At 35.5% G+C, this 72,089-nt stretch overlaps 4 protein-coding genes across 9 annotated transcripts; 1 reads left to right on the top strand and 3 right to left on the bottom strand.

Moving 5' to 3' along the window:
• Nucleotides 1-23,227: 23,227 nt before the first annotated feature.
• LOC145562303 (uncharacterized) lies at nucleotides 23,228-25,523 on the bottom strand. Of its 3 annotated transcripts, XR_014094317.1 has the most exons (5): nucleotides 25,191-25,513; nucleotides 24,678-24,832; nucleotides 24,066-24,161; nucleotides 23,916-23,969; nucleotides 23,228-23,697 (listed from the first exon to the last, which is right to left on the bottom strand). XR_014094317.1 is itself a non-coding variant. In XM_081622528.1 (4 exons), exons 1-4 carry the CDS (start codon nucleotides 25,379-25,381, stop codon nucleotides 23,637-23,639), a joined length of 402 nt encoding a protein of 133 aa, XP_081478654.1. In that variant the 5' UTR covers nucleotides 25,382-25,523; the 3' UTR covers nucleotides 23,228-23,636. The 3 variants fall into 3 exon arrangements, 1 of the variants encoding a protein (XP_081478654.1); XR_014094316.1 differs by having other exon boundaries at nucleotides 24,066-24,832; XM_081622528.1 differs by lacking the exon at nucleotides 24,678-24,832 and having other exon boundaries at nucleotides 25,191-25,523.
• A 14,229-nt stretch (nucleotides 25,524-39,752) lies between these two features.
• Nucleotides 39,753-41,743, top strand: LOC145563708 (zinc finger protein CONSTANS-LIKE 6-like). 2 transcript variants are annotated; one of them, XM_081624144.1, is made up of 2 exons: nucleotides 39,753-41,017; nucleotides 41,189-41,743. In XM_081624144.1, the coding sequence occupies exons 1-2, from the start codon at nucleotides 39,950-39,952 to the stop codon at nucleotides 41,447-41,449; spliced, it is 1,329 nt and encodes a 442-aa protein (XP_081480270.1). In that variant the 5' UTR covers nucleotides 39,753-39,949; the 3' UTR covers nucleotides 41,450-41,743. The 2 variants fall into 2 exon arrangements, with proteins under 2 accessions (XP_081480270.1, XP_081480269.1); XM_081624143.1 differs by having other exon boundaries at nucleotides 41,186-41,743.
• Nucleotides 41,744-48,670: 6,927 nt separating this feature from the next.
• On the bottom strand, nucleotides 48,671-50,506 carry LOC145564939 (protein FAR1-RELATED SEQUENCE 5-like). The gene is made up of 2 exons (XM_081625087.1): nucleotides 49,226-50,506; nucleotides 48,671-49,066 (listed from the first exon to the last, which is right to left on the bottom strand). Exons 1-2 carry the CDS (start codon nucleotides 50,504-50,506, stop codon nucleotides 48,719-48,721), a joined length of 1,629 nt encoding a protein of 542 aa, XP_081481213.1. The 3' UTR covers nucleotides 48,671-48,718.
• A 472-nt stretch (nucleotides 50,507-50,978) lies between these two features.
• Nucleotides 50,979-54,511, bottom strand: LOC145563707 (protein FAR1-RELATED SEQUENCE 5-like). 3 transcript variants are annotated; one of them, XM_081624140.1, is made up of 3 exons: nucleotides 54,293-54,511; nucleotides 52,641-52,870; nucleotides 50,979-52,083 (listed from the first exon to the last, which is right to left on the bottom strand). In XM_081624140.1, exons 2-3 carry the CDS (start codon nucleotides 52,724-52,726, stop codon nucleotides 51,081-51,083), a joined length of 1,089 nt encoding a protein of 362 aa, XP_081480266.1. In that variant the 5' UTR covers nucleotides 52,727-52,870; nucleotides 54,293-54,511; the 3' UTR covers nucleotides 50,979-51,080. The 3 variants fall into 3 exon arrangements, with proteins under 3 accessions (XP_081480266.1, XP_081480268.1, XP_081480267.1); XM_081624142.1 differs by having other exon boundaries at nucleotides 52,496-52,870; nucleotides 54,293-54,509; XM_081624141.1 differs by lacking the exon at nucleotides 52,641-52,870 and having other exon boundaries at nucleotides 54,293-54,508.
• Between the last annotated feature and the right edge of the window lie 17,578 nt (nucleotides 54,512-72,089).

Raw genomic sequence — 72,089 nt, 5'->3', positions numbered from 1 at the left:
ATGGGGCTTGGAATCTCATCAACATCAAGAGGAATTTTGAACCGAGAATTTGCAGTTCTACCTCCAGACAGACCCTACACAGCAATGCCAGAACTCGCAATGCTAAAGCAATCATTCGCTTTGCTCTTACATCAGCAATTAATGTAGAATATAAGAAAGTCTTTCCAGTGCCACCAGGCCCATCCACGAAGAAAACAGCTGGCTTATTATTCAGCACTTTATTGTAGATAGTGTTGTACGCAAGTTTCTGCTCATCATTAAGCAATTCAACTACATTTATTTCTTCTGGACGTATAGGGATTTGAAGTTCTTCTTCAATTTCGTTCATTCCTATTTCAAAGTCGTCTTCTTCGAGTTCGAGTAAGCCAAAATTGTAAGTGTCGAAAGACTTTCCCATTGATTCAACAAGGTAACAAATACTTTTTATAGTTAGTTTGCGAGCCTTATTTTTGTCTGTAGGGTAATTATGATTGTAATTTTCAGAAAGATATTGGTAATATTTTTCCCACAAATAGTTAGGGTCTTCAGGATTGAAGTGTACTAACAATGTAGCAAATAGTCGCCGCAAGGCAAATGGCATTTGACTTTGACAAGCTTCTTGTAGGCACTTGTCTATAGAGTCATCTGCTTCAAGTAAACCTCGTTGGAATGTTGCCTCTCAAAATGAAGAATATTTTATGTTGTTGAAGGTCAGAAAATATTCAAAAGAGGTTGGACCACGAATGCTTGCAAGCAGTAGCCGCAAATAAAAGCGTTCACCTTCTGAGGGATGCACATGTACAATACGACCAATAGCAGCGGCTGTCGATCGACGTCGTTGCCAAAAAAATTTCACTCTTTTTTGGATGCCATGTATAATGCTGAGGAAATTCATGGTATAGTAACGTATGCGCAAAAGCATCAACTTGGTTGATCTCGAAGAATGGGGTTAGCATAGTTCGTTGGCTAGACGAAGCGGATGCAATATTTTGTAAGTTATCTTTTGCACGGAATGTCACTGTTTGCATATTCGGCTGATGCACTTGTAAAGAAACAACGGGTGGGTGTATGCTATTCAAAGGGAATTTGAAAATCCTCCAAGCAGCCTCTGGTGGTGATATCCACCTTGCTTTCTGAAATGATGAAATCTCGTCACCTACCATGCTAGCGTCGTTGGGGTTAGATAGTGCGAAAATAACCCGATCATGACCTTTGTATATGTACTTATGCAAATATTTCATAGCTTTTACTGTAGAACATACTTCTACGTTTATATGGCAATCATATTTTGCAAGTAAGTATGGATTATACGGTATTACTCACCTACTATAAAGCTGTACTTTTCTTACCAAATGTTTTTTTCCATCATCACAGCGCCGATATTTAGGATATGAGTTGTGACTTGTTGACGTTGTTTCCGAAAAGCTTCGGGGGTAATGACTTTTACACTTTCCATTTCGCATGCATACATTTCCTGGATTATCATTTCCAGAGGGGTCGGGCATTATATGCTTTAACACAGCTTCATAAAGATGAGGATTATGTTTTTGTTCCGGTTTTTCTGCACAAACATGTTCATCGAATTGATCTAAAGTTCTAATCTTAGCGGATGACTCTAAAATAATAAGCAAGTGTGCATGTGGTAATCCTCTTTTATGAAATTCAGTCACATAAACATATGTTGCAACCTCGCCAAACAGTTTCTTTTGAACAATGTCTTTTTTCAATTCTGCTAGTTTTGCATGAAAAACTCGAGCAATTAGATCAGTTCTATTTTGCGCCTCTTCGGTTGATAGCAGTTTGTCGGTAATTTCAGGCCATGATGGGTTACAGGTCATGATTAAGAAAATATCAGGTTTGCCGAAATACTGAACTAAAGCCATTGTGTCAAGATATCTTCGCCTCATATCTCATGGACCACCAATAAACGACGTAGGAAGAATAAAGCCACGTCCAATATTTGAGCCGTGCAAGATACCGGTGTTCAAACTGGAATGCCTTGGTAAAGTTCAGCTCTGATTGTATCCTGGTTACGGCGAATAAAATCTAAACGTGAAGTTTCAATTTTGATGTACATATCAATAATGAACTATTGTAGTAAGTGGCCACATCTTAAAAGGAAGGAAGAATCTTTTACGCGAATTTGTAATCGGTAGCAGTAATACTCTCTACAAGAAACTTTTTTCTCAGATACAAAAGAGTGAATTCCTACATTAAAAAAAAAAAACAACAGATTGAATTAAAGTGATGTCTTTTTGTTAATTAAAAGAAACCTTGTTTACACGTAAACTAGTAAGTAGTTGCACCTTGTTCTTCAGCTTCAAGTAGATCGTCAACACTCTGGACCAGAACCTCATTAATCGGAAACGTAGGACATTCTTGTCGTTTCTGGTACTTTGTTTTGTATCTGTATATCCGTCGATGCCAACCAGTTTGTCCGTAAGGGAATAAAATCGGATACTGTAATGGATCGTAGCATCCATAATAATGCAGTATGTGATGGTTTGCACCTTAGTGTGCATGAACCACAATATCACGCTCAAGTGGAGCAGATGAACCTGCATCTTCCAACCAGATTGCTGCAACTTGGAAAGTAGTAGGTGAATTGTGAGTGCGTTGATCTTGATTTGGATCAGATCGGATTATAATGTGACTTGTGTCAATCATGTTAACATCCTTAAGCGAGCGAAAAAATTGGGCATACGGATTTAGCTCCATTAGTCGCACTAATTGGCCAATAACCTGTGGATCGAGATTCTTAAGCATCGATACCCGACGTTGAAACTCAGCGTCTGTGTCGTAGAAATATAGTTGTAGATATCTTGGTTGCTCATCATTTTGATGTATATCATTTATGTAACGATAAACTTGTCCTTGAACTCTAAAAGTGTGAATACTATGATGTCTTTGTGTTAATTCTTTGTCTTTTTTCACACCCAAAGATGTGAATGCAAACATGTTATTGTATATAATAATGTATTTGCGAAAACTTTCGAAGCTGCTATTTAATGACAAAAAAAGGCTGCACAGACTATCTGGTATATGGTTAGGAGCAAATTGAATCTCCCCTTAGTTGCAACATAGGCTAATTGTTTCATCTCTGAACAATTTTGTTCCACAATGCTCACAAAGTGTTGGCGCAGGAAGAACGTACGCACATTTCGGAGGTCTTTTCATGTCGTTAATTCTGATTTTATTTGACATATTTAGTATTACTAAATTATAGAAAAAATAGATAAAACAAAAGTAGGACATAACAATTTAACATAAAGAATCATTGTATGCAATAATCGACAAGCACTTTTATTTGTGTAACCAATTCAGTATAAGTAGTTTGCTATTTTTAAGACTTTGAACACGACAAAAGATTTTCTTTAAAGTATTTGAGTTTGTTTAAATTTCTTTGGTATTACATAAATATTTTGTTTATTTTTTAAATTTTAAATTCAAAAGGTGAACATTAATTTAGCATAAACATAATCTTTTGTAATCTTTTACAAAATTACTCTCCCATTATAAATAACCCTTAGACCAGTAGCCTCCACTTCACCCTTCAATCAGTTGTCAAGTTTTTTATCCCTTCTCTTTTTAATCTCCCCCAAATGAAAGCACCATTTCACAAAAAGTTATGATTTTTTTTTTCTTGATATTTATTCTCGGAAGTAGTTGGGTGTTGGAGATAAGCATTCATTAGTTTTCCTTTGCTGCTTCCGCCATATGTCGCTGCCATTGCTGTCATAGATATAATTGACGGTAGAGGGTGAGTGGTGGACTGGTTGTGTTTGTTTCGGAAGGTTAGTGATACAACAACCAACAAGGTGATTTATCTTCGGCCGCTAATTGCAGCAACCCAACGAAAGTGGTATGGTAGCAAAGATACACCATTTCAGAAAAACTGATGAAAGTTTAAGGTAAACATTATCGGTTTTTGTTTTTTTTTCTTCTTAAATTACATTTAATTTAATTCATTCTTATAAATTTGGTCAAAAAAAAAAAATCATTCTCATATAATTCACTTGCAAATGAAGAGTTAGATTATAGTTCTTCTCCTCTTCTCCAATTATTAAACGCCCATTTTAAAATTTAATCCACTTTCAAAGTTCTCCCAATTTTAAAATTAGCTCAAAAAAATTAAAAAAAAAAAATTGAAATTTTAATCTGGGTTTTGTGGGTGGTTCTTGGAAAATTTTTGGGTTGCAAAATCTAAGAGTTTTGATGGTATTGGGTATGATTTGGGTTGGAAATGTAATGAGTTTTTAATGGTGTCAAGAAGGCACTTTTTAATGTTTTAATGCTTGACATTGGTGGTAATGGAAAACTTTGTGATGGTCTGGGTTTGCTCGAGTATATTGAATTAAGCTCTATGTTCCTTGGGTTCAATTCATTTGTATTCTATATTGTTCCACACTCTGGAGTACTTGCATTTTTTTCTACCTTTTCAGATTACGTATTTAAGTATATTTCTCATAATTCTAGATTATATACTATGTATTTTTCCTTCTTGTTATTGATTTATATACTACAGAGTATGGTATAATATATTCAAGTCTATCCGGTCTAAAATTAAATCGGCCGATTATGAAACGGTTGTACAATATTGGAAATGGCATTGATAATGGTTGTGGTTGGGTTTCTCATTAATTATTAAAAAAAAAAATATACTCTAAGATACCGTATTTCGTACACATGTGGTCTTTAACAAAGAGACCATTTTTTATTAGGATTAAAATGAGTTAAATAAAAGTATGGATTAAAATGAGGAGGACGAACAAAGTTGGGATTATTGATGTTAATTTTTCCCTTTTTTTTATTGAAAAGAAGTGTCTTTGCCTTTTGAAATCATAAATTTAAAAGGTACCTAAGAAATCATATATCCTATAAGGAAGGTCTTTTTGTTTTGTCTAACAAAGCATACCAAAATTATGGTTTCTTATGCTAAGAGACCATTGAGATAGAAACCATACAGTTGTTTGTTTCTTAGGCCTATTTTGAATGGTTTCTTAACCATTTTTTGTATTAGTGCCTAGGGCTGAGCAAAACTACCCAAAAAACCGAAAACCCGAAAAACCGATCCGTAACCGTTCCGAAAATTAGGGTACCCGATCCAATAACCATAACGGTTTGGGTACCCGTTCCGATAATTTGTTATCGGGTATGGTTATGGGTATCATTTAAAATTAACGGTTACCCGATCCGATCCGATAAGCATTTTTTTTTGCTTGTTGTCTCTACTTAAATCTATTAATATAAATCTAAATTTTCAATTTACTTCATAATCACTTTATTATATCAATGATTAGTAATATTATTAATAATTTAGTCAAGATCATATGGTATTGTTGTTAATTAGTTGTAAATTATATCATAGTAACTACGTAATTAAGTATAATTATCATTATTGGATATCTTGTTGGGTACCCGATAACCGATCCGAAAATCCGGGTACCCGAAGTCCGGGTACCCGAACTTATCGGTTCCGGTTATGGGTATCACTTTTAATGATTTTGGTTATCGGGTACCCGAACCGTTAGTACTAATGGTACGGGTACCCGTCCCATGCTCACCCCTATTAGTGCCTACTCATTTCACTTTGTTTATTTACTTAGCAAATAATTAGGTATCATCGTGTCGAATACATTGTAGGTGTTTCAGGTAAAAACAATGGGACCTTGCCGAAGGTCCAGTAAGGTGGTGAAGACTGGATTCAATCCAAGCGACGATGGACCGAAGATTTCCTGCACAGTAAATACACGTAAACTAGCCTCGGGGGTGTTGCCGAGGAAGGCCCCTCCGATGCTAAAGTTAGTACAATGTGTAGAGAGAGAAAGCTATGCAAGAGAATTAGTTGCTTGAGGCTTTTTGTATATATCTGTACAAATGTAATATTGATGGCTTTTATACCTTGACATATATGGGAGAAATGGGCTTGGGCCCAATTGACTTGCCTTGTGGACTGATCTTGACTTTAGCATTATTTGGAGAGTTCAACCTTGACCTTGGGCTTTTAATTGGATCATTTAATGACTTGGCCCAATTGGACTAAATTGGACCCAAACAACTTGCCCCCCAGACCCGATTTGGAAGAATGACGGGTCGGGTTTTGATTAACCAGAAAAAGGAGGGAAGTAAATGATTTAATTAATCCAAAAAGATTTAAATTTAAACCGCCATTAACGAGATAACGGCTGATGGATGGATAATTTGTGAAAGTTGGACGGATAATGGGTAGTTAATCATTAATTAAGGGGAAACGTGTTTAACGGTTACTTAATGAGGAATTTAAGAGCAAATTTAAGCGTGAACCCCTAAAATTCCCATTTCTGGAAATAAAACCAAAAGGGACGCACTCTTTCCTCATTTCTTCACCAACACGAGATTGAACCCCGCAAAAGAATCCCTGAATCCGCATCAAAACTTCGCTGAATCCCCGAGAAATAAGCTTAGAAACCGAAATTCGTCATTCCGAACTTGTAGATCGGCGAATTCCGCTTCAGATAAAGGTAATTTCCTCCGATTTTTGTTTGATTCTTTTTTTTTCGAATTTGAACTCCTTCCCCCTTTTTTTCGACTTTTCTTCAAAAACCGACAATGGTGAGAGGAGTTAGAGGTAGAGCCCGTACTCCAAGAAGAGCAAGGCAATTCCCCGATCCCAGGAACAGGACTGGGACCTGGAACGGACAAGGAGTGGGGTCTGACCCTGCTGAAGGAATTAGGGCGACCCCAATTTCATCGGCGCCTCCTGAAGGAACGGAGGAGCCGAGCGTCTCTGGGCGGGACAAAGAAGTTCCCGCTCAACTTTGGGATGTCCTTCCTGGATTTCAGGAGTGGCAGGACGCTGAAGTAGCCTCAGCCATGATAAAGAACTGCCCCTACCATTGGTGGGTACAGCACGCCGAGGTGTATCGGTTTGCTGAACAAATAGAGCTGCATTATGGCATAATGGAAGCTGATGGGTATTGGTGCAGAATGCCCGTTGCATCTGATAGAATCCATCGTCCACCCCCGGGGTACGTGGGGGTGTACACAAGACAGCTTCAGTATGGGCTGAGGTTTCCTCTGGACACATTTGTCCGAGACTTGCTGATCCACTACAGGGTCTCCCTGTGCCAGCTAACTCCTGTCAGCATCCGAAGGGTGATGACGTATTTGTGGGTCTGCAAGTTTTTCAGATATGTGCCGAACCTCCACTGCTTCAAAAAGCTTCATCGGCTAGTGCCAAACACTCAAAGTGGGCACGGTGATCATGGTCCTGGGTGGTACCGAATTGAGTCTCGGCCCCAGTATTTAACCATGTGGCCGAATGACTCCTCAGACAAGGAATGGAGGGGTCAATGGATCTGGGTTAGAGCGCCCACAGATCCTGACCATCCTTACGTCTTCAGCTCTCCCAGGTATCTATCTGAGCCTGACCCTGAAATGGGAAGTCTGGGCCCTCCCGAAGATAGAGGCCCGGATCCGCACCTTAATCAGCAAAATATTTTCGGCCGAATGCTGAACCCTGGGGGCGCTGGAGGCCGAATGAAGTATATCCCGGAGACTTGGCTCCCGGATAACCACTATATTTTTCAAGAGCACATGCTAGCAGCTGTCGGCCTCAGCCGAAAGTTCAGGGATGGTAAGTTTCTTCGGCTGGGGCCGAGGCCTTTATTATTTATTCTTAGCAAGAATTTTGTTTTGCACTTTCCTGCTGAGCCGATCCAGCATTTTTATTTTGCTGAATTGACCTTTGCTTTTTTCTTATACTCAGAGCGGAACGAGACAAACGTTGGCATCGACTACAATCGTCTCGGCGTCAACCAAGAGAGAGTTATTATCGATCAAGCCCCCGCTATCACCGATTCAAAGCACAGGGAGGTCCATCTAGATCACTCTCATCTCCAAATCGAGGTTGTTGCCCTGTATCAGAGGCAGAAGCCTTTGTGGAAGAAGAGAGATCCTTGGCTTCAACTGCTAGCTGAGGAGCTTGAAGCCGCCCGTACAGCCGAGGAGGTTGCACGGGCTCTTGAAGCTTGTGAAGGAGGAGAAGGGTCCTCCAGGGCTGCTGAAGAAAAAGCAGCAGCAAGGGCGGCTGAAGAAGAAGACGAGGCTTTGCTGGAGACCTCGGTGAGTTGCGCTTAACTTTTTAGCTTTTAAATTTCTTTTCTTCTTTCTTTTCTTTTTTTTTTTTTTTTTTAACTCACACTCTTCCTGCCCCCCCTGTTTTTTGCAGTCTGAAGGGGGAAAAAAGCAGAGAGAAGGAAAAGCTCCTGTTCGTCCCGAAGATCAAATCCGGGAAGACTCCGAAGAATCGGATATGGATGAACAGCCCCTTCAGAAAAGGAGGAGACGGATGGCCATCATCGGCCCTCATGACTTCCAAATGGGGCCGAGGCCGGCCGGCATCAGCATCAGAGAGCCCGGAGAAGGCGGCGAATTGCCGAGGGTTCCCCCACCACCACCACAATCCCCACCGAAGACCCCTTCCCCACCTCCTGAGATGGAGGTGGACCAAAAGACTCCCAATCCCAAGGGAGGGGTCCTAACCAAGGGAATTGTAGATAGTGCCGAAGGGCACAATGCTGAAAGTGATGAGAAGCCCGCTGCTGAGGGTTTCTCAGCTGACATTGCTAGAGAGGATGAGGCTTTCGTTCTCAACCCCGAAGAGGAAGCAGAGGTCATCGTCATCGACTCTGCTGAGAAGGGAGAGAAGACTGCTGAAGAAGAAGAAGTTGAACCTCAAAGGGTTCATGAAGCTCTTGAGTCTTCCTTCCCCTCTTTCCAGACGCTGCACTCTGGAGAGATGGGGTTCTCGGCCTCCCGAATTCCAATTCCAGATCATATCTGGGACGTCATATGGGGCCAGAACCGAGAAGGTGCAGAAGCCTACTTCGGCAATTTTGCTAGAATGTCCGAAGTAGACAGGGCAAGGGCCTGGTCATTAAAGGCCACTGCTGGGATGGGTGAATCCAGCAGATCTGTCCCAGACCCTGTAAGGACGAATCAACTGCTGATGATACAGGTAAATCCTTACTCTTGTTTCTATTTTTCTGTTCAGCTCTTCAGCTCCAAGTTACTATGTTTGTTGTTGTTTTTTTTACTGAGTTGTGCCTCTGCTTTCAGTTTGTGCACAATCAGACTCTCACTGTAGAGCTGATAGACAGCCTACAAGATAGGGTGGACGATGCTGAGCATGCCAAGAAAGTGGCTGTTGAAGAGCTGAAGCTTGCTCAGATGAAGCAGGCAGCAGCTGAAGAAAAGCAGAAGAAAGGGGAGGAATACGAAAAGAAGGCTGCTGAAGCCCTCCAGACCTTTTGCACTGCTATGGAGAGGGAGGTTTTCCCCCCGCTAATAGAAGGGGAGAACTTTCTCCGAGATCACATGGGAGTGGACGTTACCAAATTCAAGGCTGCCATTGAAAGCCGAATCAAGGATGGAGCTACTGCACAGGCTGAGGTGCAGGAGAAATTGGAAGCTTCAGAAGCCAGTAGGATGGCTGCTGAAGAACAGCTCCAAGCCCAAAACGTCCAACTCTCAGAGGCTGTTGCTGCTGCCGAAGCTGAGAGAGCGAAGCTGAGAGAGGCTGAGGATCAGCTAAGGGTCAAAAATGACGAGCTGACTCAACTGAAGGCTGAAGCTTCAGAGGTTCAGCAAGAGCTGAACAAGCAGAAGGGTGCCTCTTCCGAGCTCGCTGAAGAGCTAAATCAATCCAAGAAAAACTTGGCGGAGGTACAGAAGAAGCTAGCAGATGCTGAAGCCCTGCTCAAGACCCGCATTTATACTCAAGAAGAGTACGAGATGGGATTTAAGAACGGGTTCAGAGTATGCCGAAGACTTTGTCTCCATGCTGAGCCGAATCTAGACTGGTCCAAGTGTGCTGAATGGGGCCAGGATCCAGAAGATCCCCATATGAAGTTCCCTACTCAAGCCGAAGCTGAGATTCTTGCAGCTGAGGAAGCTGAGGAAGAAGAAGAGAGGAGGGAAGCTCAGCAGGGTGCACGGCCTGCTTCATCTGCTGCTGGAGCTGAAGCCAGCATTGCTGATCAGTCTGATCCTCGGGCTGAAGCATAGGAACTCGGGCAGTCGTCTTTAGAATCTTGCGGTTCATCATGCGCTCAACTTTAGACTTGCCGCTTCTGAAAAAATATTTTTGCCTTGTTTTTTGCTTCAGCTTGCCTTGATGTACAAATTGCTTTATTTGTTTTTGTATTGTACTTCGGTAGCTGTATTTTTCCGCTTGTGGGCGGCTGCCGATATTTCGTTATGTCCTAGACAATTCTGAATTCTGTAGCTCTTTTTCTGAGCCTTTGAGTTTTATCTGATGCATTTCTCTTCGACTACTTTGCCTTATTTTGAATGCTTTACTTTTTCTTCAAAAACTTGCCAAGTACAAAGCTTTCAGCTTGAAGAATTTCTGCTGAAGATAAACTTGCGCTGACAGTGCTTCTTGCCTCCCTCAGTAATCTGAAGACTCAGGTCTTTGGATTACTGAATTGGATTTCTGTCTAACTTTAAAAACGGGTATCTGAAACACAAGGCCAACTGAAGGCAATGTTTCGGATCATGGTTTTCTGGGATACAAGGCTCAATTAAGGCAATATCCCAGACTTGTCCACAGATTCATGCCTTTGGAGAACAAGTCTTGCTGAAATTTAACCTCAGCTGAAAGACCAGAGTTCTTTGAAAGGCGAGTTTGTCAGCAATTTGAAACCCAGTTACCCGAAGGCGAAGGTTTCAGACGAGGCTGAATAAAAATTTTCTAATAGTTGCCGTTATCCTTTGGTTTTCTTTCTATCTTTAAAAATGGATATCTGAAACACAGGGCCAACTGAAGGCAATGTTTCAAATAATGGCTCTCTGGGATACGAGGCTCAGCTAAGGCAATATCCCAGACTTGTCCATGGACTCCTGTCTTTGGAGAACAAGTCTTGCTGAAGTTTAGCTTCAGCTGAAAGACCAGAATTCTTTGAAAAGACGGGTTTGTCAGCAATCTGAAACCCAGTTACCCGAAGGCGAAGGTTTCAGACGATGCTGGATGAAAACCCTTAAAGAGTAGATAGAATGAAGAAAACTTAAAAGAATAAAATGGTGGCTCTGAGGCCTTTCATTAATAATTCAAAATGTACTTACAAAGATTGTTCTGCCCCGAAGGGTTTACACATGGTATTTCTTAAGTACATCAGCGTTCCAGTGATTTTTCAGCTCAGTTCCATCTAACTGGCGAAGTCTGTATGTCCCTGGCTGAAGCTCATCATAAATTTCATAAGGTCCCTCCCATGCAGCTGAGAGTTTCCCATGGATTCGGCCTTTCTGAACTGCAGCAGCATTCCGAAGGACAAGATCTCCAATTTTGAGAGGCCTTGCATGGACCCTTCGGCTGTAAAATTTGCTGATTCTCTGCTTGTAAGCGGCCATTCTGTCTCGGGCTGAGTCTCTCACTTCGTCAAGGAAATCAAGGGATTCCTTCATAAGTTGCTCGTTTTTAGCCGAGAAGTGGTGCACTCTTAAACTTTCAGAACCGATTTCCACCGGAAAAACGGCTTCGGCACCATACACCAACTCAAAAGGTGAATAGCCCGTTGCCTCTTTTTCAGTTGTCCGAAGTGACCAGAGGGTTCCTGGAAGCTCCTCTATCCACTTGGACTTTTGATCCTCAACCCTTTTCTTCAAGGCGTTGAGGATTTGTTTATTTGTAGCTTCGGCTTGGCCATTACTTTGTGGATGACACACTGCTGAATATGCCAGCTTGATACCGAACTGATCTGTGTACCGCCTCAGCGGTAGATTATCAAATTGCCTTCCATGATCAAAGACAAAACCCTCGGAATAACAAAGCGAGTAATAATATTTTGCCAGATAAATTTCCTGACAGTTTGCTCTGTGATATTCGAGGCTGCTTCAGCCTCAATCCATTTGCTGAAATAGTCGATGCCGACTATTAACCATCTTTTTTGGTAGGGTGCATCTGGAAATGGCCCCAGAATATCCAGCCCCCATTGGGCAAATGGAAGCGGATTTAGGATCGGCTGAAGGTTTCTAGCTAGCTGATGGATAACCGGTGCGAATTTTTGACATTTCTCGCACTTCCTGACCAGCTCCTTGGCGTCAGAGACCATGGTGGGCCAGTAATATCCGGCCCTCAATGCCTTATGGGCTAGGGTCCTTCCCCCAATGTGGTTTCCACAGATGCCAAGGTGAATTTCCCGAAAGATGTAATCTGCATCTGTTGGTCCCACGCATTTCAGCAATGGGGCTGAGAAGGACTTTTTCAAAAGCTCTCCTCTGAAGAAGACGAACCTTGAGCTAGTTCTCTTCAGCTTGGAAGCCAGAATTTTGTCTTCGGAAATTTCTCCCCGAAGCTTGAAAGCTAGGATGGGGTCCATCCAGCTAGGCTCTGGGTCGGCGCAGCACACTTCGGGTGCTTCGTCGACACTTCTTTCTCGGCGCACCTCCACATATACAGATCTGTTCAGCTCGGTGAGAGTTGAACTGGCAAGTTTGGAGAGTGCATCGGCTTGAGCATTCTGACCCCTTGGGATCAGCTGCACTTCAAAGGTTCTCAGCTTTGCAATAACTGATTTGATCTTGGCAAGATAATTTACCATGGAGGGCTCTTTGGCCTCGTAACTGCCACCAATCTGATATGCAACTAGTTGAGAGTCTGTTTTCAGACGAACATGCTCGGCTTCCAGAGAGATGCACAATTCTAGACCTGCAATTGCTGCCTCGTACTCAGCCTCGTTGTTCGAAGCCTTGAAAGAAAATTTTAGTGCATACTCAAAGGATTTGCCTTCGGGAGAGGTTATCACTACCCCTGCCCCCGAACCATTTACGGTGGAGGATCCATCCGTAAACACGGTCCAGATTTTCTTTTCATCGTCTAACGTCTCCTGGTGCGAGCATTCGGCCAAGAAGTCCGCTAGAGCTTGAGCCTTGATGGCTGCTCTCGGTTGGTAGCTGATGCTGAATTCAGTGAGCTCAAAGGCCCACTTGGCCAGCCTACCTGATTTTTCCACTTTGCCGAGAACTTTTTCCAGCGGCTGATCAGTGAAAACCACTATCTGATGGCAATCAAAATAGGGCCTCAGCTTCCGAGCGGCTACCACTACTGCAAAGGCAATTTTTTCGAGTAGAGGGTAACGAGTCTCGGCATCTGTCAGGGTGTGACTGACGAAATAGATCGGTTGCTGAATTTTATTTTCTTCCCTCAGCAGCACTGCACTGATGGTAGCCGGGCTAACGTCCACGTACATATATAAAGTTTCTCCCTCCACTGGACTAGCCAGAGTTGGGAGCTGAGCCAGATGCTCCCGAAGCTGCTTGAAGGCCTCTTTTTGCTCTTCTCCCCAAATGAGCTCCTTTGTTTTTGGAAGTTTCAGGGCTTTGAAGAAGGGTAACCCCTTATCCGAGGCTCTTGAAATGAACCTCGAGAGGGCTGCCATTCTTCCGGTGAGCCGCTGAACGTCCCTTTTTGTTTTCGGCTCAGGAAGATCTAGAGCTGCTTTGACTTTGGAGGGATTGGCATCAATCCCCCTCTTGCTGACCATGAATCCAAGGAATTTCCCTGACCTCACCCCGAAGACACACTTCAGCTTCATTTGATGTTTTCTTAAGGTGGCGAAGGTTTCAGTCAGGTCCTTAACATGGTCTTCAGATTTCTTGCTTTTGACGATTGAATCGTCAACATAGACTTCCATGTTTCGGCCTTTTTGATCGGAAAAAACCTGATCCACCAGCCTTTGATATGTTGCCCCCGCATTTTTCAATCCGAAGGGCATCATTTTGTAATTGTACACCCCGGCGTTCGTGACGAATGCCGTCTTTGCTCGGTCGTCGGGGTGCATGAAGATCTGATGATACCCCGAGAATGCGTCCATGAAACTAAGCAAGGCGTGTCCGCTCGTCGAGTCGACTAGCTGATCGATTCTCGGTAAGGGATAGAAATCCTTCGAACAAGCCTTATTTAGGTCCGTGAAGTCAACGCACATTCTCCAGGTACCATTGGACTTCTGAACCATCACCACATTGGCCAGCCATTCTGGATACTGACAAGGCTCGATGAAACCTGCGTCCAGCAATTTTTTGACCTTGGTTGCGATGTCACGGTTCTTATTTGCGGAGTAATTCCGCTTCTTTTGCTTAACTGGCCGACACGTTGGGTCGACGTTAAGCCTATGGGAGATGAGGTCTGGACTTATCCCAGGCATATCAGCCGCCGAGAAAGAAAACACATCTCTGTTGTCCCGAAGGAGTTGTATAAGTTCACAACGGGTGTTTGGATCAAGGTCCGTCCCGATTGTTACACATTTCTCAGCATCTCCTTCGGTCAATTCGACCGTTTCAGTCTGATGATCCGTGTCCATTGCTGATGGACTGGATTCTTCACAATCCGGCCTGCTGTCTATATCAGCAGGCGTCCCAGACTTCTTTTTCTTCGGCTGGCTCCCTGAGTCTTTCGGCTCAGATGAAGAGCTTGCCTTCTCTTTTTTTTCTTTGGGTACAGAACCTTGCGCTGAAGCACTTAGGCCTTTCGGCTTCTTCGTGCTCGGCTCTTTTTCTTTTTCTTTCTCCTCCTCATCCTCATCATCGTCCTCTGGGCGACTAGTGGATGGCTTGAGGTAGTTGCATCTTCGGGCTTCCTTTTGGCTGCCCTGAATCCTTTCGGGGAAGCCGGCGTCTGAAACGTATATCATCAGCTGATGATAAGTTGAGGCAACCCCTTGGATCTCGTGAATTATGGGTCTCCCCAAAATCACGTTGTACACTGAAGGAGCATCAATGACCAGACATTCCTAGCTGCTTCGTCGCAGCCGATGGTGACAGGGAGTAGGACCTTCCCATCAGGATAAGTTGAAGCCCCATTGAATCCGGATACTGGGTAGGATACCGGCGTGAGGTGCTTGGGCTTCAGCTTGATTTGATTGTAGGCCTTCCGAAACAAAATATTTGCCCCCTGCCACCGTCAATTAAGAATTTGCTGACGTCGTGGTTGGCCACCGTGGCGATTACCGCCAACGGGTCCTCGTGAGGGTACGTCACCCCCCGACAGTCAGCGGCTGTGAACGTCATGTTCGGCATCGGTGACTGGGGTGGCTGTATATCGGCATGATTCACCTGATGGGTCAAAGCCCTGAGGTGACGTTTGTGCTCCCTCCGAGAGCATGCTCCTCCCGAGATAACGTGGATTGGAGGGAATTTTCCCTCCGCAGTTTTGCTGTTCTTTCGGGGAAAGTCAATTTCTTGCCGAGAGTCTTTCTCAAGCTTCTCGGCCTCTTTTTTCTCGCGGTGATCCGCGATATATTTTTTCAGGTACCCTTTCCGGACCATATCCTCGATTTGTTCCTTCAGCTGGATACATTCTTCAGTGTTGTGTCCCGGTGATTCATGGAACTCACACCACTGATTTTTATTCTTGCGCTGATACCACTCTGGGAGCGGTCTCGGCTTTCTGTAACTCTTCTCCTCCTTCGTCACACTGTAGATCTTAGCGCGCGGAAGAGAGAGCGGAGTGTAAGATTCGTATCTGCCCGGGAAAGGAGCAGATTTTTCCTTCTTCGACTCGCTGGCCGAAGATTGTTCCGAGGCTTTCGCCTTTCCCTTTGCCTTCTGGCCTTGGCCTTCAGACGAGGGTGCTTGTTTTTGTTTCCCTCCCCCAGATTGGGGTTGGGTTTTTGCTTTGTTCCACTCCTCAGCTCGGATGAACTTATCCGAGGCATTCAATGCCTCCTCCAAGGTCTGAGGTGAATTCATGACCATGAAGTCGGAGAACGGCCCAGTTCTGAGACCGTGCTGAAGGGCGAAGACTGCCAGCCCTTGGTCCAGCTGAGAAATGCTGGATGACTCGTTGCTGAAACGAGTCAGATAATCTCGGAGGCTCTCGGCCTCACCTTGCTGCAGGCCCATGAGCTCTGCGGTAGTCTTCTCTCGGCGATTTGCCGTGGAAAACTTGCTCCTGAATTTGGAGGACAGATCGTCCCACCCAGTAATTGAGCCCTCTTTAACTCCCTTGGAGATCCACGCTTGCGCGACCCCCTTGAGAGTGGTTGGAAAATATTTGCACCAAGTTGCTTCGGACCTGGGGCAAAGATGCATATGAGCCTCGTACGAAGCAATGTGATCCTTCGGATCCGAAGTTCCATCATAAGTAATGTGCGATGGGATTTTGACCGTCGGCACATGGGACTCCAATATCCATTGCTCGAATGGAGAACTGGAGGGCAGCATCACGGCTTTGCCCTTATTCCCAGCTGAAGGGACCGCGATCCGCCCTCTCAGAGAGGTAGAAGTGGTTTTCGTCCCGGGCTGGGAGGTCTGGGCCTCGGTTGCGGGGTAGGAGAGGCGACTGTGCACACTCCGCTCCCTATCGCCGAGCCGGTCGTGAACGCTTCGGCGAGCAGTTTCTGGCCGAGAGGCAGAACTGCTGCTTTTACGGGTTCGGCTCGTAGCGAGCTGAATGGAGGAATCCCTGAAGAAGTGAGAGTTCCTGTTTTTCTCCCTCTCGGTTCTCCAAGTATCCTCTTCCCATTCGCCAAGCTCCTTAAAAGAGGAGAGGTTCCCCCCTCCTGGCCGAGGCACCTCCGCTGTTTTCTGGTTTGCGGAGGGGTTCGGTCGCGTGGAGGTGGCACGTTCTGGGCCTTCATGGCTTCCATGAGGACCGCTAGGGCTCTCACTACCTCCTCCGAGTTGGGTCCCGTCAAGGGTGTCCTCGGCTGAGAGCGAGAGTTGGTGCGAATGCTCCGAGATTGGCTCCGGGCATGAGATTGAGTCCTTTGACTGGACCAGTCGTCCTCATTTGACCGATGTGGGCTCGGCGGATGACTGGACTGGATGATAGGAGATTCGGATCTCTCCCTAGGCTCCTCACGAGAGTCGGGTCCCGCGGAGGGGCTCCTATCCCGAGGAGGAGTTAGGCTAGGAGTGGGGCGTTCCGAGGGACCCCCTCCTAGTGACTTTCGGCGCTTTCTCAGAGGAGAAGCCCCGTCGTTTTTGTTCTTGCGATTCTTAGCCATTGGAACTAAGATTGAGGTAGAACGATTGAAATTGGCTTAAAAATTTTTTTTTAGAGTCTTCCCCACAGACGGCGCCAAATTGTTTCGGGTAAAAACAATGGGACCTTGCCGAAGGTCCAGTAAGGTGGTGAAGACTGGATTCGATCCAAGCGACGATGGACCGAAGATTTCCTGCACAGTAAATACACGTAAACTAGCCTCGGGGGTGTTGCCGAGGAAGGCCCCTCCGATGCTAAAGTTAGTACAATTTGTAGAGAGAGAAAGCTATGCAAGAGAATTAGTTGCTTGAGGCTTTTTGTATATATCTGTACAAATGTAATATTGATGGCTTTTATACCTTGGCATATATGGGAGAAATGGGCTTGGGCCCAATTGACTTGCCTTGTGGACTGATCTTGACTTTAGCATTATTTGGAGAGTTGAACCTTGACCTTGGGCTTTTAATTGGATCATTTAATGACTTGGCCCAATTGGACTAAATTGGACCCAAACAGTAGGTATATGAGTATACATACTTTCTTTATAATCTAGTTGTGGAATCAATTTTGAAATATATTTTAATACGTCACACACTTTTCTTATTGTTCATATTTCTGTTTCCTATTTTTCTTTCTTATGTCAACCTACATGTTCATTTTTCATAAAAATTAATTGTATAAGTATTTTAGACAAAAACAAAAATATACCACAAAATTGTCCTACTTTTTCATTACTACTCATTTTACTTGCTTTTCCATCTTTAAAGTACGAACAAAAATTATAAATATAGATTATATATTAGTACTAATAAACAATTTATAGCTTTTAAAATATATGAAGATGCTTATAGGTAACGAATATCCATAGAATATGTAAATTATTACCAGAATAAAGTTAAAAACTTGCCTACAATAAGTGAATCTCCAGATTATTTTGTGGTAATAGCCTTCGGTACACAAGAATCTCTCCTACATAAATAAAACAATAAAATGTAGGAATTAAAATACTTGGCCGAAAAAAAAAAAGAAATTTTTGAGGAAAAAAACAATAAAGTATTTCTATTGTTTTAAAAAGACGGTACTCTAAATATCTAATTATTTTAACTAATAATATTAAGTATTATAATTGTAAACTTATAACCTATCATATTGGTTCCGAATGTAGTAACTATATTACATATTTGTAGAGAAGACTTATGATTAATTATGTAGCAGTTTTTTTTTTTTTTTTGGTATAGTTATTACTATATTAATCAGTATATTACAATTGGCCTTTTTATAACTTACTATCTCTAATCACAAACTCTCCAATCAAACTATTTTTTTCTTAACATAAAAAAGTCCTACACATGCATGAACAAGCATAGTAGTGAGAGACTTCAAAAATTCAGAACTTCGTGATTCATATGATATAAATTGGTGGGGTGGCTGTAGTTAGAAATATTAGTCCCACTAAACCACTAAAATTGCTAAATAGAAGGCATAATGATGTTTAAACCATGATTGACTCAATAATTATTCTGGGATTGCTATTTAAAAGGCTAATTAATTAATATTCATACACTCTCTCAGATTTAGCCAATATATGTAGGCTAAGGTATGAAATGTCCTACTACTACATTCTTACCCTTTCACGCGTAGGGACCCAAGAGGTTTTGAGTATGTCTTTCATATTAAAGCTAAGCTAAAGACTTTGCAAATATTTAATTTTCTCTAAATATATCAATATATTTGCTTTAATTTGGTTACTCACCTAAAGCCTAAAACTCTACAATGAGTTTACCCAAACTTCATGTGATTTTAGCATTCTTGTTTTTACACAAGGGATATGTACTTGCATACCCTCTGTTTTAGTTGCTATGAAGTAAAATTGGACTAATTTTACTTGCTTTATTTTTTTGTGCCGAAGATATAGGGCTAAACATAGCTATAAAATCACCCATTTCTAAATCGTCATCTAATCTATTTGTAGTCGACATAGGACATCTCTAATTTGATTTTGATATGTTAAACCATCTTTAAAAAAAAAACTAATTTCGTACATTAACTATGTATATTAAAACCATATTAACCGTAAATTAAAACTTTAAAACATCGAAGAAAGAATAAATATTAAATTCTTATAATAATTACGGATGCTACAACCATACAATAACCTTTTAATAATACCTTATTATGTGTTGATCGGTATAACCACCGGAATAGAAATATATTCAAATATAGTACTACACATTAATCTTATGTATCAAAATTTTTAGGACGAAGATGGAGTGAAATGCTATCGTCGCATCGAAGATTTACTTATATACAGAGTCAAAAAATCCAAAACATGAACAGTAATTTGATAACTATGCACATCAATAAAGAATGCATGCCAAAAGACTCATACTCTATAACACTTGTACATATCTTAACAAAGTAGAAGTTTATCAATTGAGATTTGACTACTCCTATAACTGTATATAAATTTTATCATAAAAATATAACATTTGTATATATCTTAACAATGCAAAAGTTTATCAATTGAGATTTGACTACTCCTATAGTATACAAATTTTATCATAAAAACAGAAACAAAAAATCCATCGACACGTGACAAGTGATTGGACAACACAACACACTTAATGAAGGGACACACATGTAAGTTTTGCAAAAGAATTTACTGTACACATGCAAAAATTAAAAATATAAAAAAAAAAAAAAAAAAAAAAAAAAAAAAAAAAAAAAAAAAAAGGATAAAGGTGTCCAAGTCTATACATATAATAACGTCATCCATGTAGTATAAGGGAGAATTCTTCCAAAAATGATGTTCATCATATAGTAGCACTCCATAAGCATGTAGGATATATTGGGTATTTTGAGAAAACAATATACTGTAGTAGTGCTCTTTTTAGCCAAACCAACTATTCTCTTTTTAGAAGGTTATAGATATCTAAAGAACATCTGTAATATTAATAAAGAACATGAAAATATTATATAATGAACATTATTTATATATACCCACCATAATTTTAAGACAAAATTCAAAAAAACAATACACAATAAGCAATGAACATTATATCACAAATAAAAGTATATTACATTGGCAATCAATGAACATGAACATATGTTCTTGTCACTCTTTTTTTGGTGCAAATATGTTATTTTTACTTTAAGTATATGTTCATACATTTTAATAATATGTTCTTTTTATTACAACGGTAGGTTATTTATATTTTGTATAGTATGTTCTTTTCGTGAAACAGATGTATGATGCAAGATATTCACGCCTGTAGGAACCACACACTGTCTTAAAGGAGCACTTTGCTTGAACTTCTATATTTTCTTCTTTTGATTATTTGTACTTCATGTAGAGATCAAATGGACTTCTGTTGTTCCAATCCCGAAACTAATTCTTTTCTGAATAACGTGCCTACAAATTAAACCTATACACTTTACATACTTTTATCAAATCAAAGTGAAGTATATAAATAAAGTTCTTCAACTTAAAAAAGTAAATAATAAATATAATAATTATTTAACTTAAAATACTTGTTCCCTATTTATTAAGAACTTCTCTTTATTTTGAAGTACCCACATGGGAACTTCACTGATTGTTGCTCTAACCATCTTCATGATATACAAGATTTAATCCTGCATGACTTGTTTAATATACACATTAACACATGTTAATTAGTAGCATCATTTCTTTATAATCATCCATACCATATTATCTCAACACTATTATTCTTATCCTGTGTGTTCATCTCATCCATTTTCTACTTTATTTCTCAATTTTACATTTTATATACGATTGTCTATGTTCCCCGTAGATCAAACACATTATCTAAATCAATTGATCCTCCTCGGTTTCCTAACACGAGTCTTCTTTTTTAGTTAAGAGTTCAAGGGTAAAAATTGAAATATATCTAAGTACTTTCATACATGTACTGTTGTGATCACACCAAAAAACAAAAACATGTTATGTGTAATACTAGTTGTACTTGCATATATGAGTCGTCACAGGAAGGCAAATAGAGTAGCCAATTGGTTGGCTAATCATCAATGTATTTCTTGACTGATTTTGTTATCGGTGTTGTTCCTCAAGTGTTTTTTTTTTTTTTTTTTCCCAAACCATCCATCAAGATTTGGGTTCCGAACAACAAAAGAGTACAACTTTCACTAATATCTATTAATATTTCAACAAACCAGTTTATAAAAAAGAACAACAATTTGTAAAACAAAAGATAATCATCATATATGAACAAAAAGCCAAATATGAATACCCAAAAATATTAGATGAAATAATCAAATGTTTTTAGGTATTCATTTTTGGCAGCCAAGAATCATCATAGCTTTCAGCTGGATTGCCTATCTTCTCAACTACTTATTCTTCTAATCAATCTTGAATACAACGTAGTGGTGATCCTTCGTCTTCTTTAGTTCCACGAATGCACCTTTGATATGGGTCCGCGATAGACAATCCAGACAAAGAGTTAGGGCTTGTTTTAATTGACTGAACTCAGCTGAACTAAACTGAACTTATTGTAGTTGAAATGAACTGAACTGAATATTTTATGAGAGAAGGAAATTAAGAACTGAACTGAACTAGGCTGAACTTATTGGAGCTGAACTTATTGGAGCTGAAAATAAGCTAAAGAGAACCGACCCTTAGACTGTAACAAAACAGAACTATGTTAGAGTTAGAGTTCCTCAACCTTGGTTTTCCCTTAAGCAAGACATAACAATTGCCATTAATCCATCATTAAAAAGTCAGCTAGACCTAATTCCTCAAAAAACATGCAACAAAATTCAGCCTCATAAACCTGTACACACTGTCTAAAATTGATTAATTTAGCAAGGCCACCCTCGAAAATCACCAGATAGCAACGTCAAACATTACTCACAACTAATTAAGTCAACTTTTTCATAAGGCAGCAGATTTAAAACCCTCATGATGAACATAAACAAAGCACACCCCTAAAAACACAAACTAGGCGATACAAATAGTAAGAATTCTCAGAAAAACTTAAAATTCACAAATTCAGCTGTCGAAATAAACTCAAATGTCATTGTTCTGTAACACAACGTAAAGGAAATATAACACTTTTTTTTAGTCGCAAATGGACAACACTTTGATGTTCTGGTCACAAATTAAACTATGTAATCAAAGGAAAATTTGTCAATATTAATCACTCAAAATTCACAGTCAAAGTTCACAGAGATCGCAAAATTTAATTCTAAACAAATAAATTGAAATAGTCACCTTCAACTGAATGGTAAAAAACCCAATAGACCAAAAACATACCTGGATTTGTGAAAATGTAATTCAAATGGACCGGTCAAGTTTATTTGTCTAACACCTCCCCTCACAGAAAATGGGGAAAAAAAGGAAGAAAAAAAGCAAACAAATAGAAACTATGAATGTAACCCAATTTAATAGACAGAGGGGGGGGGGGGGGGGGGGGGGGAGGATGGGTAAGCTGGAGATAGTATTCAAAAATAAACTATGGTAATTTCATTTCATTCACTACAACCTCAAACTGAACCTGTTAATCCACATTACATTAAACAGCAACAAATCAACTATAACCCATATTTAATCACAACAATGTACATCAAAATATAGCTGAAAAATAGCCCACCAAAGTGAAATAAAACCCCACATTGATGATTATTAAAAGTATAATAGTAGCTTTTTAGCTGCCATAAATCAAGTCAATTTAGGTGACTGACTAACTATACATATATAGATTAAAATGTGACCAACAAATTTAGTCAACAAATCAAAACACTGATTCAGCTTCTAGAGTTGTGGCCATTTCTGAATAGCAAGGCACATACTTATTTCAAGACATACCAAAATAATACAGAGCTGACCACTGATTTTGTAAGTTGAATTTAATAATTATCTCACAATACCCACAGATATATATTTCAAAGATAGACATCGTGAATATAATTGGGAACATTAAAGTGTGAAGGATTACCACATTCAAATCCTTAAAACTGGCCCTAGATAAACTTGGCCTGATTAAAGACATTCCATATTTACCTCCGATTTTCAGACCTCCTTCAGAGTTCCAATTTCTAAATTTCACATTTATACTACTCATACATGCACGTATCTTTTTGTAAGATTGTCTGATATCATATATAATCTATCTGACTTTGAAGGATCGACTTACTTGAAAAAATCTTCTATTGTTCCATCTTGAACAGCTTCTATAAATAGTTTCTGCATTACCGTATAAATCATAAAAACAAGCTGAAAATTCAAAGGCCAAAAAACATATTAACATTCAATTTAACAATCATATCCGCTTGAATTAATTCTCAAATTAATTCTCCGATTCTAAAATGGATACCTTTAAAAAAAAAACCATTATAGGGGAAAAAAAAATAGAACGCAGGAATTCCCAAATTAATTCCCCTATTCTAAAATCGTTTCAGTAGCTTACATATCACAACAAGAAACCTGAAATTACAGAGTTAATTTGACAGCTACTTTCCACGTGCTAAGATACACACAAATGTATGAATTACTAGCATGATCATAATTTATACAACAAGCACACCAGAATAATTGAGCCCAAAAAGGGAAGTCTCAAATCTTCTTGTAGGTGGTCATGCTCTTTTCACAATCAGCATAAATAAGCAGGTTTCAAAGTCAAATGGAGTAAAATTAGACTAACTAATTTCTTCTTGTAGGTGGTCATGCTCTTTTCATAATCAGCCTTCCTTTTCTCTGCTTTATGGATGTAAGGAGCCTTGTTCTGTAACCAATAACAAACAATGGTTACTTCAATAATTTTGAATCACATACAAAAGTAAACCCAGTAGAGAATAATTAAGATCAAACTTATAACATCAGTCAATGATTTCCACTTCTCACCACCTGCTTTCCCAATTTAAACATAAAATCAAATTCCGTCAAATGACAGACCAATAAAATTAAATAGTTCAAAAGGCAGATTGTAAATTTGAGACTCACAGCAGCAACAAAATTGTTTTTGGGGTGCTTCTGCTTGTATGTCTAAACTCCTCCCTATCACAATTGACAAGTCAATATCAAGCAAACATGGCATATTTCCATAATCAAACAACAGAATAACCGAAAAATGAGCGAAAATTAGAGTTATACATAAAAACAAAGAAGGCACTTAGAGGCCTCTTTGGCTTGGTAAGGTCCTTTGTTGGCTTCCCCTTCTTAGCTGCGGCTCCTTTCTTCATGGAAAGCCTACAAATTAAAGTTAAAACTCAATTATTGCTTTAATTGAGTAAACAAACAATATAACAGACACATTACATAAAGATCTCAGATTTTGAAAGCAAAAAATGCCAAAAAAATTACACATCCTTAATCTCCAGGGTAATAACCAACACAATTATGCTTAAAATTATAAATATAAAACAAAACAAATTCAACGCACATCTGAATACCAATACATCGACGTAAACGTCATATTAAAGCCTCAAAGTATGCTTAAAAATTATATACAAATCTACGTTTCTTTATTTCACACACCAAATAAGTTCTATTATCATTGTGAATAACATAAACTTTCTCACAAGATTTCTTGCATCCTCTGGTAGATCAAACTACAAAAAATCGAGCCCTATCATCAATTTAATTGAAAACACAAAATAATTCAAGTAACCAAAATAGAATGAAATTAATAATAATTTAAATTTTAAAAAACCAAATAAAATTAAGATATTTGAAACCAATTACAAAATTAGGAAAAACACCGACTTAAGAGCAAACATGAGTGCTTGATCGACAAGAAATAGTGAAGCTCATCCAAATGTTGCTACTTCTTCATCCTCAACCTTTGGGCCAATTCGCGTTTCGAAAGCATCCATTTACGCTTCCGTTTATCCATATTCGCATATCACCGGCAGCGATTGCTGCATCATAATCACACATAATTTCTCCTAAATTTAGAAAATCAATTGTTTTCCTCCAAAACACAAAAGAGGCTATTATTTTGGGGAAATCAGAACTTAGGGCTAGGGTTTGATAGAATCTAAAAATTTAGAAAAAAAAAATACACACCTAAATCTATGAAATTGAAACAATTATAATCACACATAATTTCTCCTAAATTCAGAAAATCAGTTGTTTTCCTCTAAATTCAAACACAAAATAGGCTTTTATTTTGGGGAAATCAGAAATTAGGGCTAGGGTTTGATGGAATCTAAAAATTTAGAAAAAAAATACACCTAAGTCTATGAAATTGAAACAATTACTTCATGAGAAACGTACCTATAATTGTTCGACAGGAGAAAGTTCAGATTGTATTTCACCACTGTTGCTTCATTTTTTGCGATGAGAGCTATGCCCAGAGAAATGTAAAATGGAGGTAAGGAGAGATGAACGAAGGGGAAGTGATCTAAGGAGAGAGAAAGCAGCACCGCCAGAAGTGAATGGTGGAGCAGGAAATGAGGAAAAAGCATTGTTTGCAAGCATAATTATTGGAAGCCAAATCACTGTAAAATTGCACCATTTACAACGGTAAAAAAGGCATAACATTATTCATTTTTAATAGTGATTTGTAGCTACTATTTATAAGCTATAGTGGGAGTGTTCACATAATTTATAAAAGGGGTTTTGATTAGAACAATACTAGTATATATTATAAAGAAAAAGTTTTTTATTTTGAAAAATATGCTGAAGTTGGTATTGAATTTGAATTGCATAGTTAACCATTTGTGTAAAATTTCAACATGGGTAATTACGTCAATATGGTTTGTACAGTGGCGCAGATCTGCTAGCAGAGTAACGCAACATATCATGATCTTACAAATGTTGTTCTAGAGCAACTGATATGGTGCCTCTTTATCCTCCCGCTTCAAATATATGTGTTCAAGTAACTAAACATTATTATTCCTTTCACATACATCAAACGGCATTACTTATGGCCATAACTCCAACTTCATAAAGCCTTTTTCAGTTATAAAAGTACTCCCTCCGTCCCTAAATTACATTCCTCCTTCTAGCAGTTATTCCTCACATAATAGAGAGAAATAGAAATGTAATTTAGGGACGGAGAGAGTAAAAAATAATAAAAATAAGATAATACACTCGTGCACCTGAGTAAACAAAAGAAAGACGAAAAGAATATATAGTGTTTGATAAAGAACATACCTGTATTTGACAAAGAACATACCTTAAATATGTTTTTTGAGTGTGATCAGTGTGTTCTTTGGGTACAACTATATGTTCTTTACATTATAACTTATGTTATTTAACATATATTGATTATTTTTTTAGTGAAGAACATATTTTGATTAAACATACATGATTTTTGGGTTTCAATAATACAAAGTATATTCTTTGAATTTGGCTCATATGCTCTTTATGGTAGTGACACACAAACTCTATTTTTGGAGAGAGAGAAAAGTATTTATTAGGTAAATACTATATTTGGTAAAGATTTTTTTTTAGAGGTGATCAACATTGACTCGACCCTCTACCTGGCCCAATTCAGTCAGAAAATAGGCAGGTTTGGATAAGCCTAAAAATGCATTTTATTTAAAATCCCAAACTCGGCTCAAAAAAAGCCCCAAAAGCCCATTACTTTTTAATAGGTTTAGCCACGAGAAATTATGTTAAGACTCGGCTTGACCCGATTTTTTAATCACCACTAGTTTTTTTCCGTTAACGTGTAATTTTTCAAGAAATTTTTTAAAAAAGTTATTATCACGTTCATTTTGTTATACCTTTATGTTTTTTGGTAATGTATGTTTTTGTTATATACAAACATGTTCTTTTTGAAACACATGATGTTCTTTCCACCATTTTTTTATTTAACCGAGTGCACCATACGGATGGTGCACCCGGGTGTACAGATCAACCATTGACAAAATAATATTAAATCAATATATTGTACATCCGAATGCAAATAATAACCAAAATGCCACCTGGTTTACACCATTTTAACCGAGTGCACCATACGGATGGTGCACCCGGATGTACAGATCAACCATTGACAAAATAATATTAAATCAATATATTGTACATCCGAATGCAAATAATAACCAAAATGCCACCTGGTTTACACCATTTTGTTTCTCAGGCTGATCAACGGGAGTGTTCCCCATTTTATCGATCTTCTCAACAAGATAAATTTCAGTTGGGACAAAGATAATATACCATAATTATTAGTTTTAACACATCATTGAAGAAAACTAAAGAATTTCCAGTAAAACTCTATACAAACCTAGTCCTTTCATATGTCACTATTCGACATTTGTTAAACGATGCTAATAGATACACAACTCATACAAAATTGACATAAAAAATCTCTAAATCTATTTTTGAAGCAACAATCATCAACCAGACCTATCACCAACTTATCGTGGCACCGCCACCCTCTCCTCTATCAAGGAATATTCTGGCACATCTTCTAAACATGGCAACAATTATGATAATCCCCATAATCATGAAATCTCATGATTCTCTTCTACAATTACGTTGTATAATTAGCTAGCTTGATTTAAGCTCCCCATGTATTATATTTTCTTTTTTTCTTTTGTTCTCTATTGTACCCTATATATATTTGTATATTTTGCATGGCTAATACAAGTAAGCAATTCAAACATTATTATGGTATCACAGCCTTGATCCCGAAGTTATCAATTTTTTTTCTCCTTCAATGGCTATCAACGAGAACACCACCAACAATACCATCCCAAACCCCACCGAACCGACCAAACCATTCATCATTGTCAATTTCCAAAATTGTATTCGTCTTACCCCAACAAACTACCTAGCATGGAAGACTCAAATTGAATTCATCCACCATGATTGGATATGATCTCTTCAAATACCTTGACGGTTCTCTTAAGGCTCCACCACCACCATTACTACTGACAATGTCAGCACCACTAACCCAACCTACCTCACTTGGATGCTCCAAGACAAACTAATTCTTGGAGCAATTTTTGGCACTTAATCCCAAAATCTCGTGCTGCTTATATCCACTGCTACCACCTCCCATGATGCTTGGACTATTCTTGCAAATACCTATGCCAACCCATCTCGTGGCCATCTCAAACAGATAAAGGCCACTCTAAATAACCTCACTCACACCTCTCAAACCATTAGTGAATACATACAAGCTATCAAGGCTTGTGTGGATAAACTAGCTACTATGGGCAAACCAATGGACCATGAAGATGTCATTGAGAAGATTCTAAATGGTCTTGATTACGAATCCAATAAACCCGTCATCGACGCCGTCAATGGTCATGACACCGCCGCCATCTCCTTTGAAGAGCTTCATGAGAAACTCATCACTCATGAGCTTGTTCTCAAAAGTCTACCCCCCTTCCACTACATTTAACCCCACCGCGGTCGGTTCGATGGGGTTTGGGACAGTATTGTTAATGGTGTTCTCGTTGATAGCCATTGAAGGAGAAAAAAAAAAGTTTGGGATCAAGGCTGTGATACCATAATAATGTTTGAATTACTTACTTGTATTAACCATGTAAAATATACAAATATATATAGGGTACAACAAAGAACAAAGAAGGAAAGAAAATATAATACATGGGAAGCTTAAATCAAGCTAGCTAATTATACAACGTAATTGTAGGAGAGAATCATGAGATTGCATGATTATGGGGATTATCATAATAGTTTCCATGTTTAGAAGATGTGCCACAACATTCCTTGATACGCCCCCGTAAGACGGACGACCCTTCGGAGAGGCCGATCTTGGACATGAGTTGCTGAAAACGGGACCGTGACAATGGCTTTGTTAGAGCATCTGCTAGTTGGTCATCGCCGGAAATATGAGTAACTTATAGTTTTCCCAGTTGCACTTGTTCTCGAACAAAATAAAAATCAAGAGCTGAGTGTTTCATTCTTGAATGAAACACCGGGTTAGCTGAGTAGTGAGTGGCACCTAAATTGTCACAATAGATGGTTGGTAAGGTAGAGGAAGTGACCCCAAGCTCATGAAGTAAGGAGTTGAGCCAAAGAACCTCCGTAGTAGATGCGGCAACGGCACGAAATTCGGCTTCAGTAGAGGATCTAGCTAGAGTACGTTGCTTCTTAGAACTCCAAGAAAGTGGGTTGCGGCTAAGGTAGACAATTATCCAGTTGTGGAGATATAGTTGTCTCGATCCCCAGCCCAATCTGCATAGGTGAAGGCATGCAATTGTAATGGTGAGTGTCGTTTGAGCATGATACCATGATGAGAGGTGCCTTTCAAGTAGCGTAGTAACATTTTTAATGCACACCAATGAGCATCAGTGGGTTTATGCAAATATTGATATAATTTATTAATAGTATATGCGATATCCGGACGAGTAAGAGAGAGGTATTGATGGAACCCACATCCACACCCATGGCCGCCGTCCACCCTCCCTTAACCCTCACTGATGGAACCCCCTTATCAAATCCTACTCATTACCGTGCTTTGGTGGGCAGCCTTCAATACCTCTCTCTTACTCGTCCGGATATCGCATATACTATTAATAAATTATATCAATATTTGCATAAACCCACTGATGCTCATTGGTGTGCATTAAAAATGTTACTACGCTACTTGAAAGGCACCTCTCATCATGGTATCATGCTCAAACGACACTCACCATTACAATTGCATGCCTTCACCTATGCAGATTGGGCTGGGGATCGAGACAACTATATCTCCACAACTGGATATATTACCTACCTTGGCCGCAACCCGCTTTCTTGGAGTTCTAAGAAGCAACGTACTCTAGCTAGATCCTCCACTGAAGTCGAATTTCGTGTCGTTGCCGTATCTACTGCGGAGGTTCTTTGGCTCAACTCCTTACTACATGAGCTTGGGGTCACTTCCTCTACCTTACCAACCATCTATTGTGACAACTTAGGTGCCACTCACTACTCAGCTCTTGATTTTTATTTTGTTCGAGAACAAGTGCAACTAGGAAAACTATAAGTTACTCATATTTCTGGCGATGACCAACTAGCAGATGCTCTAACAAAGCCATTGTCACGGTCCCGTTTTCAGCAACTCATGTCCAAGATCGGCCTCTCCGAAGGGTCGTCCGTCTTACGGGGGCGTATCAAGGAATGTTGTGGCACATCTTCTAAACATGGAAACAATTATGATAATCCCCATAATCATGCAATCTCATGATTCTCTCCTAAAATTACATTGTATAATTACCTAGCTTGATTTAAGCTTCCCATGTATTATATTTTCTTTCCTTCTTTGTTCTCTGTTGTACCCTATATATATTTTGCATGGTTAATGCAAGTAAACAATTCAAACATTATTATCCTCTACTACCTATCAACCAAAGCCAGCCCCTTAGGTTGCTACTCCCATAATCCCTACAAGGCTGCTTATTATATGTTGTTTTTGTAGGAGATCCCTATTGATCTATTAGATCAATAAAACATGTCATTCTATTACTTAGTCAGATATTTAGTCATCAACATTGTACATTAATCGATCCTCCATTGAAGCTTCCATTGACACCACCCAGGCCCCCACCTTCCCCGATCTCCATTGATTGAAAAAAATCAAAATAAAAACAGACTTCGTACTTGGATGCACGCTGATGCCTTCTACCTGGTGCCTTATGATAATTGAAATGTATGTTTTATTTAGCTTATAGATCAACTACTCGTAGTATTTCTCTCCCTCTCTTTTTTTCCCTAAATAATTAAGGTTGATTTATTACAATTAAAATGATTGTGTAAGCCAATCACAATATGTGACAAATTAGAGAAAAAGAGAATGAATGGCTTGTTTATTATAGTGATAGGTAGAGTATTTATACAAAACCTACGCTCATAAGATAGGAAATAATATTTCTAAAAGATATACTAACTTAACCATAAAGCTAAAGGTATATTCTCTTCCTAATATCTTTAAGATAAATAAAGATAAGGGAAATTCTCAATGGTAGTCCCAATTATTGCTTATTCTCAATGGTAGCTAATTTTTTTTTTTTAAGATTCTCAATGGTAGCACTCTACTTAGTAAAAGTTTCAACGTAACCTTATTAACTCTAAGTCATTAATTATTCGTTAAGTTTAACTATTGTCAACTATTTTCTCTCTCTTAACCATTTTCTCTCTCCTCCCCTTCATACATCTTACATGGAAGACACCTCCAACCCCAAACCCTCCACAGTACACCCACCCCCTCTCTATCCCCCTTCCATTGAAATGCCAGCCCTTCAAGTCAACTAAACTAGCCACATCAACAACAACATCAATACTTAAATAGAAACAACAACCAAACACCTCCACCTTTGCACCACCGGGTCACTCAACCATATACAACTAAATAGCCTGCAACAACCACCATTTGCCACCTCTCTTGCCTCCAACCCACAGCGGCAATCACACATATTGCAGCTTTCACACCAACATCACTGTCACAACCTTCCACCGCACCTCTACTGCTCGAAATTCATCAATATGGTGGTTGATGAATCCTTCATTCCTTTCAATCACAATTATGAAAAAAAAAAAAAATCCCTAATTAAAACCCTAGAATTCGAAAATCATTTCCAATTCTTCTTGCACAGATTCGATGGTTGGTTCAAATCAAATTCCAGTGTAATTCTCTTTCCAATCCTCTATTTCGCCCACGCATTAACACACATGTGGTTCAAATTTAACGACGACAACGATGGAGATGAAGAAGAAGAAGAAATTGAAGCATGCAAAAAGGGGGTAAGGGAAAGAGGACGGCTGGGGTGTTGGGTGTCACGAAGAATCTATCATATACTGGTGGGTTGGTGAAGCCGTGGAGGAGGAGTGGTTGGGCAGTGGAGAGGTTGGCTGGGCAGTGGAGGGGAGGAGTGATTTTATTTATTTACTTCTTTTTTTCAATTAACCTTAGTTTAAAATAAGGTTAGATTTAACAGAAATTTAACGGAAAAAAATAATTAAGATTAAGGTTGCAACTTTTAAAAAGTAGAGTGCTACCATTGAGAATCCAAAATAAAGTTGGGTATCATTGAGAATAAACAATAGTTGAAGGTTACCATTGAGAATTTCCCTAAAGATAAACATATTATTCTCCTAATAAGATCAATACAGAAAAATATCACACATATATTTTCCGATATTGATGATATCATATCTCTAACACCCTCCCGCAATCATAACGGCACTAACACGAACGTTGCGATTGGAAATTCTTCAATTTGTTGAAGTCGATTGTGTTGCACCGTTGCCTTCAATTTTTTGTAAAGTGTACAGTTGTGACGGGTGTGGTCCATACCTGTTTATCATGGTATCAGAGTCAGGTTGAGTTATGTTGTGATATGGGCAGTATTATGGACAACTTACATGTGAGGGGGAGTGTTAAGCCCATGAGAAAATCCACATGTGAGTGGTGTGTTGTCCCACATTGGAGAGTGTGGAAAGTGTTGGGAAATGTATCCCACATTGAAGAAATAAGAAAGTTGTGTTTACTTTATAAGGCTAAGGGGCTACTCCCCTTGTTGTCATATGGTTTTGAGATGGAACCTCCTTTGTCGTATAAAGTGGACAATTGTGACGGGTGTGGCCCAGGCCCATTTATCATGGTTTTATGTGAGTGGTGTGTTGTCCCACATTGAAAAGTGTAGAAAGTGTTGGAAAGTGTATCCTACATTGAAGAAATAAGAAAGTTGTGTCCACTTTATAAGGTTAAGGGACTACTCCCGTTATTGCCATATGGTTTTGAGGTGGAACCTCTTTGATCGTGTAAAGTGGACAATTGTGACGGGTGTGGCCCAAACCCGTTTATCATATATGTGTGATATCATATCTCTAACAATATGACATATGGTCCAAGTAACTTGCTTAAACAATTAATGCAAGTCAATGATAATCTTCGAAATGCACCACTCATAGTTGAGATTAATATATATGTAAAGACCACCAATGTTGAAATGAATCATGTAAATTTTTTCCATTAATTATTACTTTATTTATGTAAAAACATACTTTTTAATGTAGGGGTGATCAACTACAACCCGACCCGCTAACCTGGCTGGAAAAATGGGCGGGTTTAAGCAAGGTTTAATACACGTTTTTAGTTATAAATCCGAACACAGCTTGAAAAAGCTTGACAAGCTCGCTTAGGCCGAAAAGCCCGCCACTTTTGGACGCGTTAAGGCATAAGTCATGATATTAAGGTCTGGCCCAACCCGAATTTTTAATCACCTCTACTTTAATGTAATTACATACACTATGTATATTATCAGATGAGTTGCACTTAGCCTCGTTTATGTTTGTAATTGAATCAAATTTTGCTGAATCATCCACACCCTTTTTTCTAGACTTAGGCCCTGTTCTCATCATATTATTTTTAGTTCAATTCAGCTTCTAATTTCCTTCTCTCATAAAATATTCATTTCAGTTTAGTTCAATTCAGTTTAGTTCAACTCTAATAAATTCGGTTCAATTTAGCTTATTTCAGTCTATGAGAACAGGCCCTTAGGCCCGTTTATGAATTCTCTAAAATTTAACAATTTCAAAATTCCTATAGATAAATTTTTCTTTTTATTGGAAATTGAAAAACAAATGACGTAAAATAAAACCAAGAATTATAAATGAAGAAAACCAAAAGTAATGTGTGAGAATGGGGAGGCCACGTAAACAAATTGTTCCGACAACTTGACTTTATTTCATTTGATAATTGATAAACATGAACTTAGACATTGACTAGATTTAGCCATATCCTTTATTCGTCTTTTCTGATAATTGAGATTTACTACTACAATATTTCCTTTCAATCAGCTTTTACGGTATCGTGCCTCTACAACGACAATTATGACTATGTTTCTTGGAAAGAAAAGGAATATATACAAGGGCAAATGTGGCACAATATTAAATAACTTGAAGTTAAGACATAGGAATGAAGAAAACAAACGAAAGCATAGCTCTTAGCCCTGTTTTAAGGGAATTACTTTGTATCTATCATCACGGGTGTACTCTGTATCCTGCTAGCAATGCAAACATTACTAAAATACATTAAGATATTTATAATCTTGCTAGATTCGTCTCAATTTATAATTTCTATACATCAACCTTTTTTTTTTTTTTTTAAATAATTTTCACTAAAATTCTTTTAAGATATTAATTGTATAAAATGTGTATTTTGATAGGAATGAAGGAATAGAATAGTATTCCTCCGTCCCTTTTTTACATTCATATTTCTAAAATTACACGGAAATTAAGGAACTTGGAATAAAACAAAGAACAATAAAAACAAAGTACAATGGGAATTACAAGACATTAGTTGATGTCTTTGAATAAAACAAAGATTAAACAATATTTAATGATGCACATGTCATCAATCCTTTGAAAAGAAAAAGGACCAATAACATTTTTTGGTGAAAAATAAAATGACCAATCATATTCATTTAAAGTGATGCACATGGATTCTGAATTTTTAAAGGCATTAATAAGAATGAGAATGAGAAAATAAAAGTGGGAAAATAGAGAAAACATTAATTACAAAACAGAAAAATAGGGATAATTTGGGATATTTGGTAAAAATTTACTTACTAAAAAGGAAAAGTAGGAATGTGATTTTAAAATATCCAAAAAGGAAAACAGGAATGTAAATAAGGAATAGAGGGAGTACATGTGAATATGTGATTACTTTCTAATAGGGAAATAAAGTGTAGTAAACAAAAGTGGTAAAAAGGTGTAGGTCAATATGGGATAATATAATAAAATAAAAGTGAGAAAATTTTTATAAAATAATCAAAATAAAAAGTGAGAAGAAATTCATACAACAAAGGGAGTAGATTAAAATGAAATTGTTATGCAGGCTTGTTCTACTTGAAAAACACAATTATACATTTTTTTTTCTAAAATCATTTATTTTTAGAAATTCAATGCATTGCCATAAAATGTACGCCGCCTTGAGAGTGGAGAATAACTTAAGTAATTAAAGTTTTTCTCCCGGTTCTAAGTAATTCAGGAATAGATTCTCACTACTCGCCCTCTTGGCTTTCTAAACACCCAAAAAAATTGTATGTCTTAGTTTTTCACAAAAAATTAAAAATAAAAAAAAAATAAAAAAAAAAAGAAGCAAAAACTACACATTGTTATCTTCGTATAATTTAGAATATAATGCATGCCTTACTCATGAGGTAACCTATGAGCACTTAGAAAGTTATAATAGAGCGTCACCATTCACCAAACAAGACCTTGGTCTATTATTTCATTTTGTACCATATACCATCGTTTCATATTATTTATAATTTTGAGGTATTATTTGTAAGATATATATAAAACATTCGAAATTTGCAAATAATGTAGTATTTCAGAACTCAAATTCCGTTATGGAGTTTTTTGAATTAGGGTCTGTTGTGTTCACTTATTTATACTCTAATAAGTTCAGTTAAGTTAAAATAAGTCAAGATAAATTCATATAAGTTCAGTTCAGGAAAAATTCGTTATGATAAAGGTTAACCAAATTTAAATTATAACTAAAATAAGTTTTAATAAGTTCATTTAAGATAAGATAATTAAGTTCAGATAAGTGAAAATCAGGTGAATAGAACACACCCTTAAAGTTCCCTTATTATCTTTCTTACTAGCTCTCCAAAGGGTCTTTCCATAAGCTGGGTTGCGTTGATTTACTACCTTCGTTTCAAATTGAAAATTTCAAGGTACAACCCCTTGTACTTTGCTTGGTACAGACAAAAATCGCGGAAAGAACATGTAGCTGTTTTGTAAGGAACATACAATTATTTTGTAAAGAACATATAGTTGTTTTGTAAGGAACATCTCATTTATGGTTTTTTTTTTTTTTTTTTTTTTTTTTATCTAAAGAACATCTGTAATATTAATAAAGAATATAATAATATTATGTAACATACATTATTTATATATATCCACCATAATTTAATAACAAAATTCAAAGAACATTAAACAATTAACAATGAACATTATATCACAAATAAAAGTACTCCGTACACTGATAATCAAAGAACATAGACATATGTTCTTTTTACTCTTTTTTTTGTGCATAAATGTTCTTTTTACATATTTTAGGTTCATTACATTTTAATAGTATGTTCTTTTCACTACAGTTGTATATTCTTTACATTTGTATAATATGTATTTTCTGCGAAACGTCCGTACGATACAAACCTGCAAGGTACAGACACCTGTAGAAACCACAAACTATTGATTTCAAATTATTTTCTTCCATTTGAAATAAAATATGAGTAACCATGTTTAACCGTTTCAAATTTAGTTTATGGAATTCTAACATGATTGGACTTTGAATTAGACTAAAGCATGGCTCAGCTCTAGTGCAAAACCGACAATATGATCAACTAATCATCAAAGTTTAGCAAGATGACCACAATTAGTTGTACATCCTTGTAGTGGCAACGGGCAAGAAATAGATGTGTCTAACATAGATCCTAGACTTCTTTGAAGTGTTTTATAAATATAATCTCTATTTTAGAATAATTGACACAATTAAACTTGAAATATTTGTTAATGCAACATTTTGACCATTAATATATACTCCGTATGTAAATATCGAGGGAAAAAAAAAATTTATAATTCTTTTTTAATTATTTTTTTTGATAATATAAGATTATATTAATACCTATTTTATAACATTCTATATATATGAATATATGATACATTTGTTTTAAAGAAGTTAGTAAATTTGCTAGTTTGCTACAATGAACGCAAGTATATGAACCCTGAAAATCAAAGTGTGCCGATAGTTCCGGGACAAGCAATGGGAGTCTGTAATCTTCAATTCTTCATTATGTGCTGCAATTACTAATTATCTTATAAAAAACGACTGATGTTAGTGATGTACCTTCATAGTTACTTAGTTAGACCAGTTTCCAATACTCCGTATTTTACAAAAACTTAGTGAAAATTAAGAATCTCAAATGGAAGAAGCCATATTCTTTCCAAAAATATAATGATCAAGGACTTTGCTCAAAGATTGGTGTTTTGTTCTTGTGTTACTATTTTTATACCATAAACTAGCTATTACACATTTATACCTACGCAATATACAATATTCTAATGTTAGGGTTTATAATTTTGGTCGTATAGGTAAAAAATAGTCTAATTTTCAAATATGTTTCAATAAATCTACACAAGTAGTATAAATATTCGCTCTTTTACCTAGTATTTGTTAGTTTAGTTGTTTATTTTTCGTTAGGGTTTATAAGGGCTTATCAAAAAAAGCAATTATCTTTTGCCTAATTAAATTATCAGCCTGTTGGTAAAAATTTGTTCGGGATTGCAACGGTTGTCGAATTCTAAAAAATGTTCAAGTGAATCATATACGAGTAATAGTCATCTTACGGCTAAAACAAATTACTATAATGCATCTCCGAAAAGGCTGCATATTTCAGTAATGTAGTCAACAATGTGTACAAGGTATGTACTACATTGCAAGATTTTTTTTCAATGATCATAGATTTGATGAAAGAAACCTTAATTTAATTCTATTTTATGTACAAGTATTAATTAATTTAGATTTAATTTGTAGATGACGAATGATTTTTTTTTTTATTAATGATTTTATTTTGTTAAAAAAAAATCTATGATTGCCAATTTATTCTTTAGTTATAAATTCATAACAATATGACACCAAGTTAGTTCGGAAATAACAACAAAAGTACTCTATTTAAAAATAAAAGCTAATAAAATGACTTGGAGATCAGATAGGATAAAATATAATGAAGCTAAATTTATAATAATTGTCAAAGCATATTTCACAACTTTTTTTTTTCACCATGCTTTGGGCAATTCATCGGCTGGCTTATTTGTCTTTCTATTCTTTTTTCCTTGCTTGGAAATTGTAGGTACTTTGAGATGCTTTTTACGGAGTAAGTAGTTTTAAAATATAAATCCTTTGCTATACTTACAGGAGCTGAAATATATACTATGAAGATTGAAGATTCATAACGAATGGAAATCGGGAATATATAATCTAAACAATGTAAATATAAATAAAATTAAAATAGGAATATGTTTTTAATTTTCAAATTTAGTGGTGGATCTGGGACTAATCTTCAACCTTTTAACTAGGAAAGTAAGTTATTATAAGTGAGTACTCTGCCACAAGTTTTTATATACGTTATACGAAGTATAACATATTTTTTTAATACTAATAGCTCAAAAAAATTAGAGAGTATTTAAGGTCCGTTCACTTCACCTTATTTTTGTTGAACTGAAATTATTTTTACTGAAATAAAATTATATTTGCTGAACTTAAATTATTTTTACTGAACTTAAATTATTTTTGCTGAACTGAAATTATTTTTATTGATTTTCAATTATAATTCTTCTTTATAAAAACTAAATTTTACTGAACTGAACTTATTTTTACTGAACTGAAATTAATTTTAATGAACTGGGCTTATTTACCGATCTGAAATTATTTATATTTAATATTATTTTTTTAAGGTGAAGTGAACAAGGCCTAGTCTCTATGAGCTTCGATGAAAATCCTCCCTATTCATTGAACGCTTATTGTCGATGAAAATGTAACATATTATGATCATATATCCAAGCTCTGCTGAATTGATTAACATATGATGCTGAATCATAGTACAATGCGACATTATTTTGAATACTTTCCATTTAACATTCTAATACAAGTATATGTTCCATTTAACAATCAAGCAAGTATGTTTGGTGGAGATGGTGGAAAACTGAAAACTGACCCCCCGACTTTTGGAAAAAGTGTTCCACTAAATTGTAAACTAAACCGTCTCAATTCAATCTTAAAATCATGAATGCAAACATTTACTTCTTTAATAGATGACTATACTAAGTAATACATACATGTTGATATCTATTTAGATTTAAACTATCTGTAAAATGTATTCAAAATGCTTGTTGCCTTAGCTTAACTTAACACTCCTTTTGTCTCAAAAAGTTCTTTTTTGAACGATAATTGTCTCACGGAAAAAACGGAAATTGAAAGAACTTTTAGATACGAAAAGAGTATATGATTAGAATATACTAAATAAAATTCAATTGTTTACTCATTGAATTGTTTACTCATTGAATTGATAGGAAACATGCAATGATAAAGATGATATAACATTTTCAAGGCAACAACGACACTAAAGATTGTTATTTTCCTTAAAATCAAACTCTACTTGCATAGTAATAAACCTTCATTTGGTGAACTAAACATCTTTGTATATCTACGACATACTTTATACCGTATAAAAACAAGGACGTAAGATCTCACTCGATAGCAATTCGAATAAATAACAAAATCGGACAACCCAACTTGACCATAATGTAGCATTAGCAAATACTCAACTATACATCTTGCCAAAACACTGAAAACCAAACCAATGTGATTTGGGGAAGAAAAACAGTGGTAATAACAGTGGATAAAAGCACATAATTTGGGACCGCAAAGTGAAGGGACTCCATACTTGAGAAATACAAGTTTACTTGGAAATTGACCATACCAACAAATTAGTCTTTTTCATAAATTTATCACAAAACATATAATATATGCCCACTTTTATTCATTATAATTGAAAGTGAGAGATTTTTTGGTTGAAATATCATAAAATCATATGCTCATCCTCATCAAAAGAAAAAACCCATTTTGGACCCACAAGAAATCCCTCTAATATAATTTCAACCAATGAGGGGCCTTGTTTAAGGATCAACTTTATAAGCTTAGCCAATTAGGTACAAGATAAGGCTTTTTTTGGCTTTTATGTTTGGTCCCCAAAAGTGTAATTTTCTCTCACATTCACCCGCCACCTCACTAGTTATTGTAATCTAACTATTGCGCTTTTCAAACTGTAAAAAGTGCACATATAATTTGGTCCCTACTCTTTACTCCAAAAATAGCCCCTTAAACCCTCCTAAAAGTCTTGCAATTATTGTACACAACACTACCTTCCGCTCCTACTCACGCTATTTGTAGCACAACTACTATTGTTTCTTGTTCTTCCTAAGCTTTTAAATTTTACATCTCGCACTGAACCCTCAAACACGAAAAAAAATATCTAACTATTAAATTTACGATCGTGAGATTAGAGATGGTATCGGATAAAAAAATTGCCAACGCAGTCAGTGGAAAGACTGCAAGGGCATGTGATTGCTGCATAAGAAAGCGAGCCCGATGGTATTGCCCAGCGGACGATGCTTTCTTGTGCCAATCATGTGATGGGACCGTCCACTCTGCTAACTTATTGGCCCGGAGACACGAGCGGGTCCGTTTGAAAACCGCCTCGCTCAAGCGAGCCGTTGATGATCCACAGCGGCTCGATTTGCCTTCATGGCATCGTGGGTTAACCCGAAAGCCTAGGACACCACGCCACGGGAAGCATCAATTGAAATTCGAGGAACGAAACCCGCTTCATGTAATTGTTCCGGAGCTCGGGATGGAGGAAACGACATCGTCCCAAGACGGTGAGTCGGAGGAGCAGCTTCTCTACCGTGTCCCCATTTACGACCCCTTTGTAACCGATTTCCGTTCCTCACTGACGATCGATGACATTCGACCGTTGGAGCTGGAGGGAGGATCGGATGTATCAAAGAGCACGATTAGCAATTCGAAACAATCCCCTGATAATTACATGCCATCTGATATGGATCTTGAAGAATTTGCTGCTGATGTCGAGACCTTACTAGGAAAAGGTCTCGATGATGAATTATATGGGATTGAAGAGCTTGGACTATTGGATTGTAGTCCAAGCATTAATAACAACAATATCAATGAGAATTATATTGGTAAAATCGTAAAAGAAGAGGATGAATTGTGTGATGAAGGAGAAATGATCAGGGGATATGAGATTGAGGCAGAGAGCAATAATGTAGTGATCAAAGAGCCTCTCGAGCTGAGCTTTGTTTACGACGAACACGATTTTGGGACGACTTGGGAAGACGAAGATGATCATAAAAAGAATATGATGATCGAGCCATCAGTTATAAATGAATCTTTTAAATTCGAAGAAAATGATGAAACAGAGAAAAATAAGAGAAGTAACATTTTATTGAGGCTAGATTATGAAGCAATAAGTAACGCATGGGCTAGCCTAGGCTCCCCTTGGATCAACGGACAACGCCCCGAAATTCATCTCGATGATTGTTGGCCTCATTGCATGGTAAATTTTTCAAAATTTAATTCGCGCATTCTTAACAAACTTAGAATTAATGTACAACTCATTTTTATTTTGTACGCAATTACATTTATATTTTTTAGCGTGACCATCTAATCTTATGGTGACACGTGTTAGTGTTACACATTGTTAATGTTGTTTATATTTTAACAGCAGGGAACATGTGGGCTAGATGGAAGTCGTCATCAAATATATGGAGATTATCAAATGGGAGGATTCGTAGGGAATGGAGGACTCGGGGATGGTGGAAGGGAGGCAAGAGTGTCGCGGTACAGAGAGAAGAGAAGGACAAGGTTGTTCTCAAAGAAAATAAGGTATGAAGTTAGGAAATTGAATGCAGAGAAGAGGCCAAGAATGAAAGGAAGGTTTGTTAAGAGGTCTTCCTTTGCAGCAGCTAATGCAGCCTTTCCTAATTAGTTCAATATTTTGTTTATATTAGGAAATTTATATAAATGCAAACTTTGTAATTTTGGTTACACTAAAATTATATGGCCATTTTTTTTGTACACTATAGGAATGTAACTATGTAAGTACGAGAGGGACTTTGTATTAGAAGAGAGTCTCATAATAACTCGATAAGTTTTAGGTTCGAGCTCGAATTAAATTCGAGTAGTATCATACACATTGCTGTTTTGTGTATGGGAGTTGTAGTTGTTAAATGTTAATGTAACAACCGATAAATGTATGAGAAAATTAAACCTTTGAAATTCACATAGGTCAGCTCTAAAGCTGAAATATGCTTATATTGTACTCATTTTAGCAGAATACTCATTTAACTTAGGTAAAAATTCCAATTAAGGAGATTAAGGCCCTGTTTAGTTCGCCTTATATTTGCTTATTTGAACTTATCTGATTTGGTCTGATCTGATCTGATCTGATCTGATCTAGTATGGTCTGATCTGAATGTCAGATTTGACCAAACTTTGACCTTAAATATACGATAACCTATACGGAAAAAATATATTAAGTGGGGTCTTGTTAGATTCGTAATAATGTGTATTTTATTAATATGTGATTTTCAGAATTTTTTTAATTACGAAATTAAAGATATTTAGCGATAAAAAACTGCACATAAAACGATGATCTGATCTAAAATTATTTTTTTTTATCTGACCTTATTTTTTCTGATCTGATCTGAACTTATTTTTTTCTTAAATAAGCACTAGTAGAAAATAACATTTTGGCATCGAGCAATGGCCACCGATTTTTAAAAACCGGTGGGGAAAAAATGGGCGGGATTTAGTTTAATAGAAAGGGCACCAGTTCAAACCAAACCGGTGCCAAAGTCCTTAATGGGCACCGATTCAAACCGGTGGCATTAAAAAAACTGGCCTTTTATTTCCCCTATTCATTCTCTTTCCCTTTCTTTTTTCATTTTATTTCTCTCTCCTCCTCTCCCTCCTCAACCAAACCCTAAGCCCCTTTCTTCTCCCTCACCGTAGATCCGTTCATCCCCTTCTTCTCCCTTGCCATTCCCTTCTCTCTCCTTAACCCAAACCCTAAGCCCCTTTCTTCTCCCTCGCCATTCCTTTCTTCTCCCTCGAACTCCCACCTCAACCGTAGATCCGTTCTCTCTCCATTGAAGCCAGGGTTCGTTAACCAAGCATCGTCACCTTCGGCGGTCATCCTCCCTCGCAAGCGTCGTCGGTCAATTATTCAAATCATGCAAGCATCAACGAACCACCACTGCCCGCTGTCGAAAATCGGAAATTTGTGGTTAGCGTTTCTGGGTTCTTTAGCTTTGCGTTTTGGTTCAATTATTCATGTTAAATTGCCTTTGTTTTGGTTGAGAATTATAATTTCATATCTCCAAATTTTTTTTGGGGTTTTTTATGGCATTTTTCTGGGTGTTTTTGATGTTTAGTGGGGTTTTTTGGGGGTATTTCTAGCTGATAATATGAGTTTTTTTCTGGGTATTTTTTCTAAATTTGTTTGTTTTTTTCTGGGTTAAATTTTTTTTTCTGGGTTCAAATTTTTTTCTGGGTTAAATTTGTGTTTTTGAAGTTTTATTTGGTGAATTAATCTCAGTATTTTCTTACTTATTTGATTAATTTGATACTACTTTACTCCATCTCGAAATTTTTTTTTTGGTTGAGAATTATAATTTCAGATCTCGAATTTTTTTTTTTATTTGGTTGAGAATTATAATTTCAGATCTCGAATTTTTGTTTTTTTGTTCTATATTGTTTTTGTGTTTCGGAATGTTAGTTTATTGTGGGTTTTTATTAATTTTGGTGTTTTAATTGATGCAGGTTGTAGTTTACACTCCACATAGATGAAGGATTCAAGATGTTGATTTGGAATATAGATTTTGGTGTTTTAATTCGATGTTCAGTTTTTTTTGGGTTTTTTAAATTGTAAAATAACAATATATATATATATATATATATATATATATATATATATATATATATATATATATATATATATATATATATATATATATATATATATATATATATATATATATATATATATATATATATATATATATATATATATATATATATATATATATATACACGGGGTGGATCCGCTGAAAACAAGGCTTATGCTGAAAACAAGACTTATGCTGAAAACAACAAATCTCAACCATTCATTATTAGCACAAAAGATCAGACGGTTTAAAAGCCTTAAAATCTTTCCAACTTTACATATAATCAATTCAACCGTGTTAAAAGGTCACTGCATACTAAAAGAAGGTAATTTTATCTAAATTGACAACATTTACATAGAGTCATTATATATAAAAATTACGTAACTATATCAATTTGAAAATAATTACATAGAGGTCACTATATATAAACTTAGGGTAATTATATCAATTCGACCCCATTTACCTAGATATCACTATATATAAAAATAAAGTAATTATATCAAGTTATATTAATTTTGACGACATTTACACAGAGGTCACTATATATAAAAATAAGGTAACAATATCAATTTTGACAACGCTTGTACAGAGGTCACTATATATAAAAAAAGGTAACTTTATAAATTTTGACGACAATTACACAAAGGTCACTATATATAAAAACATGGCAACTACATACATTAAGGTCACTATCAACAAAAATAAGATAATTATATCAATTTTGACCACATTTACATTAAGGTCACTATATACAAAAATAGGGTGACTATATCAATTTTGACCATATTCTCATAGAAGTCACTCTTATACAAAAGTAGGATAACTATATCAATTTTGACCACATTTACATAAAGGTCACTATATATACAAAAATATTATTTTTGACGACGCTTGCACAGAGGTCAACATATATATATATATATATATATATATATATATATATATATATATATATATATATATATATATATATATATATATATATATATATATATATATATATATATATATAAAGGTAACTTTAGCAATTTTGACAAGATTTACACAAAGTTCACTATATATAAATATAAAGTAACTATATCATAGATAACTATATACAAATAGAGGTAACCATATCCTTGATGATTTTCACCAAAAAAAAAAATAAATCATATCATTGATAACTATATTAATGGTGCATATATGCAAAATTGTAAATAAAGGTAACTATATATAAAAATAAGGTATTTGTATCATTATAACTATATACAAATAGAGTTCACTATTTATAACAACAAAGATATCATTACATGTCAAAATAGAGTAACTATATGTAAGCCTATGTAGGATTTGAACCTACATCTCATGTGTACCGTAATTACACATTGCTCGACCACTTGAGCTAATAGGCTTTCAACGCACCAACCTAGAAAAAACTACCTCGTCTTCGTAATTTACAAAAGGTTTGTAAATAAAGTCATTATGAATTCGTGTTTATGATGATGTCTAGGGAGGGAGTAGGGGTACACATGGTGTACAAAAGAATCTTGTACACAAGTACCTTATTGGTTGAAAAGGTATCTTTTGAATTTGTGGGCCACCCTCATTTTCATTTGAATTTCAAACCATATTTTTTAAATTTTCAAATTTGAATTTTAAATTTATCTAACCCTTTCAACTACTCACATTAATATAGTATATAATCCCCAAAAAAATTATTCTCTTATTTTTTCTCCTCATTTTTTTTTCTCTCCTAATTTTTTTTCCATGTCTCCTAATTTTTTTCCTCTGCCCAATTTGTACATATTTCTCGCCAAAAAATTAGTCTCGTAATTTTTTTTCCTCTGTCCAATTATTACTCTCTCTATAACGAATGAAATATACTGAAGAAATCTTACATTATTAGTTTCTTCATGGAAAAAAAGTGCACTCTGTGGTAATTTTACATTACCACAGTTCGAACTCTGTCGAAAGAGTGTATAAATTTTTTTATTTATTTTTGGTGTCTTATTCAATTTTACAGAATCATATTTAATTATAAAAATAAAAATAACAAAAACATAGTTTATATATTTTTTTTATGTGAAGGAAACAAACTTATTCCTTTAGATGTAACTTTCTTAAATTTAAATAAGTATTTTATTTTTGTATCCAAAATTTAAAAAATATTTTAAAAAGTAAAAAATTTTCAAATTTGATAAATGTACAAAGAGAACCTATTCATTTAATAATATATAATAATATGTACTCCAATGAATGTGCTGATACCCCCTTAGTCCAATGGTCTAGACATTATTGAAATAGCGTATTAAGCAAAGCCATTCAGTGTTCGAAACTTGCGACCATGAAATTTTTTTTTTTTCATTTGAAACATTTATTATTTTAAAGAATCATTATTCTGTTTATAAAATCTAAATTAATAAAAGTAATAATTTCAGATCTGCGTACACAATGTTTTAAACTTTAATACACACTATAGTTTTAAATGAAGTTAATAAAAATAATGGCATAAATTTTTTTTTACATATTTTTGGTGTCTTATTCAATTTTACAGAATCATATTTAATTATAAAAATCAAAATAACAAAAACATAGTTTATATTTTTTTTTATTTATGTGAAGGAAACAAAATTATCCTTTAGATGTAACTTTCTTATATTTAAATAAGTATTTTATTTTTGTATCCAAAATTTAAAAATTATTTTAAAAAGTAAAAAAATTTCAAATTTGATAAATGTAAAAAGAGAACCTATTCATTTAATAATATATAGTAATATGTACTCCAATGAATGTGCTGATACCCCCTTAGTCCAATGGTCTAGACATTATTGAAATAACGTATTAAGCAAAGCCATTCAGTGTTCGACACTTGCGACCTTGAAAAAACATTTTTTTTTTCATTTGAAACATTTGTTATTTTAAAGAATCATTCTTCTATTTATAAAATCTAAATTAATAAAAGTAATAATTTCAGAGCTGCGTACACAATGTTTAAAACTCTAGTACACATGTGGACCAAACTTCAAACCGCCATCTCCTCCCAATCCACTTTGGTGTTTGTTTTCCTATTAAATATTTTTTCTTTCTTAGATCCATTTTTAGTATATGCATTTTAAAGTTCAGAATGGCAGGGTCAAATTCCATAAGTTGTACAATCTGGCATGGTGGGAGGCTTGTATATTATCCTAAGTTGAAGTACAAAGATGGAGAACACCTTGTTGTTCACATCTTTGACAATGAATTCGAACCAGACAAATTGGCTGCCATAATTAAAGGGCTTGGGTATGAGCAATGTACAGTAAGTTATATTCCTTCGTTTGATTGTTCAATGAGTGAATTATTTGATCTCGTGGATGATGATGATTTCATCAACTTGAAAAGGGTTGCATTGTCAAATAGATTTGTGCACATATTAATCAAACATAACCATAAATTGAAGGGGGATAGGGGACGAAGATCTGAAAAGCATATTGCGGTCCGGAAACCAAATCCAAAGGTACACCTTTGAATTGAAGCGTTTCAATTATAAATTTGAAAATAACTTTCAAATTCGTATCCAAATTTGCATGGTAATTTAAAATTCACTTTCAATTTTAATGGTTTTGTAACACTTTAGTTTTATTTAATTATTGCAGTTTATTTTATGCAAATTAAGAAAAGCTCCTTACATTATGTAGTTTATGATACTGTAAAAGAAATAAATTAGTTATTGTTTATTGTTAGTTAGGGACAAATGATTCTGTAAAATAAATTAATATAAATTGAAATAAATTATGGTTTACAACTGTATTAAGTAAATTAAATAAAATGATGGCAAAGAAATAAATTATTTCTCCTGGTGTATAGTAACTAACTCATGCTTTCATTAATAAACTAATGATACTGCAAAAGAAATAAAATATTTGTCCTGTGTATACTAACAACTTATGCTTTCATTAAGTTAATTATTATTTCTTAAACTAACTTATGATACTTTAAAAGAAATAAGTTATTTGTTATTCTGATGGGTGTATGTTGATCAATTTTATTTTTTGATAAACTTGTGGTACAGTACTCAACTTGCACAAAAAATCTAATTCGGTTTGTTGAACTCGTTGGGAAGTTGAATCCTACTCAAAGAGGATGGGTTGAAAAAATGGGATTTGTCAATTTGCTTCATTTGTCCGTTACAGTATAAACCCATCCTTTATAAGTTGGATTGTTTCAAGGTTTGATCCTGTTTCACGCACCCTGAAAATTAGGGAGAACTTATATGTTGTTGTTGATTGTGAGATGGTTGGGTGGGTCCTCGGAGTTCCTGGTTCTGATTTCTTGTTTTATCCCGAAAAAGCTTCTACTGAAACATTCAAACATGTTGTACAAGGGTCATTCCTTTCGCGGTGCTATCAAAGAGTCAAAAGTGTATGGTGACATATGTGCTGAGAAATATAATAAGGTCATGTTCAAGCAACACTTTCTACTCTACACTCTAGGTGTGTTGCTTTGTCCAACGATGAAAGACAGCTTGATAAGTTCTGCTCATGTTTATGTACTGCACTATGCAAACTTGGCATATAAGTATAACTGGGGCAAGTATATGTTGGACTGGCTTACGATGTATCGTGACAGTTGGGATAAGCAAGGCTGCGGAATACTTCTAATCGTGGTTTGTTTATACTTGACGTGTTTCTCTTGGTTATTGTTTATGCACAAAATAGATGATATAAATAACCTGTTTGGTGCAGCTTATATACTTAGACAAGATTAGTCATGCAAGCAAGGTGGAGTGGAATGTTAATGGATGCAGGATTTGTTCATGTAGCGAGGACAATGTTCGATTCCCGACTGCATCATTTTATTTTATTTTTTTGGTTTTTATTAAGGTTTAATTTAGGCAAAATATATATTAAATATTTTTTTCATTGATGATGGCTTTAAAGTCAATACATTACCTATAATGCTTGTTTAAATTTTAATCTCCTATTTTACCAATAATTATTACTTTTAATTATCGATACAACTGATCGAGGTCTGGTTTCATAATAAAAACAAAAAAAACTTTTCATAATGTCAACATTACACTAGTTTATTATTAGTATATACATATCAAATAGATGAAATCATTACAAGTTATAAAAACAAATAACACATCTTCAAAATCCATAAAAAGTTTTTCCAAGTTGTAACACATATCAGAATTGTATACCAGTCTGATTTCTTTAAATTCCATAAAACAAGGTTTTTCGAGTTTAAACACAACATCAAATTTTATTTACAGCATCAAAAAGGTATTTACAGGAGCAGTATAAATATTTGATTGCTGATTCATAACTAACATATTACTTAGTCATTCAACTCAGAAACATTAGATGGATGTGGGGATTAACATTCGATTGTTGAGAACTATTCTGAGAATTCATGGCTGCTTGTCTGGGAACGCCTCTGCCAAAACTACGTAGGTTCATATTTGTTCCGGGCTGTTGAAATACTTGACCAACATGAGGGCTTTGATTTATTCCTGGGTATGGGTGGTACTGGTACGTGCGTTGGGGGTCGACTGAACCATACTGAACTGGACCACCGTAAACAGAACTGAAATTACCAATATGTTGCTGCGGATTTACTCCATAAAACTGGTTTGCGTCACCAAACATATCATTGTCAAAATTATCATCCCCATCACCGTCATCCTCGGGTTCCTAAAACAAAGAACATTTTTTAAAAAAAATGTTAATGATACCATCAATTCCAAAAAATCATTTTAAAAACAAAAAACCTGTTACTGATACCAAGATTTAAATCAAACAAGAATATTTTTAGTTCAATCAATCCACCTAATGAACAACAAAAATTCTAACCTCGTCATTTTTCCTCTTCCTTTTCTTCGATCCTTTCTCTGATGGGTGTTTATTCCTCGTAGTCTGTCCCCTTCCCACAACTCTTTTGACTACTGGATCCTTAATGTTCCTTTCTTCAAGCGGTTTTGCATTCCGTTGAAGGTTTTCTTGGTTTTGCTCCTTCGGCCTCAGCCTGCGCCGGCCGAACACCCTGTTCACTGAAGGGTCTGACCAGTCATTTCCATCTTTCGTGGATCGAATACCAATAATTGCTTCTAGAGTACCACGGATTTTATCGGTTGCTTCCTTATACAATTTTAGTGTCTCATCGCTATGGAGTGCAAGCGTTGACAAGTATTGATGTCTCGCGTGAATTTCGTTCTGCTTTTTCAATTTCATCGAATCGTTAGGGTCGTAATACGACAAAGTAATGCCTTCATAATCCCTTACTATATTCTTCCTCCAACGATCCAAAATGTATTTAGAAGGAATACAATCAGTGTCTTCTTGCTCAATGGCCCTTATAATATGCCTGCAAAGTATTCCACAAAACTCAAATAGTTTGCATGAACATAAAAATTCACCTTTTTCCTTGTCCACTGAAACCTTGAACATTTTTCGCCTTGCTTTCCAAACAGGAATCGGAATCTTCTCTTCTGCATCGTACATAACTTTTGTCCCCTCATTTCCTTTCCTCAACACATTTGTTAGCCTTAGGCCTATCACCTCATCTCTTACCTCAAGAAATTTCTTATTTGTGTACGCCTTGCAAAATACGCACTCCGCCAAAATTGTGTTATCATAACCACAAGGTTTACTATGTGAAAGGAAATTCAATTCCTTCTCATCTTCAACTTTCTTCTTATTGCTTTGCTCAAGCTGCTGCATGAATTGCAACAGCCCAATGTTCAGACCAACATATCCCTTAATGCATCGGTTTTGTCCTTCACTCCGCTGGGTTGATGACATTCCAGCCCAAAAAATACCCCTCCAAAAACCAGGGGCCCAGTGTTCCCTATTCTCGTAGGTGTCATTAATCCAATCGTTGTTTTGCAACCGATATTTTATCACCATTTGTTTCCAAGAATCCTCAAATTCTTCTGCAGACAGCGAATCATGCACGACAATTCTCAAATCAGCTTTGATCTCCTTAAATTTCTCTAATTTTCCTAAATTCCTGTGAGCATTTTGCAAAATGTGCCATATACAAAGACGGTGTGGCACATCAGGAAATACTATTTTAACCGCCTTCCCTATAGCTTTACACTGGTCGGTGATGATGCCTTTTGGCGGCTTCCCCATACACTACAACCATTATTTAAATACCCACTCAAATGTTTCTGCGTTTTCATTAGTAACTAAGGCTGCACCTAAAATGATCGACGACCCGTGATGATTGCACCCAATAAAAGGAGTAAATGGCATATGGTACCTGAAAAAGGTAATATAATTTTATTCAATAACTTACAACAAAATTCAACATGATACTTTAAATTAGATAATGAATCTTTAAACATACTAATTGATTCTTAAAGATACATTACAGTACAAAGAATAAACCAGTAAAGGGAACTTCACGGTTTACAATAATTGAAGATGGTTCTTTTCTTGATATAAATTATAAACACAAACTACAAATTATAAAACAACTCTTTACAACAATCTTTTTCCTACTTTATAAACACAAATCCTTGCCATGTACAGTTCTATTCTATTGATTTATAAACAAGATGTTATAATTTATAATTAGATTCTGTAAATTACAAAACGACTCTTTAAAATTTTTTTGACTATTATAAATAAATCACAAATACACAGTCTGTATTAATCTACTTAAATCATACAAACAACCAAACATATACAATAAAAGCAGCTCTTACTTGTTGCATAAAAATGTTGTATCAAATGTAACTATATCTCCAAAGTCTTTGTACTGCGCACGAGCCCTTGCATCAGCCCAAAATACATTCACAAGTTTGCCCTCTTCATCTGTTTGGATTGCACTATAAAAATTAGAGTTTGCATCTGACATCTTTTCAAAATATTCTTGTACTGCATCAGCATCCCCACCAAATATGACACGTCGTCGAACAATGTTTACTGCATTTCTCAAATCACTCTGGTTGAAACTTAAATTCTCTTGTCCTCCTCTGGCAATAACAATCGAATTGTAGCTTTTGGTCATTGAAATTTCAGCTGAGTCATTTAAGACCATGTTCTCATAAGCACCGTCATCAATGCCCCGATAATTCACCATCAGCCGGCTATCATTTGGAAATAGTTTATGATCGTGGGACAACACACAATTCTTAATGTAAAACCAACCATTTGAGAATCGTGCCTCAACACACACCTTGCACTTTGTAGGAGCACATGATATCTTCCTTCTCAATTTCTTTTTCCTCCTGTCTTTTGTACCCATCTTACACACCAATCTAATACGAGACATCATGTGACCTTTAGGCTCCATCTCCCCAACACCAAGACGATTTATTCCTTTTTCACGATACTCGTTCATTATTACACTTGATCGAACAAAAAATTGAAACCCTTTCTCAAAGGCATACGTATGGCAAAACTTTGTAAACTCTTCACCACTTGCAAAATACATACCCACAACTGGAGTACGGCTGGATTCTTCTTCTCTGTTTGACCTATTTGGAGAATCGTGTTCATTTATATTGTTGTTAACCTCAACCTCATCCTCTTCATTATCAATGTTATTATACTCAGCATCTTCATTGAGATCGAATGGCATTGCTGCATCTTCTCCTGTTACATCATTTGATTCTGAATCTACGATTGAGGTAACCACATCGTTTATCACTTCATTAAGATCAATGTGCAAATGAGGGGATTGGTTTTCGCTTTCCATTTCACTGACAAAATGTCAAACACACTACTGTATTTAATTTCAGATGCTAAAAAATAAAAAAAGATGCTATGAAATAATATTTTAATTTAATATTGATTAAATGACACTACATACAACATACAGATCCTATAAAATAATTTATTATTGACAGCAAATAAACAACGATTCCATTTAACAATTGATACCAGTACGAAACCCAGAAATATTCCTTCACTTCAAACACAATAAAAAAGTATACCATAAACAAATCCCAAACCCAACATACAAATCAATATATTAATCTACACGATTTACCCTCTCAAATCAATCATTATAACTATTCTAATTTATCAAAATCTAACAATTAAAACCCTAAATTATCAAAATCATCAAATTAGGAAATTTAATCGAAATAATTCGAAAAGGAACAAAATTACCTCCTAATATTTGTATCTGATTGACGAAATTAACATCCACACTTGAATAATTTTGTCACGATTCGTTTATTCAAATTTTGTTCTTTGTCAAGGAATTTTAGGGGCAAAGATGAATTTTTGGGGAAGAAGATGGTAAATGTCAAACCTAATTTGGGTAATTAATTTTGTATTAGCCATTAATTGATGCATTAACTCTTGCCGCCCATAGAAATTTTTCCCGCTCAGCTCCATCACACTGGCGCCCAAGCTGAAAATAATGCCGCTCGTTTTTCCCTCTTCTTTTTTTCCTTTCCCTAACTTCAATGCTGAGTTGGCGAATTTTAATTGGTGGTGTACAAAAGCATTTTGTACACCATGTGTACCCCTACCCTTTACCTGAGGTTTAAGATGTAGTAATTTATTTAGAATCATAACCATTTTAAGCATTCCAATTAACACCAAAAGCAACACCACAATCATTACGATGATCATAGATATGGGCACACATTTCTCTGTTGTCTCATCACATTGTATCAAGTGTTAGCACTGAACCCACATACCAACAATGATATACAAATTTTAATGCAAGGAAAGCTGTAATTTTTCAATAACCATTGATCTTTGTTATTTTGATATTTTGCACAATTATACCAATCTGTTTTGCCGTCTAGCAATGATCCAGCTGATCAGTTTTGTAGTTTGAGCATCAAGTATATATACCAAGCATCATTGAATAAAACTTTGAAAGAGTACTATGACAACAGTGGACTTCGACACAATAGTTTATCTTAGTTTCCTCATATAATCAGTAATACAATATCTAGCAACTAATCTCATTAGTGTGGTAAAATTAGTCAACCCACACAGAAATAATAATAGGCTCGGTTTGTCTATTCATTACAGCCTAAAGGCCTGTTCTCATTTACTGAACTAATTGGAGCTGAACTGAACTGAGCTGAATTGAATATTTTATAAGTGAGGGAAATTAGGAGCTGAGCTGAAGTGAACTGATTAGAGCTGAACTGATTTGAGCTAAACTGAACTGAAATTAAGTAAATGTGAGCAGGCCCTAAAGGCCCTAAAGCAACAGGACATCATAATAGCTTTGTTTTAACAGTACATAATTTACCAAACCTAGGCCTGTTAATCTCTCTCCTCTTCCTATACTCAATGCAATATGTTCGAGGAATTTTTGGTGCTCTAATATCACTAATTAATAATACTATCCAATTTTACTCAAATCAAGCTAAAATCAAACTAAAATCAAGCTAAAATCACACATAAACCCAATTTACACAAATTAAGAAAAAAAATATACAAATGAATCTCAAATAATACCATACAAAAAAATTAAGTTGAATTTGAACATAGTTTCCCAAACCTAGGCCTGCTAATCTCTCTCCTCCTCCTATACTCAACAAAACACAAAACCATATGCAAATACACTGAAATTCACATCCAACAAGCCACAATCTCAACAAAACCTCCGTTTTCTCATTGCCGATTCAAATCATATTTTAATTATGGCAACAAACACAAAAATCGTGAAAATTAAATTAAACAAACCACAAACTGAAATTTAAATCAAAACTCAAAAAAATCAAATCGATAATCAGTTTGATTTCAAAAAAACATAGAAAATACAAAATTAAACATAAATATAGAACCTAAAAATAACTTTATAGCTCAAAAACAACAATATAAAGAAATTGCTCTGATTTTAAAAGTAAGTCACTGATTCGTGACCTAAAATAAAGAAAAATTAATCAAATAAGGTAAAAATCATCTCATAAAGCGAAATTTAAAACGATTACACACTTGATAGATTATAGACGATGATGGCAACGAATTTGATGAAGAATCGAAGCAATTACACTATGATATGGAGATACTGCATAAAGTATGAAGAAGATTTGAGAAATTAGGAGAGAGAAATCAGAGGAGAGAGAAAATAATGCATGATAATGAAGGAGGAGATAGAAAAGGCTTTTGTTTGTAATTGAGAGAAAAAAAAAACCGTCAGATTTGATATGTTAGTGGTAGATTATAATCCACGGTTAAGATCTTATGTTTTCAGCTTAAGCCTTGTTTTCACATTTTCATCCACTCCCTCTATATATATATATATATATATATATATATATATATATATATATATATATATATATATATATATATATATGTGGGTGCCTATTATTGGCACCGGTGCCAATGTAAAAAATTGCCACCGGTCAAAATCGGTGGCTTTTTTGGGATGAAATGACATTTTTCAAATACTCCGCGGTTTAAAATTGGTGCCTTAGGGGGGTTTTGAACCAGTGTCAAAATGCGTTTTTCTACTAGTGAAATAAAAGTAAGGTGAACTAAACAAGGTCTAAGGCTCCGTTTGTTTTAATCTTAGGTCCTAAAACCATGGGAAAATCATTTTCTTGGAAAATGTTTTCCTTCAAAACAGAGGCTAAAACCATTGCAAGTATAATTGTTACAACCATAAGCGAGAAATTTCAATCCATTGCATTTTTTTTAGAAATCAATCCATTGCAATTTGACATAGGTCAGCAACTCAGCATCTTAAATTCTTAATTGGTACTTGTATGAGTGTTCATTTAATTCAGAGCAGCGTCATATTATTGTCTTAATCACTCACAGTCACATGTGATTAAAACTTCACCTTGCACAAAAGAAAATTACACTTGATAATTGTTGCCTCTTTTCGTTTTCTCATTTTCCAGTATGTGGGATATGTAATCAAGTACGGAGTTTGATGAGACATACTCTCATAATCTGTATTTAGAATGGCTTTTTGGATTATCTTCAAATGTCTTAGGACATGTTCACCTCCTACTATTATTTTTGTTAAACTTAAATTATATTTAATGAATTAAAATTTTTGTTTCAGTTAAAACTTATTTTTTGGAATATTTGCCAAGTGCAGTCATTTTAAGTTCGTATTTTACAAATTACAGCCATTTGAAATTTTTTTGCAAATTACAGCCCAAAAGTACTAATAAATTGTAATAAATTACCAGCCAATTCAATTTTTTCATCGATTTGTGTGTTGAAAAATGTTCCCTCAAGGTTTTAGGGGCCGTTTTACCTCTTAAGACCCCAAATTGAGCTCGAAATTTACAAAAAATAATCATAATATTCTTTTTCTTAAAAAAAAAAAAATCAAAGTTGGGATTATTTTCAGTGAATGAGGTAAAGTTGAGATTATTCTAGACAATTCTTTCTTTTTATTATCGATTATTTATTAGGGTGTCCACGCTCACCTACTACGAAAATTTCGACAGGAGCGAGGGGTGGGGCGGTTAATAGTTAATTGGGAGTGGGAAGAAAGTGGGGTTTCTCCGGCAGGGTGGACTCTGTTTGGGTGAGGGATCAAGAAGAAGGAAGGGGACATGAAGGGGAAGGAGGGGTTAGGTTTTGTTTAATTACTTTTAAATTTTTTTGGGTTTTTTGTATTATTTAAAAAATAAAATTAAGACCAATTAGAAGGTGACACATGACAAGTTACCTTCTTTAACAAATTTCCAAGTGAACAAATCGACTAAGGGACTGTTTTGAGTAGAACTTGACAAATATGAGATTATTCTTTTCAATTTTTCCTAATTAAATGCTACAAACTATATAACTAGCCGAAATAAAAAAGATAAAGAAAATTTGTATATTACTTTTTTTTTTTTAAAAAAAAAAAAAAATCTAATTAGATATGAGCATTCAATAATTGTATCTCTTCCACTTTCAAATTTATTCATCTCAATATCCGATTTTAACCTTTTATATCATCTTTTAAATCCTATATAAAGTCAGTTTAGCATTTTAAGATTTTCTCATTGCATTATACGAAGTATAAGCCAAGGGGAAAGGTTGTGGGGTTCATCTAAGATTTTTTTGACAGGAAACAGTAGCAAATTTATTAAGGAATAATAGGGCAAAGGTCAGCCATTACAATCTCATGAACCTCATTACGATATTCTTCTAGCCAAACTCTAAGGCCAACAAAATTACAACTAATTTTAGCTAAAGAATGTGCAGCCCTATTACCATTTCTCTTTACAAAAGCAAAGGTGCTATTCTGGCAGGACCTTACTAGCTGCAAAATGTCATTGACCCACTATACCAAAGGTTGTCGGGTTAGTATTTCCTTTCCTCAAATTGTGGAATACTACATGCGTTAATGGGTATCTGCAACTTTGGGGTATTATTTGAGAGATATAAAAAATTCTAAAGTTTCAGATAACCATTAACGGAGGTAGTAACTTGAGATTGTCAGCTTCCATTGCAATCTTCAGGGCGTGCCTCATTGCCATAGCCTCTACCACCTCAACCTCAAATTTGACATCAATTTGCATACACGTAGCAACAACTACATCTCCTGTTGCATCTCTCATTACACCCCCCAAACCCACCCGATTTGTGTTAAAGATGGCTGCATCAAAGTTTACCTTTATAATGCCAGGTCCCAAGTCTTAAGACTTGGGGTGACATCATCATCTTGAGTCTTAAGACTTGTGTTTAAGACTTCCCCTATTTTTTCTTCTTAAATCTCAAGCAAGTCTCAAGTTGAGTCTTGAAATTCCAAGACTCAACTTAAGATTTGAGATTGGGACCCACCTCAATTTTATTTTTATTATCTTTTTTTTTACACTTTTCTACATATAAAGAGATAAAAAAAAAATGTTACATATTTTGAGTCTTATGGCTAAAGTGATAAATTTGGACAAGTCTTAGTGAGTCTTAACAAGAATTTGATGACATCATTTTCAATTTGGACCACAAAAAATGATGTCACATTCAAGTCTTAAGACTTGGGGCTAAACTTGCTCTAAAGGAAGGAAATCAAAAGGCATTAGTGTAACTATGTAAACCGCAAGATGAATTGACTTACAATTGAAAGGATCACTTCTAGATTTGACTCATAGGCTACCGGGAATCTATCTTATGTAGTTATGCAGGAAGATTACAGTTAATTAAGAGTGTCTTTTTTGGTATCGAATGATACATACCGAGCACAAATTTTTATCCTGCCTAAAAAGATACTTAAGGAAATGGAAGCTAAACTTAGATGCTTTCTCTGGAAAAGGAAGGGTAATCCTTCTAGGAAAGCTTTAGTTTCTTGGAAGTATTTATGCCTCCCTAACACTATGTTTGGATAACAATAGTGAAGGGAAAGGGAGGGGAAGGAAAAAGAGGGAAGGGAAAGGGAGGTGAGGGGAGGTAGAAGGAGACCTTTCATTTTCCTTCCATATCTCTCCAACAATGGAAGGATTTGATTCATTAAAAGTGGAAGGAAAATGGATCCTTCCAATTCCCTCCCCTTCCCTCTTTGTATTAGATATCCAAACAAGTTAGGATGCATCCCTCTATTTCTTTTATCTTCCTTTCCCTCCATTTCCCTCTATCCAAACATAGTGTAAATTTTGTGATGGGTGGAATATACTTCCTTATATTAATTAGGTGACTAGAACAGTGTTGTTATCACTAAGATCCTTTGGGATCTTTCACATAATAAAGCTGAGTCATTGAGTGAAATGGGTGCATATATACTATTTAATAGGAAAGACTTAGGAGTTCTGCTATTCCTAACAAATTCTCTTGGGTTCTAAAGAGAATTCTAAAATGCAGAACTATTGTGGATACTATTGGTTGTTGGGATAATATTGTTGAGAGAGGAAAAATGCAGATTAGAAAACTCTACAAAGTCCTGATGCTTCAGGCACCTAAGACAAATTGGAAAAGGATTATTTGCAATAATAAGGCCTTATCTAAGAGCTTATTCATTACTTGGCTTGCTTGTTGGGACAGACTTGTTACTAAGGACATACTAGTCACTTGGCGTATCCCTTGTGATTTAATTTGCTTCCTTTTGTAATGCTGCTAATGAGATTATAGTTAGCTCACCATTTCTATAATTCTTGTTTTTCTATAATTCTGCTAATGAGAACTTAAGTTAGTGATCGATTTGCATCACGACACACAAAATTTGTTTCATTGATTATAGATTGGTTAACTCTTCAATCTTATTGTATATCTCATACTTATAGCCTTGAAAACACCTTAATTTACAACAATTTGAAAATGAAATTATTTTTTTTCAATTATTACACCTACCTAGTATTGGTCGAAAGATTGTATGGTGTGGAAAATTTTGTTTTTTGGAAAAATTATTATGTTTATACCCCCGTTTATTATACTTCCTCTGTTTATTTTTGTTTTGGGTTTTTTTAAGATGTTCTAGAGGAGAGTTATGTCCTACAGGAGAGTTACAACACTGAATATAGCTCCTCTGATACGCTACACCTGCAAAACAATGAAAGCTTCGGTGTATCAGAGTTTTTCCCACGAAGATTAAGTTAGTACTTGAATGATTGGCACTACTAGAAAATAAGCAAATTCCGACGAAATGGTTTCAATGGATCCAAAATTCTGTCGGGAATAGCGAAATTTCCAACGGATTTATGTTCCGTCGAATATTTTCGACGAATTCAACAGTTTTGTCGGAAATCCGTCGGAAAATAAAATCCGTCAAAATATATGTGTTTTCCGATTATTTTGTCGTAATTTACAATTTCCGACGGAATTTCCCGTCGGAATATAATTAAAAAAAATATTTTTACCAAACCCTAAAAGTCTAAACACCGCCCCTCCCCACTTTCTCTTATTTTCGTCTCTCTTTCTCTCTCATCTTCATTTCTCCGTCTCTGCTCTTTCTCCTTCTCTCTCTGCTCTTCTCCTTCTTTTCTCTTCCTTTCTTCTTCTCTTCTCCTTCCCATTCTCTGCTCTTTCTCCTTCCGTTCTATGCTCTTCTCCTTCGTTCTCCCTTATCCTTCTATTCTCCTTCTCTTTTCTTTCTCGCCAGCATGGGGTTGCAGTGTTCAAGACACCGATTTGTTCTTCTTTTTCGCCAGCGTCGAGTTGCAGTGGTTCTCTAGAAAATAATGGTTATTAAGGTCAAATTCGACCATGAAAACTCTAGATCTAGAGTTTTCATGGTCGAATTTGACCTTATTAAACCAAATTCGAGGTAACATTCAAAGCCAAATTCGTTTTTAAAGGTATGTTTTCCATTTTTAATTTATTTTTTTTTATTTTTTTTAATTTTTTGCAAATTTTTGTGTTGTGGTTGTGGTTTTGGGTGGTCGTGGTGGATAGTGTTGGTCGGAATAGTTCGGGTTAGGAGGTAGATCTGGGTTTTTGGGTGGGTTTAGGTTATAGATCTGGGTTAGTTGGGTGGGTTTGGGTTAGGTGGGTTTAGGTTATATATATATATGGGTTAGTTGGGTGGTTTTAGGTGGGGAAAGGTGGTGGGTTAGGGTTAAATGGCTTAAGGTGGTAGGTCAGGTGGGTGGGTTTGTTCGGGTTAGGTGGGTTAGGGTTAAATGGATTAAGGTGGCGGCGGCTTAGGGTCTGGTTGGTTTAGATGGTGCGATACATGGTTGGTGGTGTGGCCTACTGGGTATTGCGGTTTGGTGAGGAAAGGGTGGAAAAAGCCTTGTGGGATAGCAATGGGGGTTGGACGTGGTGGTGAGGGGTGGTTTTTTTTTTCTTAGAAGAAGTTTCTGACGGAAATTCTATCGGAATTTTCCAACGAAATTGTATTCCGTCGTAAATTTCCGACGGACTTTTCCGGGCCAGAATATTTCTTCCGATGCATGATTTCCGTCGGAAATTCCGTCAAAAAAGTGTTTTCGACGGAAATTCCGTTGGAAAAGGTCGTTTTTCCTACCAAGGGTCTTCTGAAGATAGTTTCCGACGGAATTCCGTCGAAAACACGTTTTTCGAGGGGAAAAAGGGGAAAACGACTGTTTTCTAGTAGTGTGGTTGCGCCGTTTTTACGGCTTCTTGAGAATTGGGCGTGAAGGCTGATTTAGCATGATACTATTGTGTTTCCTAGAATAGTGTAATGTATGATTCCTTCGATTACTCAATTAGTTGACTTTGAGATATTGTAACACTCTTAGGTTGTATGTATATATACTCCCTTCCAAGCAATAATATAATTAACATCTTTTCTATCATTCTTTAATTATTCTATATGGTATCATACTTTTGATCCAACACACCTATCTGCCTCTTAGCTTACTTCAATGGCAAACTCTATCTTCTCAAATTCTACATCTGCACAACCCCAAGCACTTGGCACAAACGTTCTTTCCCCCTTCCTCTTCCTCAACTTGGTTACTTGATAGTGGTGCATCCCATCATGTTACAACCGACCTCAATAATGTAGCTCTACATTCTCCGTTTAATGGCACCGAGGAGCTAATAATTTGAGACTGCACAGGTTTGCACATTTCACACATAGGAGCTTTAACTCTTTCTCATTCTTCCTCTCCCCTTAAACTAAATAATGTTCGTTATGTTCCCTCTATGACTCATAACATCATCTCCATCTCTCAATTTTGCATCGATAATAATGCTACAATTGAATTCTTACCAGATTTCTTTCGTGTGAAGGATCTCAAAATGGGAAAATCTCTAATCCAAGATCTAGTTAGGTCAGGAATTTATGAAATCGAATCTAATCCAGCCCAAGTTTTTTCTAGCATTATGACCACCTCATTCGATTGGCATCATAGACTACGCCATCCATCCCATAAAGTATTTCGACAGATTATTTCGTTAAATAATCTCAAAGTTCCTAGTATGTCAATTTTAGACTGTAACTCTTGTGCTTGTTTCAGTCTCATCTATTTCTTCTACATCTCCTCTATAATACATATACAATGATCTTTGGACATCTCATCTTTATTCACATGATGACTATAAGTATTATTTGATTTTTGTGGATCACATTTCGAAGTACACTTAGTTGTACCCATTAAAACAAAAATCCGATACAAAAAATATTTTCATTCGGTTTAAGGCCTTAGTTCGTTGAAAAATATTTTCAACTCCCTCTTATCACTCTCTACACTGAGCCTTGAAAGATTATCTGTTAGTTGATGGAATTTCAAGATTAACAACTGCCCCTCATAGTCCTTAACACAATGGCTATTTCGAAAGGCAGCATAGATATATTGTTGAAACTTTTCTTTCTTTTTTAACACGTGCAAGTATGCCACTCGAATATTGGTCTAGCTTGTTCTACAGCCCTATACTTGATTAATCGTTTACCAACTCCAACCTAGAAAAATGACTCTCCTTTTTCTAAATTATTTGGCAAGCAACCAAATTATCAAAAATTAAGGAGTTTAGCTTTCTACGTTACTCTTAGTTAAAACCCCATACTAAGCATAAATTAGAGCCTAAATCAACTCCATGCGTTTTTGTAGGCTATTCATCTACACAAAGTGCATACTATTGTTTGGATCTCAAAACAAATCGTGTTACACATCTCGTCACGTTCACTTTGTAGAAAATAAATTCCCACTTTCTGCTTCCAACTCTCATAAAAGAGTGGTGTCCACTACCTTTGTGTTGAGCCTATGAGAAAATCCACATGTGAGTGGTGTGTTGTCCCACATTGAAGAGTGTACAAAATGTTGGGAAGTGTATCCCATATTGAAAAACTAAGAAAGTTGTGTCCACTTTATAAGGCTAAGGGGCTACTCCCCTTATAGCCATATGGTTTTGAGGTGGAACCTCCTTGATCGTATAAAATGGACGGTTGTGACGGGTGTGGCCCAAGCCCATTTATCATGGTATCAGAGCCAGGTTGAGTTGTGTTGTGATCTGGGCTAGTATTATGGACAACTCACATGTGAAGGGGACTGTTGAGCCCATGAGAAAATCCACATGTGAGTGGTGTGTTGTCCCACATTAAAGAGTGTAGGAAGTGTTGGGAAGTGTATCCTACATTGAAGAAATAAGAAAGTTGTGTCCACTTTATAAGGCCAAGGGGCTACTCCCCTTTATTGCCATATGGTTTTGAGGTGGAACCTCCTTGGTCGTGTAAAGTGGACAGTTGTGACGGGTGTGGCTCAGGCCCGTTTATCACTTTGCCTTTCTTCATGCCACCTACTCTAATTCCACTCACTGGCAACATTCCTATTTCCCCCCCCCCCCCAAAAAAAAGAAAAAACTCCACTAACATAATGATGACAATATCCATTCTACTACACTAAATTCCGCTGCTATCTACTCCAACGTATCTTCTCCATTTAATGCTTCTACTTCCTCCAACTCCCTCCTCCTCAACCATCTCATACCATGCCTACTAGGCTCCAACATGGCATTCGAAAATCAATTAATAAACTCAATCTTAATGCTACAGTTGAGTCAACAGAAACTGAACCAATGACTATAGCACAAGCTCTAAAAGCCCAATTTGGCGCAAGGCAATGGATGAAGAAATGTCAGCTTTGATTCGAAATAAAACATGGGATCTTGTACCACCTTCATCTTCCCAAAATGTGATTGGATGCAAATGGGTATTTCAGATCAAAAAGGATAAAGAAGGCAACATAATTCAATACAAAGCAAGATATGTGGCAAAAGGTTTTAATCAAAGGCCATACATTGACTACGAAGAGACATTTAGTCGGGTGGTCAAACCAGCCACATTGCAACTCGTACTATCTCTTTCGGTAAGCTAAGGTTGGTCATTGCGTCAACTCGATATTAATAATGCTTTTTTGCAAGGTACACTTACTAATGAAGTACACACTATCTAATGATAAAACACATTTATATAAGATTTATAGGCATATTTATGCTAATTTTATAGTTGCTTTTTAGGTCTTTGTCATATTTTAGGTAGCAAATGCAATAGTTGTCCGTTTTGTTCCCTACGCTTCGTTTGTGTTTTCTTAAAGTTTCAGGTAGTTTCCATAATTATTTGGATGCTTTCGGAGTAGTTTTGGAAGAATCATTCAGTGAAATGATGAAAAGTTAATGAATCGAGGTCGTTGAATAAAGTATGTGTGTGTGTGTGGAAGATAAGTTCGAGCATTATAAGAATACTAAGTATGAATAGCATCCACAAGGATCGTTATGCACTTTTTGGGATTGAATTTGAGTTTAAAATGAAGTTAAACGATGATGAACGAAGTGTCAAAACATACCTTTGCTCACTCTTTTGATCATAACTTGAGTTCTATAGATCGGATTGAAGCAATTCAAATTGCGTTGAAACTAGACTTGAAGAGCTTTCCACTGATAGGTTGCACGCCCCTATACGGTTCCTAGATCTTGAGATACGGCTCTTCAAAGTTGACCCAGTGAAGCTGCCAACCATCACTTAGCCATCAAGCGATGACCGTGTTGTGCGCTCATACATGAGATGCTGCTTGGGGCGCTGGTTTTCCATCGCCCGATGGTCGAGTGTCGTCGCTAGCTAAGGAGTTCCGACTAGCGGCCACTCATCGCCCGATGGGTTAGGCGTGTGGGCATCAACGAAGAAACCTACATCGACTATGACTCTTTCAATCGACCAATCATTAGACGACCTATGTAAATGCTATTTTTTCTGATTTTATTTTATTTCTTTATCTTTAGATTAGTTTTAGGATAATATAAATACTCCAAGGTAGGTATTTTATTTTCCCCTTATGTCTTTTATACGTTTTATTATTTTACGTTCTTTTTAGTTTTCTCTCTAGCCCTAGTTTATCATGGACAACTCCATGGATTCCTCTATGGATTTGTCCTTGAGTTTGATACTGTAATACCCCGTATTTTTATACGTATTTTCCTAATTAATTAATTAATTATTATTTTCTAAAAAGGGTATTTTAGTAATTTAACTTACTATTTAAATCTTGGAGCCAAAACGATATTTGAATTTTGGCGCCAAAAGTATTTTAAAAACAAATTATTATTTTGGATAAGATTTATTATCCATTTATCCTATTTTAAAAACCGGATTATTTATATATTTTGGATATTTTAATTAAGGCAAAAGCTATATTTTATTATTATTTTAATAAGTCCGAAAATCCCATTTATTTGGCTAATAAATTTCGGATTTTCCTAAGAGAAAATCTGATTTTATTAGTTAAATTATTTGGTGAATATTTGGTATTTTATTATTTAATTATTTATTACAATAAATATTATTTACACAATTATTTTAATTCCTTAAAACTAGCAAAATAATTTCCTAAAGTACTAAATAGGAGGGCCGAAAATATGAGCTTAGGAAAGCTCAAAAATTTCGGCCATCCCATGTAGATTTTGGGAAAAATATTTTTGGTAAATTGTATTTTTAATTATCTCCTTAAAATCTCCTATTTTCCTTAAATCTAATTCTCTATCTTTTTAGTATCCAATCATTATATTTTCTTGCCATCTATTTTTCTTAATTATTCCCCAAGTAATTCCAATTTCCTTAATATTTTTCATGACAATCATACCTTCCATATTCAATTATACACAATCTCTTCAATATCAAAACTTTCCTTAAATCTTTACTCACTTCTCCAAGTAATCCCTTAAACCCTACTTACCATAATTCTTCCCAAATTCTCTTACCATAATTCTTGCATGAGCTAGCCTATAAATATCCCTCCATACCTCTCACATTTTTCACACCAATTCTCTTCTTTTCTTCTCCTCTTTTTACACAAATCATCCCGTTTATCTTTGAAGCCAATTTTCGGGTACTTCTGGTCAGTTTTTGGGGTATTGCTGTTTCACAGAAGATTGTTCCTCTCAAAAAATCCTTGAGGTTAGGCTCAAGAATCACCCAATTCGGAGTTATATAGAAGGAGTTATAGCCTCTGCAAGTTCTGCCTATTCTTTCCAACGAAAATCCACTTCTTCTCTTTTCCTTGGTTTCTTATCTTTTCTCTTTCTCTTCTCTTATTCAATTATTATTATTATTATGGGTGATTTATAAAAATTATTATGAGTAGTTTTAATTATATAAATTAGATTTTTAATGATGTTTATGAAAATTAATTTAAAAGGTTCATGTACATATAGTTGGGGGTTTTTAATTTCATTGTTGTGATTATTTGTTAACCTTATATTAATTAAGGTTATATTTATTTGTAAGGTGTTTTTGATCAAGCTACTTGAGAGTTCTTTTGAAGTGTTTTTGGCTAAGCAAGGATCAAGATACGTTAGGTGGCTAGATACCTTGAAAGTGATCGATTTGAATGAGCATGTTTGAATGATTTTATGGTGATTGAATTAAATTGACTTGAATTATGGTTTATGAAATAAAAGTATGTTTAAAAGATTGGTTTTAATAATTAAATTGGAGTATTGATTTTTATAACATGTTTTGATTAATTAATTTATTATTCATGTTTAAAAAGGATTGGTTTTGAAAGCTTGTTGGATTTATAAAAAAAAAAAGGGAGTTTGAATTATTATTATTAAAGGTTGGAGTTATTGGATTTAAAGAGGATTTATTTAATCATTGAATTAAATTTATTATTTATGCTTTATAAGCATGTTAGTAATCCCACTATGCAGATTTGGTATTTTGATAAGGCCTTGGACTTTGTATGACCGGGTCTTTCCTCAAGAATAGCCTTGTAACATAAGGAGACTAGCTTGGGGGGTGTGCACACTTGGGAGAGGAATTGGTTAAATTGGTTTTAAAATAATTGGAATTGGTTTTATTGATTATTGGGATTTGAATATTGAGAATTGGTTTTGAATCATGAGTTTGGAATTATTGGAATAATTATTGGAATTGATTTCAAAAGCATGCTTGCAAATAAATTGAATTTAATTATCTTGCACTTACCGTACTTAGCATATTTTGCTAACCCGTATTTCTTATTTGTTTTGGTTCACCCTGTTTACCGTAATGGTAAGCAGTGTTATTTCAGGTGGAGTGAATAAATTGATGCATTGGAGTCCCGGGATTTGGTTTCACTAAGTTAGGAATCTTGGTCTTTGTATCTATTTTTGAGTACTCATAACATTGGTTTCTATCTATAGTTATTATTAATAAAGAAGAGTTTTGAAGTTTCCGCTGCAAAGTATGGTTTTGTTAGTAAGTTGGGTAGCCTTGCGTAATCACGCGGCGGTAATACACCTAAGTCTATCTCTACGGTATAATTATACGTATTATACTGGTATTTCCGTAGAGGGAGATTTGGGGGTGTTACAGATACTGTAGGGAATATTTCAACCATCCCACAATTGAGCCCCACTGTGATCATACACTTAAGCAAGGTGGCGTCCAAGGGGAAGGAAGCTAGAGCAAAAGAGTCGCCAACAAGTTTTAGGAACTTGTAAACCGTTCACAGGGTGAAGGTTACACCCCTTCACGATCCATGAGATCGCTAACTCCATAGGTCTGGAACCATGACTGGATATTCGGGGATGAAGGTACAAATCCAACCTAAAAGAGATTGAACCTGCCCTAAATAGGCCTCTACTTTATTCTTCTCATACTCGTGCGCTTTTTTACTAACGTACAATCAATAGGTTAACCCTAACCTGTTTAATCTATGTTGGTTGAATATTAATGCACAAACAAAACTATTATTGGCGATCACTTGAATTATAACCATATTAGCCTAAACAAGATTATTAATTATCTGATTAAGCGTGATTACAAGTACAAATTCCCTTTAAACTTGCAAGAGAGGGCGTGATCAAGCAACAACAATAATAATAATATCAAGCAACATAATCGTAATAATAACCATGTTAACGATAAAAGCATAATAACATTAGCAAGATCCTAGGCATGATATTAACGAGATTAATAACAAATCCTAGCATGTCACTAAACAATAAAGATCAAAGCTTTATCCCTAGCATGATACTAACATGACATTAGAAAGAATAGGAAGCATCATAGAAACATGCATGATATTAGAAATCTTAATTATTACCCTAAACATGATACTAGGAAGTAATTAAACATCCTAACATGATACTAGGAATTAAAATAATCAAAGCATGATTTCTATATCAAAAGAATAACAATTAAACTACTTACTTGGATGCCTCGTATCTCTTTCTAATAACAAAATACACGCGTTAGTAACTTCAAGGAAAATATTAAATCAAACAATCAAATTAAATGATTGAAATAGAGATTTGAGACCAAACCCTCAGAAATTATTAACCTTTCACGTCCAGGGCGAAGGCAACTTCGAGCTTGGCTAGGTGTGTCTAGAACTTGTGAATGTGGAATATTGTATTTTGAAAAGGGGTAGGCTTAGAAAAAGAATAGAGAGAGAGAGAAAGATAGAGATGATGGTTATGAATAATGATTGTGAATGAATCAAAACGGGGAGATACGACCCCTATCTATAGAAAAATAGCTCGGAAACAAATCAAGTCCTATACGGAATAAAATTGGCATCTGTCGCTAGGCGACAGGCACAGCGCCATGCGACAAACATTAGCGCCGGGCGACAGACATCAGCGCCACTCTGTCGTTTGGCGCTAATTTAAAAGATAAAACGCTCTTTGTACGAAATCCTTTTCTTAATATGATTAAGCAGCAAATTCCTTGTTTATCAAATTAAAATCAGGTTTATCATAAAACACTTATTTTATTCCAAATAAAACTCTTCAAAATATAATTATCAATCCTAATATCATTAGAATTTAAAAGAACCTTATAGATATTCCAGAAGATTAAAATCAATCCTAACAACTTTAGGAATAATAATTAATAGGCCCTCCTCTAGATCATTGAGCCGCATATAAAATTCATTTTGAACTCAATTTAGTATTTAGGCCATAACTTCCTCATTATTCATCGAAATTGGGCTTATAATATATCGTTGGAAAGCTCTTTTCGAGCCCGATCCAACTACACTATTATTGGACCCTCATCATGGGCCAAACTAAATTGGACTGGCTATTTTCATAAATAGAGTATATTTTCAAAAACAGAAAGAGAGATATTTTAATAAAAACATCCACATCACTAGACTTTTCACACTTTCACTTTGTTCGATAATCAAATGATGTGAAACATATTCATCACTGGGTTTGGTTTTTGGGAGACACATTTGGGTGTCTACAGATACATTAATTTATTGAGGTAATTTTATTTCTTTACTTTAATTATGTTTTGTTTGTTAGATTTAGTTATGGATTTGTCCTTGAGTTTGATACATTAATTTATTGAGGTAATTTTATTTCTTTACTTTTATTATGTTTTGTTTGTTAGATTTAGTTTTAATTATTTATTTCATGCTTGAGTAGTTTTATTTCTAGGGTTTGGGAATCCATGTTTATATGATGAATCTTGATTGATGTTATTGATATTATGATTATTGATTTCTCTAATTGATAGTATTTTATTGTTAATCTTGCAACTTGATCAATTGTTTGATTAATTATTGTTAATAAGAGTTTGAATCAAAAGATCTTCCTTTTAGAGGCTTACCTACAATTAGCAATTCTGATTATGTTAGCGATCGAACTACATATGTTGAATTGAGAGCGTTAAGACCCGACTGTAGGCTTAGAAATTGCTCTAGATAATTGATTGATTGAATTTTTATTGATATTTGATAGATTTAGAACCATAAACATGGTGAACCATAACCCTACGTCTTTTTAATATTTGTTTTATTCCTATTTTAATTTAAACTATCTTTTTATCCCAATTTCGTGACTTGTTTAGTTTCTCCATAACTTAAAAGCTAGATTAAATAGCCATCTCGCTATGGATTCGACCCTACTTACCCTACTACATTGTTAGTTGGTTTTCTTAGGAATTTATTTTTGACATGTGTATGACAACCTATCATCCAACCACCTAGCTAATGTGGCTATGGTGATCCAAAGTTCCCTAACTATGTATGCAAGCTTAACAAAGCCCTCTAATATGGATTGAAACAAGCCCTCTATGGATTGAGACAAGCCCCTTGGTAAAAATCCTATTTCTTGGGCATAAAATAAACAACGCACCCGAGCTCGATCATCTACTGAAGCTGAGTATAGGGCTGTAGCTAATGCCACGACAGAGGTATTATGGGTACAAATCTTATTCCAAGAGCTTGGTAATACATTTACAATAGCTCCGGTATATATTGTGATAATGCAGGAGCTACATATGTTAGTGTAAATCTTGTCTTTCATTCAAAAATGAAGCATCTTGCATTGGACTATCATTTTGTTAGGGAAAATGTTCAAAGTGGCAAGCTACGAGTCGCATATATCTCCACGAATGATCAACTAGCTGATGCTCTCACGAAGCCGTTGTCCCGAGCCACTTTCATTTACTTGGTCTGCAAAATTGGTCTCTCTTATTGGTCGACCGTTTTGAGGGGAGGGGGTGATGAAGATAAATCAAAGGAATAATTATCCCAATAATTATTCCTTAAATTGATTACTATCTTATTATTAGTCTTTGACAATATTCTCTCAATCCCTTAACTTTAGCATGATACTATTGTGTTTCCTAGAATAGCCTAACGTATAATTCCTTTGATTACTCAATTAGTTGACTTTGAGATATTGTAACACTCTTAGGTTGTATGTATATATAATCCCTTCCAAGTAATTATATAATTAACATCTTTTCTATAATTCTTTAATTCTTCTATAGTATAGAGATATTTTGATTTATTTGGTTTTGATGGTCTCTCTAGGTTACCTTTTATATAAAGCTTTCAGGGATGATAACATTTTGATAGATTGTGGTTCACACTCAAATACCACGGTTGGAGATCATGTATTCTTAGCTGATAAATATTTTTTCCAACAACCCAGCTAGATATTCTCTTAATAAATGGTTCTTGTGGTAGCAGTTTATTGTTATATAAGACATCGAGAATTTTTAAGGGAAAAACAAAAACAGATTAGAATATTCCAATTAGCCAAATTGGAAGATACTTCATTCGGCTTTGGCTATAATTGTACCCTTTGAGCATAAGAATGTTTATTTAAGAACAGCCAATTTTTCATTCTCTGTTAACTGATTTAATAATCTTAAGGACTTTAATCCTCAACAATTCAATATCATGAAAGAGTATTCCCATTATGTGTTATCGAGTAACCTATTGATTATTTAGGAACCTGCATATAATTATGTGGCGTATTTGAATGCGTCAGAAGTAGACTGATTACCAACACTTTGATCCATGATGAAACCTCAATTCACCCTACAACACTTGAACTTAAGGCTTTTCATGTTTTGGGTAGATATGGAGGGTCGTTAATCAATTACAATAATAATTCTAGATTTATGGAGAATATGGATTCCAGACGATAATTTCCTTGAAAACAAGAATTTTACTAAGGTTGTCCAGAAGAGCACTAAGGTTGTACACTATGTTAATAGCTGTTTGGCTACTCAAGATGATGCACCTACGATCCAGCAATAATGTACAATAGTTGTAGAGGACTTAAGACTCAATATGATGATCCTAGTGAAAATTTTAATGTAGCACGGAGTTTTAAAATTGACCAACGGTTTCAGTATTTTCTCCGTTTCCATTTTTGTGACATTGTTAGTAGATCGTTGAGTGAAATGCATATCAATGTATATGTCAATTCATGGGTGGTTGCACAGAGCTTAGACATCTCGATTATGAGTAATAGGCGTTTGGTTACCTCTATTTTTTTTGGATTTTGTCACTCCTATTGTCATGAATAGTGAGCAACTTCATGTACAAATTGACCCGCTCTTTCATATGAGAAAGAACATGATGTATTAAATGTGCTAGAAATGTTGAAGATGGATAATGTCTGAGTATTGAATGGGATTAAAGTTCCTCCTTATGTACCACATTCGCCACAATCTTATTTAGCTTCGAAGAGCAAGCTAGGGGTGATATATAGCAGGAGAAATAATTTGGGCTTATATTCTATTTATTTTTGCTAGGCTTCTCAGTCTCTTTAGTAGTAGGAAATTAATATGCGTAAGGATGGTGAAAGGGTGATGTACATTGGGGAAATCGATGATGATGAAATTAATTAGCAAAACAAGTATCATAATAATCACACATATAAATGAAATTATTATATATTCAATGAAGAAGTATTAACATTAGTTTAGAACGAAAATATATAATATATAATATATAATATATAATATATATAATATATAGTATATTATGAATAATTATATAATATATAATATGTAATATGAATTTTTATAAAAAATTTAACCTCATACGAAAATGTGTATAACTTTTTTAATGATTTTAAAATTATAAGATGTTCACATTAGACTAAGAATTAGTTTTGACTTAAACCCACTCATAAAAATTTCTAGATCAGCCACATTCCTCATTGGGAGATCAAACAAATCTCAAAACTATTAAAAGTTTGAAACATTTGAAGTAATTTCGCAAAACCAAAACTCTAAAACCAATAATAATAATAATAATAATAATAATAGTTATAGTAACGGTAACTAAATTTGATGCATATGAGTCCAAATTTGATATACAATTTTTTTTATATTAGATATTTGAAGCTGGATAGACAAAGGTTGAGGAAATGTTTTTGTTAAAAAAGATATCAGAAATTAAAAAATATTAAGTTAGATATTGAACTTTTGATATCAAATAATGAATTTTACGTATCATACATTTTTTTTTTTTGGATACTAAAATGTTTATATTAGATATTAATGTGTTGATATCAATTTGATATAAAATTACTATTAGATATCATATATTAAAATTATGATGTTAGATATTAATAATATGTTTATATTCTAATACTAAAATATTGTTATCAGACATTAAAGTGGTAATATCATATTTAAAATTAGAATGACAATTTG

Source organism: Chenopodium album, chromosome 10, assembly GCF_948465745.1.
Source record: "Chenopodium album chromosome 10, dcCheAlbu1.1, whole genome shotgun sequence".
Taxonomy (NCBI): domain Eukaryota; kingdom Viridiplantae; phylum Streptophyta; class Magnoliopsida; order Caryophyllales; family Amaranthaceae; genus Chenopodium; species Chenopodium album.
This window is presented reverse-complemented; position numbering and strand designations above follow the sequence as displayed.

Bases quoted from the DNA above. Each gene is read 5' to 3' on its own strand.
- LOC145563707 (XM_081624140.1), bottom strand. From the start codon at position 52,726: ATGGAGCTGAGCGGGAAAAATTTCTATGGGCGGCAAGAGTTAATGCAT. The intron at 52,084-52,640 runs GTTTGACATTTA...ACATTTTGTCAG, and splicing joins AAATTAATTACCCAAATTAG to TGAAATGGAAAGCGAAAACC.
- LOC145563708 (XM_081624143.1), top strand. From the start codon at position 39,950: ATGGTATCGGATAAAAAAATTGCCAACGCAGTCAGTGGAAAGACTGCA. The intron at 41,018-41,185 runs GTAAATTTTTCA...ATATTTTAACAG, and splicing joins ATTGTTGGCCTCATTGCATG to CAGGGAACATGTGGGCTAGA.
- LOC145564939 (XM_081625087.1), bottom strand. From the start codon at position 50,506: ATGGGGAAGCCGCCAAAAGGCATCATCACCGACCAGTGTAAAGCTATA. The intron at 49,067-49,225 runs GTTAGAATTTTT...TCTTTGTTTTAG, and splicing joins GGAAGAGGAAAAATGACGAG to GAACCCGAGGATGACGGTGA.
- LOC145562303 (XM_081622528.1), bottom strand. From the start codon at position 25,381: ATGCTTTTTCCTCATTTCCTGCTCCACCATTCACTTCTGGCGGTGCTG. The intron at 24,162-25,190 runs GTACGTTTCTCA...TTTAATTTGTAG, and splicing joins CTCCTGTCGAACAATTATAG to GCTTTCCATGAAGAAAGGAG. The intron at 23,970-24,065 runs GTATAACTCTAA...CAATTGTGATAG, and splicing joins AGTGCCTTCTTTGTTTTTAT to GGAGGAGTTTAGACATACAA.